Source organism: Cyrtonyx montezumae, unplaced genomic scaffold, assembly GCF_038088225.1.
Source record: "Cyrtonyx montezumae isolate F1298 unplaced genomic scaffold, pur_monq_1.0 scaffold_3, whole genome shotgun sequence".
In the NCBI taxonomy this organism is placed as follows: Eukaryota; Metazoa; Chordata; class Aves; order Galliformes; family Odontophoridae; genus Cyrtonyx; species Cyrtonyx montezumae.
In genome coordinates, this window is record NW_027072034.1 from 47,521,830 (window position 1) to 47,593,918 (window position 72,089).

Genomic DNA, 72,089 nt, shown 5'->3' on the forward strand with positions numbered 1-72,089 from the left:
ATTAATCCCCTAGCTGTCAGCACAGCCGCTCTGAAACGGTGACTTACAACTAATTGCATTTCCTTTTAAAGCCTTGTTGCAATCAGTTAGTCTCTGCCCTGGCTTACACTGATAGGAACCAAGGCTGTGTTGTGAGATTACATATACGACACTGTGAGGGTATTTACATCTACTAACTCAGCAACCCAAAAGGAGAGGCTAGTCTCTGCCCATGGAAAGATATAAGCTCTCCCAGAGCACTTTACCTGTGACATGCTGGATCACCCACTGAAGGAGACTCTCCTCAGCAGGTAGATGGAGCTCCTCATTGAGCCACTTGTGTCAGGATAGACTCTGATGGATGGAGCCAGTACCTCCATACCCACACACAGCAACGATGAAGGATAGCAAACAACCAGCACTCCACAGCCCTTTGTGTTTGAACAGGCATACAGAAATTTTATGCCTTTATTTTATGTCTTTTATGCAGCCCTATTCCCAACAGCAGCGTTCAGATCTGTTCCCTGTTGATCCCCTCTCCTCTTCAACCCAGTAATTTACAGCAGCATTCACCACAAACCAGTCAGGCCATACCATAGCAATGAGAGTTGGGTAAGAGACTTCACAGACTTGGTTTGGGGTTTTCCAGGGAACCTCTAGTGCCTTCTTATAGAGGAGATTATACTGGGAGGAGCTACAACAAAGTATAAACATACATCTTTGTACAGTGTTTTTAATAACAATCAATTTTTAATAACATCAGCGTTTCCAGAGACATTATGTGACTGAAGCAGTCTAACAAGCTAAGGCAAACTTCTCTGATCCTTCCCACCTTTTTATTCTGGATGAATGGAATTTATTTTTTTGGCTTCTCACGTATTTCTTTGCTGAGGCCTGTGGGATGTAAGTGATGGAGTTTTACTAGCTCTTTTTCCTCAAACACAGGTTAGAAGCAAAAGACTATTTCCCTTCACATTACTTGTTTGAGCTAATATTGCAATACAGTATGGGAATTTTAACCCAGGAAGCATTTCCCACTTTAAGATAGTATAATATACAACAAGCATACAGTTTCAGACTAGTAAAAACCAACCCTCAAAATCAAATTGATGAGAAAAGAATAGCATCAGACCAAAAAGCATTCATTTGTCACAACCAATCTTTGCATTAAGACATATCAATGGTAACCCCAATGACTCTGCTTTGCGTTCATTTCGCTCCTCAGGGCTGACTTGGCCAGCTCCATTCTTGCACACACTTGGATCATCCCTCTGAAATGCACTTTTCTTCCAGTGAAACCTATTAAGTCCATAGCAGATTTCCTCAAGTAAGAAGTACACAGGCACACTCCCTACATATCAGTCACACCCGAGCATGTCAGTTACAGGCCTGCATGATGGAGTCATGCAAATGACTCATACTGAAAAAATTTATGATTTTTGACAAATACCATTTTTGTTAACCCCCCCATATGTGTCTGATTGGTGCTTTTATAACATATTCAGATTTTCTCCCATCAGTCATCAACTAAATTACTCTTTTTATTATTATTATTAAAAGATAGCTCCACCATGCAGCACTAATTAGAGAAGAGGATTGATTGAAAAGGCAGCATTTCATTGATTCCTAGTTTTTGCCAGGCTGAGGCAGCTTCTGCCATTATTTTTACATAACCTAGCCCTTAGAGATAGAAGCAACATCCTGCAGAGAACAGAAACGACTTGCTTAGGAATACATCTATAAACTTGACAAGAATCAGCACCCAGAGACTGCTTCAACTCCCGTCTGCAGTCTTTAAAGTTTTCAGCTGAACTATAGTTGAAAATGAGTTTCTGCAGTGCTGGATCTTAACCAGAGAAGAGTGGGGACTGCAGATTTTCAATCAAGAATCCTCAAAAAAGCAATAACAAAAAAACCTCAATTTTTATTTGATAAAAGAACTTGTAGATGCTCTCTGTGTGAGTGGGGTTGGAAGTGTGGTTGTTTTTTTGTTTTTCTTCCTGGCACTGGGAGTGCCAATGAGAGCTTCCAGTAGACAGTTTGGCAAATAGGGACCAAATTCTTCTTAGAAGTGGTTTCAGGCCCATCCTGGGAATGCCAGCTAGGGAGGATAACTCACTGTAGCTTGCCCCACATCTAACCCAGGTGAATGCAAAGAGAATGAACCAAGGGGTCCAGACTAGATGTGGCTATCCAGGTACCTTCATGTTCCCTCAAAAGTGAGAAAGCTGAAGTTGAAAAATCTGCACATCTAGATAGAAACTACACAGCAGCAGTATCTTTGCAGAAGATTGAAGTAACTCCTTGGTAAGCGCCACTGTGTTTTTCCAGGGACTTTTACAGTATGTGTTAGAAATGGGCCCAAGATACAAGAGGTCAGGACATAGACATACCATTAGCTTGAGAAGATGAAGTTAGACAAAATAAATCGCAGAGCTGGTTGGTGCAAAGGCTGAGGCATGAAGGAGTGACTTCCCTGTGAAATGGCTCCTGTCAAACATAAAAACAAGCAGACAAGCTGTATCAGCTACATAAGTATCCACCTGGTTCTCTGAAGTGGAGGTTGACTGAAGGAGCAAGAATAAAACATATTTGGGTTGTTAATAAGGTGAATTGCATATACTTTTTGCATTATTCCTTAAGAACCAGAGGACTGTAGGGGTAGCCAGATTAGACCCATCACATCCAACAGCTGCACCCACTCCTACAGCACTCAGAAAAAAACATTCAAAGGTCTTCTCCATCGTGTGTCTCCTCAAAGCAGGAGAAAACCTTCCATGCTTCAAGTAGTTTTACTCCAAGGTCTAGCCTGAGAATGAGTGCACTGTGGCTTGTTGTTTGTTCAATAGCAGAGCAGGAAATTCTCTCCCTCAGATAGAAAGCGGGTAGCTAGAATTAGCGGGAGGACCACAGATATCCTACATATATGGGAAAAAGGTAAATAAGAGGACCAGAACGTTTTGGCTGAAACTATTAGGAGGTTGTTCAAAATTAAAAAGAGCAGGTATGCTGTCCTCTCTTGCACATCCGCTGCTAACAACAAGAGAAGCTCATTTTCCAGAAGACTTTGAATAACATCACCACAAAACTCAACTACTAATTGAGGTAATTTGTATCTGGATTGATGGGAAAATACCTCATACAGAGGATTTAATTGACCTTGGGAAATAGTGGGAAAATGAATTTGATCAGGGTCAAGAAGAGCATTTTCTCAAGCCTCTCATTTCTCCACTTCCACCGGACCTATTACCTCCTGTATGAGTCCTGTAGGAATCTCCTTCCTATCTCAGACCAAACCACAGACTCTCACTAGTGCAGGTCACCAGAGGCTCCCCTGGGCTGTTCCTGTCTTTCAAGGAATCCCAGCACATCAGCTCCAACTCTCTGCAAGGATCCTCTCAAAAGTTCTTTTGTAAAAAACATTGTCCCCGAAAACGGCAAATGAAAGACAAATTCACCAGATAAATGAGATGGATATTATTTTATTGTAATTTAAACAATCATTTTTGAAGTGTGTAAGATTATATAGAACCTGTAATCAGAGCCAAGAGATGTCACTTGAATAATACATGATATGCTATAAATTAAGGAAAGAATGATTATATGTAATAAAAAGAATAAGAAATTTCTTCTAGCAAGGAGGATAGGAACCACATTATTACTGAGCAGAGAGTGATAAAAATCACCATCTTATGAATAAAGCAATGGAAAAAGGAAATGCTATAGAGAGTGTGTAAACGAGCAAGGAAGGCTTGGCCAGGTCTTGGTAAGTAAAGCCAGGATTTTATAACTCTCCTATGAAGAAGAGTGTACTGCTGCTCACAAATAATTTATTTGCCAGTGGTGTATAAACCATTGGATACATTTTGTTATTCTAAGGGTTTTGTTCACTACACCTTCTTGGCTGGTGACAATAGGCATAACAAATGCAGAACATGGAGCATTAGCTGGTGAGGGAGCACCCTGTTGTGTGCCAGTGCTCTTAACCTGGCACCCTGGCACAGTCCATCAAATCTCCGTCACTAGAGAAGACCATCACACTGTGCCTATGCTGGCAAAGCCACCTCTAGCAGCAGACTCAGGATGAGATAAAAGTGTGTTTGGTAGAAATTCAGGACTCTGCTATCTCCTAGATCAAGCAGTCATCCAGTGAAATAATTTGTCTATGTTCAACCCCTCAGTAATAAAACTCGCAGCTATGACAACACCAAGTGCTGTAAGAAGGTGAGGGAGACAGCCCAGTAGCAATAACCCTCAGAAGTTCCTAACTTGTAAGGAGAATCGCACCACTTTATCAGTGGCTCCCTACAGAGCTTTCACTCCCAAAGAAAGCAGGAGAAACTCTAACTCATAACCCCTAAGCTAGATGTGGTAATGGTCGAACAGAAGCTCGCAAAGAGTTGAAGCACTTGTCACCCAGCTTAGGGGAAGAAAATGAAAAACATAATGGCATGTCATGCTGGGGATGGTGCAGCAGCACAGCTGTGACTCCTGCCCCCAGATCTCACCTGCAGAATGAAAAATTAGGTGGTGCCTGTACTCCAGCCAGAAATGCCAACATGAATGACATGGTCTGATTTGGCAGCATGGAGAGGTGCTTTCCACAAACGTGAATGTCTGCCTGGAGTGAAAAGCAGTAAGAGACAGACCCATCATGCCACCTCATTTGCTGAGCTTGGGAAAGCGCACTTGAAACCAGACAAAAATAAATTCACACCAAAGACAAATAAACCATGGAGCTCCCAGAATAGATGTAAAGATGAAGGTGTGTTTTCAGCTTCAGAAATAGCAAACTGCAGGAATCACTCTCACATCAATTTAATTATCCTCTTCTATCTGTGCACTCTTATGGCCCTCCCATCCCATAATAAGTCAACTGTTCCCAAGTATTTCAGCATAAAAACAACACTCCTTCAATTGCTTTCTTTCTTCTCAGCCAGCAGGGGAAAAAGCCAGAGTAGTTTGCAGGTTGGGATGGGAGTAAGAGGCAAAAAGGCTGCAGTGCTCACTGGAGAAAAGCTAAGTCAGCAGCCTGTGCCTGGCACTGAGCTGTTCTCCCTGGTGGAGAAGCAAGTTCTCCAAATCCTAGAATACAGACTGCAATAAGGAGAATGAGAGTGGTGTTTATTCATTTGTCTTTTTTTGGAAGTGCCATCTTCAGAAGGGAAAATGCCCTGTTAATTAGGAAATATATTATGTTATCACAGCTATTTAGCATGCAGGATTGATTTGTAAATGGGCTTGTGCATCATATCTTATGTTGTGTACAATATTTCAAACCTGTCTTTATAAAACAGCAGATCCCTCAGTGTATACTGCTCTTTCCCAGTGGATGCATATTCACTGTCCTCACAGAGGTAAGGCAAGTCAGAAGAGATGAAGAGCTGAGAGGAGAGGAACCCAATGAGGTCCCACAAGGACAAGTATAGAGACCTGCACGTGGGGAGAAATATCCACAGGCATCAGTACAGGTTAGGGCCTGACTTGACAGAAAGTAGACCTGCAGAGAAGGTCTTGGTGGACAAAAGGTTGGCCATGAGCCAGCAGTGAGCCCTTGTGACCAAGAGGGACAACGGTATCCTGGGATGCATTAAAAAAAGTGTGGCCAGCAGGTCAAGGGAATTGATCCTCCCTCTGTACTCTGCCCTGGTGAGGCCACATCTGGAGTTCTGTGTCCAGTTCTGGGCTCCTCAGTTCAAGAAAGACGGGGAAATTCTGGAGAGAGCTCAGCAGAGGGCCACAGAGATAATGAAGGGCCTGAAGCATCTCCTGTATAAGGAAAGGCTGAGAGACCTGGGGCTGTTCGGCATGAAGAAGAGAAGGCTGAGAGGGAATCTCAGCCATGCTTATAAATTTCTACAGGGTGGGTGTCAAATGGATGGGGCTGAGCTATCTTCAGTGATGTCCAGCAACAGGACAACAGGCAATGGGCACAAACTGGAACACAGGAAATTCCATAGGAACATGAGGAAGAACTTATTTACTGTGAGAGTGACAGAGCACTGCAACAGCGTGCCCAGAGAGGTGATGGGAGTCTCCTTCTCTAGAGACAGTCAAAACATTCCAGGACACTTTCCAGACTGGAACCTACTGCCTTAGGAGGGAGTTGGTCTAGATGATTTCCAGAGTCCTTTCCAGCCCCTATAATTCTGTGGTTCTGTAAAGGGTAGTCTCCAGCCAATAAAGCTTCACACAGTTTGCAGGATTGCCTACATAGGATTTTTTTATGACCAAAAATAGCCATCTTCATTAGGAAGGGTGATGATATGAAAGTGATTTCCTACAACCAAGAAGGAATTTCTGGCAAAAAACTTCTTTGCCTATTACAAGTGTGGACTCCAACCTTAAGCCTTGCAGTCACAGAAACAGGAACTCAAACATGTACTTTGCAAATTCTGTTTCTCTCTGAAGTGACTTTCATTTAAAAGAGAAGGAAAATTGGAAATTGTCTTTCCCAAGTGGCCTTATTTACAATTTTTTTCCTCTCAATTACTTTAACTAACCTTCTTCGTAAGAATCAGTATCATATATCATGTCTAAAAGACCCAAGAGCAACTTCTTGAAATAGTGCATCTTTTTGAATACCCATGAGCTTGATAATTCTCTCCTGGCTTTTTCAGTGTTACTTGATAAATATTTTAGATTAATTTTTCTCCATAAAACCAAATAAATTGAACCAGCTACAAACTAATTTTAACAGGTGAATTATCCTTCTAAATACTGTTCTATACTTAGATGGTCTCTTTTAGCGGGCATTTCAAAATACTCTATAGGAGCATATTGAATGATTGATAAATTAAGCCTAATAACACCCCTTGGAGGTAGTACAGTTAGATAAACAGAAACAGAGAGGTTAATTGTCCAGGGTCACTTAGCAAGTGGTTTGCAGAACCAGGGCAAGCACCTAAGGAGTCCTAACTACACTTCCTGCAATTTGCTCTCTGAAATATGTCAAGCCTGATTTGCAATTGTCTTCATCTTTGAGTAATTATTTACTGCAGTGAAAGGCAAGTGTAAAATGGGAGTGAAATTGGTGCCAAATCAAAATAGCACAGGTATGAAAGGATGAACAAGGGAAAAAGCAGTGCAGAATCCCTATATTTCTTGTCTATCATGACCAACTTGTCTCTGGTTCATTAACTCTCTTGTTTACCTACCAACTTAAATGATAAATTGAATAGTGCTTTGTTGACAAAAAGGGTTGGTTAGTTATAGTTTTACTGATGGATGGCTCTGCAGCAAATGAAATCATTATAGGAGTACTCTATGTGTCATGCCACCTTTTTCCTCTGCTTTTTCAGCAACAATAGGTAGGCAGAGTTAGAAATCCAATTTTTTAATCATATCTGGTGGCTGAATTCTGAGTCTTATATTTAACAGAATTTTCATCTAGCTCTAATCTTCTCTCTCCCAAGCATGAAATCAAAACAAAAAGGACAAACTCCTCTCTTTTTCTTTTTCCTTTTCTTTTTCTTTTTCCTTTTCTTTTTCTTTTTCTTTTTCTTTTTCTTTTTCTTTTTCTTTTTCTTTTTCTTTTTCTTTTTCTTTTTCTTTTTCTTTTTCTTTTTCTTTTTCTTTTTCTTTTTCTTTTTCTTTTTCTTTTTCTTTTTCTTTTTCTTTTTCTTTCTCTTTTTCTTTTTCTTTTTCTTTTTCTTTTTCTTTTTTCTTTTTTCTTTTTTCTTTTCTTTTTCTCTTTCCTTTTTTTTCTTTTTCTTTTTCCTTTTTTCTTTTTGTTTTCTTATAAAGAAGCCAGCCAGCAAAAGAAAGCAGGCATTTTCAAAAATAACAAAGACAGCAAAGGTACTGCAAGTCACTTTTAAATTAACAGCAACACTAGCTCATCCTGGAGGACATATTATTAAGAATATCTGCTTACAAATATAAGTGATAAAACAGCAAGCTTAAGATTTTTGCAACAATACCTTGACTGAAGAGCACTGTCCACCCAAAGAGGTCACAGCATTTAGCAGAGCTAACTCATTCACTCCCATGGGCTGACACACTACTGTTCTAGCAGATACAGGAGCTGAGTCACAGAAAACAAAGTCACTCATGGGATGGCCTTACAAGAACCTAAAGTCATCTATGTGTCGGCTGTGCAACCCAACGAACAGCATTTCCTCCATGCTGCAGGTGCCTAGCTCACACTCCTCAGCTGCACCTTCAGCACCATGTGTTTGCCACCTCTGTGGCATGGGCCTCTTCTGCACTAATTTAAACATCCTTTGTTTTTTTCCACGAAGGAAGCCCAGCTACAATTCTGGAAAGGTTCTCAATTAACGATTAATATGCTCACTCAAAAGTCACCTCCAGCAGCAAACCCGTCCTGGAATACCTGCTTGTTCATGCCACTGCAGCTGGTGCCTCATCCCTAGCTCTCACGTTCTGCTCTACACACACCTTAATATTCCCTGCTGGCCTTTCGCTGCTGCGCAGAGATGCACTCCTTGTTTGGGAGCACGTGGAAAAATGCAGCAGAAAAAAAAAAAGTGAGCCCTTCAGCCCAGACAAGATACAATGACAGAAGCTTGCACACCTCTAATGTCATTTTAAATCTTTAACCTTTTAAACCAACATCAGGACTGTACCACAATCTGGTTTTAATCTATCACTGCCTAAATCCATGTATCTTTGTCCCAGGTGTTATATTTGCTGTGGAAAATGTCTTATGATCCCTTGCTACTACAGCATTACACAGCCGAGACATGGTGCAGGATGTACCCATCACAAAATACCAACATATCAAGCAATTTCCATCTCACCACCAACTGCATGTGTACACAAGCTAAGCAGTACACAGGCACGCAGAATCACAGAATCACAGAGGTTGGAAAGGACCTCTGGAGATCATGGAGTCCAACCCCCTGCCAAAGCAGCTCCCTAGCCCAGGTTGCACAGGTAGGCGTCCAGGTGGGTCTGGAACGTCTCCAGAGAAGGAGACTCCACCACCTCTCTGTGCAGCTGTGCCACTGCTCCATCACCTCACTGGGAAGAAGTTCCCACATGCTTTTGTGTGGAACTTCCTATGCTTCAGTTTTTGGCCATTTCCTCTCGTCCCATCACTACACACTGCTGAGAAGAGTACAGCCTCATCTCTTTGCCTCCCACACTTTAGATATTTATAGACATGGATCAGATTCCCCCTCTTCAGTGACACCAGTTTGCAGTAGTCACTGTTAGGCAATGATCAGAGTGAATAATGGCCAGAGTTCACAGCACAGCACACTCATCTCATGGGAGGTGAGTGTGACCAGACACAAGGGTCAAGAAACCTTTGCTGGCACTGGCAGCAAAAGCTGGCAGATGAGGAATACGATGAACTCCAAAAGATCATGACTGCACAATTGGCTGTTACAAGTGATGTACATACTCTACTGGAGACATGTTTGGACAAGTGCAAGATGTTGCACTTAGGTCAGGGCAATCTTAGATTTGAGTACAGACAGAGATGAACTCCTAGAGAGCAGCTCTGCCAAGAAGAACTCAGAGGTCCTGATGGATGAAAAGATGGACATGAACAAGCAAAGGAAAAGATATCCTAAACTGCATCAAAAGGGGGATGGCAAGCAGGGTGAGAGACATGATTGTCATCCTCTACTCTGCCCTCATGAGGTCTCCCCTGGAATATTGTGTCCAGATCTGAAGCTCCCAACACAAGAATTACACAGAGTTGTTGGAGCAGGTCCAAAGGAGCATCACGAGGACTTTCACAGGGCTGGAGCACCTCTCCTATGATGAAAGGTTGAGGGAGCTAGGATTGTTTAGCTTGGAGAAGGCTCCAGGGAGACTTCATTGTGATCTTCTAGTACTTGAAAGGAGCTCACAAGCAGCAGTGTGACCAACTTTTTACACAGGTAGATAGTGATAGGACAAGGGGTAATGGATTTAAACTGAAAGAGGAGAGGTTTAGGTTAAATGTTAGGGAGAAATTATTTACACAGAAGGAGGTGGGGAACTGGCATGGGCTGCCCAGAGAAGCTGTGAGTGCCCAATCCCTGAAGGCGCTCAAGGCCAGGATTGATGGGTTCCTGGGCAGTCAGATCTAATGGTTGGCAACCATGCCCACAGCAGGGGAGTTAAAACTAGTTGATCTTTGAAGTTTCTTCCAACCCAAGCCATTCAATGATTCTGTGCAGGGAAATGGAGAGAGGTAGAGCCATGGAAGCATGAAAGAATCCAGGGCTTTCCAAAGGCAGATGGATGTGCTGAGAATAAGCCATGGCCAGGTCTTCGTACCAGAAAAACATGGAGCAAAAGAACCGTTCTTCCTTTTTTACTGAAAAAAAAAAAAGAAAGAAAGAAAGAAAAAATTTAAAACTGGAAAAGAGGAGAACAAACCAGGATTCCAGGATTCCTACTCAAGGCTTCCCTGCAGGGTGATGGGAGCATGGTTGTACAATACCATGCAGGAAAGGGAGGTGATAATCCCCTGGTGACATTTCACTTAACACTTTTCTGGTAGGTTACAATTTATGTGTGCCACAGGAACCAGCATAATGGAAGCAGGCTCTGTTTCCAAGAAGTGTATTAATCTATTTGTAGCACATGATCACCATTATAATGAGCTTAGTCTGAGTTTTGATGAAAGCACAGCAAAGCTCACCCAACCTTTGCTACATTAGGCACTTTTGCTTCAGAGACGGCATTGTTTGGCAAGCTAAACATTGCAAGACTTCAAAGAGGAAGCCCAAGCCTGACTCAGGCACTAAATGCACAGAAGTATGACAGGCTTCAGGTCAGCCACATCTCTGTGCTCACCTCCCCAACAGGCAGAACAACAGCTGCAGCTTGTGAACATGTATGTATGTGGACACAAACCCTGAAATAGTACATGCTCACACTGGGAAAACAAGAGAAGTCTGAAGACTGCTAGTTGCTAATTCACAACAGAAGACTGGGAGCAGAAAAGCCGGGGAACAGTCTCTCATCCTCTCCTTTTTTGAGTAATCTCTCTTCTCTTTGTTTATCCTCTGACAATTTACATGCTTATTCCCCTTATATGCATAGGTTTCTTTGTACAGCTAACACTACATTTTCTTACAAGCTATTTTCAAAGTTGGTAACAACAGTGCTTAAACTAAAAGAAGGAAAATTTATGTTCAATGTTATGAAGAAATTCCTCAGAGAGTAGGAGGCATAGGCTCAGGCTGCCCAGAGAAGCTGTGGTGCCCCATCCCTGGGGGCACTCAAGGCCAGGTTGGATGGGGCCTGAGCTGGTGGGGGGCAGCCCAGGGGTTTGGAACTAGATGGGCTTTAAAGTCCCTTCCTACCTGGGCCATTCTGTGATGACGATGATTCTACAATGATTATTGCAGCTCAATATACTACCATATTCTTATATGTTTCTGAGGGCTGCTGTGGACTAAAACATGTGCTATGCCTAAGAGCAGAAAAATGGGGCAAACTGTGGCTGAAAGGGCTGCGATATCAGTAAGTAACTGTATCTGTGAATGTAATTTTTAGTTACAACCTTAGAAACAATAGCAATGATGGATACCATTTTTGAGCCTCAACTACTTACTGGTTTCTGCATCCCTTGTTCTTGTGGCTTTACCACTGCTGCTCAAGTAACATTCATCCAAGCAGACTACCACATAAGTTAGCTGCAGAGCTGCAACTCCTTTTGCCACATGTTCCTGTACAGAAGCTAATTAGCCCCACTGAGACTCAGGCTTCAACAGCTTGAGTGCATCTGTGAACCCAGTCTTTCCCCCAGGGGACACCCCTTTGGCCAGTACAGGGCCACAATTCCCAGCACCAGGCACCCACCCTAGTTCTTCCAAAGCAGGAGCCAAGTGGGGAAAGGGCAGAATCGAGACACTCTGGAGTCCTTGCTGTGCTCTTCTTACAAACCCTGGCTTCCTGCTATACACAGCATTTTGTTTATTACTGAGAATATGAAATCATGCTGTGCATCATCTTTTACATAAACAGTGTCAGGACACAGTTCAGATACGGCTCCCAGAGCACTGGGAATGAATTCCTTAAGCTTTCTGGTGGCACCCCATGAGATCACTTTGCCCACTGAGAATTTCAGGAGTCTGTTGCCCTTCTGTACAACTTGCAGACCACAACCTTGCCACAAAATCCTGCCCCCAGCATTTAAGCCTACAGGTCTGCCCATGGTCTGCCTTCTCCAGCCATCCCTGGTTTCAAGTGAGCACATCTCTGTGGTTGGCTCTAAGAGGCACACACTGTCTCTATGGCAATGAGCGACAGAAAGTGCCTGAGAAAGATGCTGCAGAAGTACTGTGTCTGGCACCAGGAGGAGACAGCAGAATGTGCAGAAGCCTGGAGGGAAATGTTCCCTGCAGGCTTAAGAAAGTGATGTGGCCGTAGGAGGACATAAGTGACCCAGAGGAGGATAAGCAATGTGTTTCTGTTTTCTTAAGTCAAGCTTTTCTCCCAACCAATGTTTTCATTACCTTTTATTTATAACAGATTAAATTTTAAGTATGTTGTACTATAAAAAGTGTTTATTGCATTATCACTCAGCTCTATCTTCATCAGGCTCCTGTAAACTAGGAAATGCATCCTTTCCAACTTTCTAGTGCAGAGTGCTATGTATTTTGTTGTAGTGCTGGAAGGGGTGTTATGAAATAACAAGTGCTGCATAAGAGTACTTTCAGGTGCTCTCTGTATTTATGTCAGGCTTTTCCCATTCTGGAAGAACTGCAATTAAAAGGCACTGTATTAGCGTAAAAACATACTTCCCTCCAAACATAAGCAAAAAAAAAAGGTAAAACCTTCTTCTCATTCAGTCTTCATTGTTTGTTTCATTTCTAACACCTCCTTCAGACAAGAACAATGACACGGCCTTGTCAGGCTTAGCCTCTCTGTATGGCTGTCAGTTCTCAGGTACCAGTACATTCTTGCCTCATATACAAGAGCAAGAGAGGTTATGTTTAAGAAATGTACGTTTTAATGTGGAGGGAGGATTCAATGTATTACTAGATGAAGTGCAATAAAGACTCCAAGCTTTCACTGCTGATGAAGTCTAAACTACTGGTTGTGATGAAGACAATAGGACAGGGACCATTAGTCATATCCTTACTATTCATATTCAGAATTTTATTTCTGCACGTACCTATTTTCTTTCAAAAAAAAAAAAAATACCAAGAAGACAAAGACCACCTTTACATTTAAACCCTAAAAATAAGCTGTCTACAAAAGCTCACCTCTAGAATATCAGGGGGCAGATTCATCACACAGCTTTTCACTTGCACCAAGGAAAGTAAGAAGAAATGCAGCACATTTGCAAGCCTGTTCACCTGCACTGCATTCCTGCTGCATGCTGCTTCACAGCCACCTCTACAAATGGGGAAAGGGGGAAGGATGAAACAACAGGAAGAGAAAGTATATGATCCTAAAGTCAATGGAGAAATCAATTTGTAGGTAATATAGTCAAGTTCCATATGTCTGTGCAAACAGAAGATCAGGACTTAGCTATGAATCTGCATATGGCACACACAACTTCTTTCTGGAACGACTCCCTGAGAACACACACTGCTGCCCTACTGCTGAGGTTTTCAAAGCCCACAGCTTTTCTAAAAAGGAAAATGTCTGCATCTCGCACATTCCAACTTTGTGTGGGTGTCTAACCGACTTGGTTACCAAAGAAACTAGTTCGTGTTCTTCACCAGTTAAAACTAATATTGCTATTAGGATAAATAATTTGAAGGAGAGAGGAAAGGAGGGGGGAAGAAAAAAAAAGAAGGGGAGAAAAAAAAAAAAGAAAAAAAAAAAAGCCATGACTGCACTGCAGATTTGTAACAACCAATTAATGGCCAGAGAGAAATGCCAGAGCCTCTGCCACGGAGCTCTCAGGTCCCTGCCTGGAGCAGAGCAGCCTTTGCTCTCGATGAGCACACTTGCAGCCCAAGCCCACACCGCTGCGTTCACGCACCGCAGCCCTGCCGACATGACGTGCTTTCTGCAGGACCGAGGGAAAGTTGCAGACATCTCCTACTGTTGCCAAGACACTCTGACACTTGCTCACAGACACTCGGCTGCCGCTGCTCAGAGATGCTTCGACTTCCCACACCTCGGTGCCGCAGAGCCGCCTCAGCCCTCCGTCCCGCCAATCCGTGCCTCATCTCCCCGCACCCACGGCCTGCCCGAATCCGCCCGCTCGGGACGCGCCCGTTCCCACGGCGGGGACGCCCGCTCAGCCCCGCGCTGCCCCTACCCCGGCCGGCCCCGGACCCCGGCAGCGCTGCCCAACACCGCCCCCCCGTGGCCGCCGCCGCCCGGCACTGCCCGTCGGGCCTCCCCGGGGCGTGGGAGCGCTGCTTTCTAAACGAGAACACTTTTTTAATTTATTTATTTTTTCCTGAGTTATCCTCTGCCGCGTCTCCACTGACTGTAAAATTACCTTTTTCTCACCTCTGAAAGCTTGATTTTGCCAAACTCTGGCTACTCCTCACCTCCCTCTCCACACTCTTCTCAGGCTGCAGTTGCTTTCACCTCTGCCCAGGACATGCTAAGCTGCTGCTACACATCAGTGACCAAGCCAATGAGCATTACCTTCATTTTCTCCTCCGCACAGAGACTCTCCCAGCCCTGACAGGAAGACAGCTAACAAATGTCAGGAGCTGAGGCTGTGCTCAGCCTCCTTCTGCAGCTCTGACGGGCTGATGGTTAGACCTAGCGGGCTTCCCAACCTATGATTCTCTACCCCCATTCACTTTCCTCCTGTGCTTTCACCCAGATGGAATTACACTTCCCATGTGTCAGAGTCCCCAGGCAGTCAGGCACAGCAGGAAAAGGCAAGGACAGAATCTGATTTTTAATCTACTAATCTAACACAACTGCATAACTCACAAATGCTTCCTCTTCTTTCCCTGACGGTTTCTGTTTTGCTCAGCCACAGCTTCCTTCCAGCATCCATGGCAAGACAGAGGGCCTGGACTCCAGGGATCAAGCTCATTCCATATGCAACTCACTTTCCCTATTTCCCATTGATCCTGGACACCTAATAAGGGGTCAAGCATAAAAAAAAGCAAATGTGTAACCATGCAAATACAATGTGAGCACACACAGAGGCCAAATTAAGGTCATATTGACTTCTCGAATTAGGAGTCTCTGAATGCTTCCATGATTCACTCTGCAACCCGAATGTTTATAAACACATATCTGTACATAAATTCTGGAAGGGGGATGTTGTTAAAGCACATACCCTTCCATCACCCTGTGAATCCCCATGTTTCAGAGGGACCACATCTGAATTCCTAATACACAGCTAAGAGGGAAACTTCCCAAGGAACTCCGATGAAACACTCCCTTTGCTGGGACTGCTGCTGATCTTCTCTGGCAGCAGGGGAGAGGGAACACAAAGAAGAGGATGTACAGTGCTAGTTACAGAGGTATCTCTGTTCACTTCCCAGTCTTGAAAGCAATGTGTTCCCTGAGCCTGGGATTCACTTTTGGTGTTATATTCTTCCTGATCCCATTCTCCCTCTGAACTATTATTCCCCAGCAGCTTCTTACAGTTTCTGCCTTTCCACACATCTCTGTTCCTTGCCATTACAGTCAGACTAATTCAACTTCCATGATATCAGTGGAGGACGGACAAAATGAATATAGGTAAACAATCTAAACAATCTCCATGGACTTAGCAGAATTGCCAGGGACCAGAGCAGCCCCTGGCTTCCAAAAAAAGCAATTGCAAAGCCCCACATCGAGGATGCTAAAAGCAGTGTGGTTTTAAGCAGCCATCTCCTAGGAACCATCTGCTAAGCATGTGCAAATAGTGACTTTTGAGATTATTATGAGTTAGTGAATTTGGGAAGAATTTTATAGGAACAGAAAGAGGAGGCTCTAAGTACTACTGTGACATAAATATTACAGATTAATGAAATCACGATTTCAGTCTTAGGAATAAAATTCATCTCCCATGAACCAAACTGTATGTTTGCAGCAGCCTCAAAGGAAAAAAAATACTCTTACTGATTTCCTCAAAACTTAACAGTATGTTTCACTGAAACATAAAGCAGTCTTTCCCCATATGATATTCCCATGCAGTCAAAAAAAAGTGTGTGCTTTCAGGTGCAAAGCCAAACCCAATTAGTATTATACACAAACCAGAGCACACCCTGAATTCTGATCAGAGCCAAGTTGATGATTCATACTGCCATGGTCTGCACGTTCGTATTTGCTAGGAAAGCCAGTGTACGGATTGATAAGAGGTTTTGATCTAAAAATAGGCACACATGCCATTTTAAACATTTGCCTTAGAAAATTAGGTTTTGACATTCAGTTTTAATTGTGTGTCATCTAATGCTGATGGCACTTACTTACCCAGGTAGAACACCAACTCCTTGATTAAAATGTAAAATAACATTACGTTCACAGTAATAATACAATTCTGCATTCATGAGTGGAAAGTGCTGTTTGGAATGCAGCTTTCATAGAAAGCACAGCCAAAAAACCCTCTGAAGATCAAATGGATGTTGTACAGTAGGAGAATCCCCTGATTCTGTTATTACCTCAGGAGCATCAGGAACAGTCAGAACATCAAGCCACTCCTGCGAAGGCATGCATAAGAAATAGGAGGCTGTTTTCTTACTTTGCATACACACCTGCTTAAATCTCTAGTACTTCTGAACTGAAAAAGCGCTCCATAAGTGCTCTCCATTTATGCTCTATGCATTTCACCTGTTCATAAGATGCACACCTGTGACTTACTGCAGTGGGTATATTTTTTGTTTTGTTATGGAAGCTTTTTATCGCTTAAAAAGAACACCAGACAGGTTGTTGTCTTACCATAACACAGCCCTTAACAATCTCCAGCTACTGCCCAGCGCACACTATGGCTAGCAACACAGGGTGAGTAAGTAACAGGGCATTTTAAAAGTGTCATTTAGAAGCTGTGATATGATTCAGTGGTCATACATATTTAACATAGGGAATGTATGAATAGCCAATCTCCTGCTTTTAATGTACTTTGTCTTGCTTGTTTAGCTTGCCCCTCAAAATTCCTAACTGACCTTCTATTTTCTCCTGAAGGTAGGCAACCCCTCACTTCATTTCTGAGTACTTACAGCAGTGCTGGAAGAAGACACGTTTGTGACTGACAGAAAGGACAGCAGCAGCTCAAGATGTGACAGAGAAACATCAAAGAGGTACAGCCAAGCTCTTATCAAGCATGTACCTGGTGCAATTGCCTGGTGTGTGCTGAGAAAGGAGGCTGGGGCAGGGCTACGACAATGGTTATATGGGATCCATGTTTTCTTGGGAAGCTGAAAATGGGCTGAGCATAGAGTAATTACAACTCACTTCTCCTTTACTTTTCATAGGATTACTTGGTTCATTTCAGCACTTAATAACAATTGAAAAAGTATAACAAAGGGAACGCTGTGAACAATCTTATGAATAGGTTTGTCTGGTCTGAATACTGTCCAAGTCAACGCTGCTGTATCTCATCACATTTCTTACATGCTGTTAAATTGCTGATTCTGCTTTCTCCACTCCCAGCAAGAAGCAGCTTTTCTCATCCCCATTTTAAAGAAACAAAGTCATGGGGAGAAGTGGCAGAACCTGATTCCTGTAGCTTTCATTCCTAGGTCCACACTTCCACTAATGCTCACAGCTTGTCCTGTCAGTGGTGCAGAAAATCTGTGATAGTTTTAAACCTATCCAACCTGATACCACACTCTAAAAGGCTGAGGAAAAGTGTAAGATTTTTTTTTAATGTCCTTTACTGAAGGTCTCTTACTTTATAGCCAACTACACTGTCAATATGACTCAATATGCAATCTAGATGCAGGTGGAAGAACGTGACAGAGCAGCATGAAGAAAATTCTGAGTCAGAGTGTGCTGTCCCAGAGCTGCACATCCATAATTCGTATTTAGTTCTCTGTACTAATAGCTTTAGAGACACAAAGCTGGGCCAAAAAAAAGGGCATCTAAGTCAGAATGTGAAGCAGTAATGGGTGAGAAAGAGACTGACCAGCACTGCCTCTACAGCTTGGCTGCTGTGCCAGGGACTACCAACAAGCCCATGTTTTCTGTTCTTGTAGGTGAGCTATGGAGCTGTCCTCCATCTCGGTAATAAATGTCTCTGCAATCACAAATCACAGACTGTTTTACTTCATCAGATATGTGTGTGGGACACCTAACCTACTCTTGAGCTATATCTAAGAGTCACAGAAAATAGTGTTGGTGGAGAGAGACAACACAAGGACACCTCATCCATCCTTCTGCCCCAAAGTGGGATGAACTATGCTCACATCACACCAATTCAATCAGCTGCCTTTAATACCCTCCAATAATGGAAAGTCTGCACACTTCTCAAGTGACCCAGGTACTTGGCAAAAGACATTGCCATCAGAAAGTTTTGCTAGTGTTAAATGTTCCTTAGCTTCATTTATGTCTGTGTGTAAATATTTATGTATATATATGTACTTAGATAAACATATATACAAGGAAACATGCACTTACACCATACATAGGTGGCATATATGTACATACACAGTTGCATACACATATATGTGTGTATATAGGTGTGTATATGCATACATTCACTCCTGAATTTGAAATCAAATGCTATCCTATTTCAGCATCTCCACGTTTTCTTTTGCTTTTACCTGCAACCTCCTGGTTTTGCCCAGTTTTATGTGGACACATCAACAGAAAAGAAACATTCACACTATTCTAGGAGTTAACACTCTGCCAAAATTCCAGTGTCTCCAGACATATTTACTAAACTCCTAGTTGATGTTTTGTTTTCTACTAAAACTTGCCTCTTTTAAGCCAAAGAAGCCTTAATTTTGTACACCTAATGGTGAATTCCTGCTTTCCTAAAATAATTAATCCCTAAATGATATTTCTTTTTTTATGTTGGTCTTCTAAATGCTGAATAATGTAATTGGTTTTCTGGTATTGTCAGGATTATCCTAATATGAACTGCATGTTGTACACACAGGATAATACCTAAACATATATGCTTCTTCACTGGTCAAAAGACTTTCATCCTAAAGAATATAACATTTAAGACTGTCCTCTGCTTCCTTGGACAAATTCATGTTCTTGACAAAGAAAGTGAATTTCTTATTTTTAGAAAGCTGCATCATCCAGTTATCTGCTAAAACTACATTCAATTAACATCAACCAGACTGGGACAGTGGGCAGATTTATTGTGCTGTCTTGTCTCCTTGTTTTATTTCTTAAAATGTAGTATGAAAGCTGTAAATTGACTCGTCTGCTTATATTAGCTCTTACATTTCAGTACATCAGGACCATTTATGCTGCATTTCAAAACAAGAACTTAATCCATCTTTCTGCAAGGAAGGACATTTTTTTATGCCACTGTTATCTGTGGTGAAGGAAAGACCCTTTCCTAATGCTGGAGGCAGTGCTGGCAGAGGTGTCAGCAGTCGCTGTTTTGAAACAAACAGGTGACAGGCCAGGATTAACAATCTGGTCAGCATGAGGGAGCCTGGACAAAAATACAGTCAGAGAATGATTGTCCAAAGGCTTTGTCTTAAGTGAGTCTGCATCTACCAGAATATGGGAGAATCAAACCAAAGAGCTTTGGTTTTGTGCAGCTTATGCCAAGGAACAGAATCATCCTTCTCCTCTACCAAGTTTTCATACAAGCAAAGGAAAAGCACAGGCCCCCGTGACATTTCAGTTTTTCAGTGTGCTCACAGTAATGGCACAACCAGGGATCTCCCATTTTTGCATCATCACTGCCAGCAGCCAGCTAATGGAGCATCTCAGAGACAGACCACAGAGCTGTAGTTCAGCCACACGGGGCACTTCCCTCTTTTTATTACACTCTATAAAAGATAAGTCACACACGCTTTCTCTTAGCGGTCTTCATGAATCAGCAAAGAGCTGCCGAAGAGTGACCATTAGGGCCCTTGGGAAAGACACAGGTGTCAGCCGTCAAAGTACTACTTGGTGATTTACATTCTTTTTATATGTCTCTGTATTCACTAGGCCAGTGAGGAACACTTACATATTTGCATTTTCAAGACAGGCTGCAAAAAGCAGATGCATCTATGCAGCACTAGGAGGGAAGATTTCTTTCCTTTTACCTCACACAAAAAGATGCAGCTTGGTTCCTGTGTCTCCTCCCAAGACCTGCATTAGCAAGTCCAATTAGCATACATATGGCCTGCCATGGGTGACACAACATCTGGACACCCGGGAGCACAGTGCTCAAGTGCACGCGCAGCCATAGCAATCCTTCACCGTTACCTCTTTTTTCCATTTGATGAACACTAGGGGCTCAAAGACATGAGAGGAGGAATTTCAACAAGGCTGACTGTGCCAGTCACCTGTCTCAAGAGGTAAGAAATCAGCCATCTTGAATTCTAGCAGTGAAATCTGTGAGTGGGGGTGACAATACACATGGCCATCCCTTGGCCCTGGTTCATTTATAAAATATAAACTATTATTTACACTAAGACCAACTTACAATTTCCCCTGGTGTTTCTGTAACACTTTTTTCAGTATAAGCAAATTGTTGTAGGTATCAGTGAAGGGAATTTACTAGGTAATCTTCCTTCTGCAACAAGACCCAGCCTGGGATTAGGGAGACCTTCTACTCCGCTCTCCTGTTAACTGCAAACAGACAAAAATCACCAACCAATTCTGAAATTCCCTCTCCAATCAGAAATGGGAGACTAACTTTGTCATTAACCTTGACTGTGCCCTCACCAACTTAATTGGTGTTGGCCCAGGTCCCAGGCCTAAGGCCAAAAAAATAGCAAGCAGAGCACAGTTGGGTGGTACGATGAGAACTGCTGCTTTCCCCTGCCACCTTGGGCTGGCCACTCCACACTCTGATCCCTTGGCAAAAAGCAGAATGGCTCAACATGTCAGTACCCAGACTTTCTACAGGTACAAATGAACATAATTCAGGCAACCTCAGTGAAAAAGAGTTTGCATCCCTTATGAAGCTAGCCACTGTTACCCATTACCAAGGTCTCCTTGGAAATCTTTTTTTTTTTTTTAGCTCCTTCTCATGAAGAAAGTAGGCTTTGTTACACATCTCCTCACTATGGGTAACCTTGCTCTCTCCAAACTCAAGCTGGTATCTGGATCACACATCACTCAATGCTCTGCTGCAAAAAACATTCCCCAGTTACAGCACTAAATCCAATGTGCCCGCTCCTGAAATACTTGCTCTGGTTTCTCATGCCTAACAAAACAGTACAAAACCCCAGTTCTCTGCATACCTCCTGCGGCCATCCCAGCTGCTCCACCACCTTTCCTTTCCTTGAGGCCCTCCTCTCTCATCAGAAGTCACTCACCGGGAAGCCCTCCCTCCTCTAGCACTTCTCTGCTTTTTCTTTCACAGGACTCATTTGGGAAGGGAGGAAGAAGGGCTAAGTTGCAGGGAGCTGCAGAGCATCAGTCTCCTTGCACACATCTGAGAAAAGCGTTCTGCTCTTCAGAGCAGACCTAAACCCTGCACGGATGCTGTCTCTATGAGTCAGGCCTTTCTCCATCTCTTTCACACTGTCCCCAAAAGTGGCCACCCTGAGGCATTCACTTTGAAAGGACATAATCACATTGTCCTCCCTCTCGTTATTCCGTTATCCTGCTTCCCAGCACCTGCACTTCACTGGATGGCCATCTCTTCCCATTCTTCTCTCCTTAATTTAGTTTGTGAATTCTCTAGAGCAATGAGACATCATTACCTATTTTGTAAAGCGCCATTCAGAGCAGTAGCAGAGTGGCACACAGATGTGATGGAAATCCTGCCCTCCTGCTCCCTGCAGAAGACAGGTGGAGCTGGGAGGTGCTCAGTAGGGACAAGACTGCTCCCTGCAGCCCAGGCCGACCTGAAAACCCCAACCTCAGTGTGCTGAGGGCTGCACTGGGTGCCAGCTCCTCGCACCAGCTTTGCTGATGTTGCTGTGGAGCAATGGCTGTCTGCTGAAATAATTAATAGTCCCCTTCATTTTGAGTAATGATAAAAGTCAACTAATGGAGACCAAAAGCAATATGACTCTGCCAGTAGCAATGACAAGCGCTCTTTGCGAGCTGCCAATGACAGGGAGCACAAGGCATGCACCCACTGGGCTAGGACACGGCGAACTGGGAGAACTGGAGGACAACGGTGGCCACAGCCCAGCTCAGTCCAGTGATCCCTTCACTGGCAGTTTAGCACGTTTCGCCTTCAACCACGACCTTGTCGTGAGGGAAGAAGTGGGTAAGGTGGAAAGGCAGCTTTCTGTGTGAAAACATTATCTCGGGTCAGGCTCTCTAACAGAGATGCGCAGGGAGGGACGACCTCAGCCAGCCCAGCAGTAACCGGCACCGGGGAACCGCTGTCACTCACACAGTGACGGCTGCAACACCTTCACATTGACACTTCCCCTTCGCCCACCGGCACGCAGCAGGCCGGGTAGCAGCTGGGCCCTCGCACCAGCACCACGAGGTGACACCTAAAAGCCGGGTGCGGCTGACAAGCGACAAGACCCCGAGCAGCCCTAAAGGCTCGGTCCGGCCTTTAAGCTCAACACGTGTTTCACGGCGAGACCGCGCCCCGCGCCGGGAGGCACCGCCAACCCCGGACCTTCCCGGGGGCTACGCAGGGGTCCCGAAGACGTCGGCGCGGGCAAGCGCGGCCCCGCCGCGGGCTCCCGGCCTCCCTAATGGGCATGTGCGGAACGCGCCGCACATGCCCACTCTGCTGCCTGAGGCCGGGGGCCGCCGGGCAGCGGGGCGCGCCGTCGGGCACTCCGAGGCGGCCGAGGGCGCCCCGACCGCGCCCGGCAGCGGCGGCTCCGCGCGTGGAGTGCTCCCGCGAGGCGCCCTCGGCTCTCTCCGCGGGGAGCTGCCGCCCTCCGCCGCCCGTCGGGGCCGCCCGGGCTCTCCGAGGCGGGCGGGGATGTGGCGGCGCGGCGGGCGGGGCCGGGCGGCAGCCGGGCGGGGCGGGGCGCGGCGCGGCGTCCCGAGCGCGGCCCCGGCGGGAGGCGCCGCCCGGCGTGGCCCCTCGGCGGAGGGCGCCGGCGGCGGGGGCGCCGCGGAGGGTTGTCCGCGCCCGCCCCTCCCGCCGCGGCCGGGGGATTAGTCAGCACTCTGCGGGCGGCCCCGCGCCCGCGCCAACTCCGCGGCGGGGGCGGGGAGCGGCGAGCGGCGCCGGCCGCTGCCCGCGGCCAGGGGCGGCGGCGGCGGGGCGGCGCCCCCCCCTTCCCCGTTCCCCTCCCCGCGGTCCGCGCGGCCGCCCGGCGGCCACAGGCAGGAGCGCTTCGGCCGCCCCGCGCGCGCAGGCGGGAGGGAGGCGGCGCGCCCCGCACGGCCGCACGCAGACGCGCGGCGGCCCCCGGCCCCCCGCAGCCGCGGCCGGCGGGGAGGCGGCGCCCGGCGGGGCCGCCCCATGGTCTTGCGGGGGCCGTGGGGGAGCCGCGGGGGCCCCGGCGCGGCGCTCGCCCTCCTGCGCGCCCTCCGCACTAGGATGTTGCGGCAGGTCTTGCACAGGGGGCTGGGGACGTCCTTCTCCCGGCTCGGCCACTTCGTCGCCAGCCACCCCGTGTTCTTCGCCTCGGCGCCCGTGCTCATCTCCATCCTGCTGGGCGCCAGCTTCAGCCGCTACCAGGTGGAGGAGAGCGTGGAGCACCTCCTGGCCCCCACCCACAGCCTGGCCAAGATCGAGCGGAACCTGGTGGACAGCCTCTTCCCGGTGAACCGCTCCAAGCACCGGCTCTACTCCGACCTGCAGACGCCGGGGCGCTACGGCCGGGTGATCATCACCTCCTTCCGCAAGGCCAACATGCTGGACCAGCACCACACCGATCTCATCCTCAAGGTAACCGCGGCCCCCGCCGCCTCCCGCAACAGTTGGGACGCGCGCAGGGGGCACCGCACCGCAGCGCACCGCCGGCCCCGCGCTCGCGCGCGTTTCATCCGACTTGGGGCGGCTCGGGAAACTCCGACTCCGCCGAGCGGCTGGGGGCACGGCGAAGGGCAGCGCCGAGCCGTCTCCTACAGCGAGCGCAGCCGGCAGCGCTGACCGCATCTGTGCGCCCGCGGCGCGGAGCGGGACGTTGTCCCGCAGCGTGTGCCGGAGCGGGGAGGACGGGGCGAGGGTGTGCCGGGAAGCTCGAGCTCCCCGGGAAGGGCTCGGGTGCTGCGCAGAGCACAGAGGTGTGGCAGGCTCAGCCCCGCGCCCGCACTGTTGCTGCACGGGGAAGCCCGGGGGCTCGGCACCGCTTCCCTCCCCGAAGCGGGGCTGGCACGCTGTGCAGAACCAGCGTAAATTCTGCTCAGCGGCTCCTGGGAGTGCCCCTTCTCAAGTGAGAAGATGGGCGCAGGTAGCGTGCGCAGGGACTTTGGGGAGATGCGCTCCTCGCCGAGCACGGTGTTGACAGTTACGGTGTCCTCTTGGCTATTTTATTCCAACTGTAGCCACGCACAGAGCTGTAGTGCAGTGCCGCTCCGTGTGCTCCGTTTCCCTTTTTCGCCGTATTGCCCAACAGTGATGGGCGCACCGTGCTGCTGAGCGCGGGCACGGAGGTGTATGTCACTGCCGAGCAAGAAAACTCCAGAGGCGGTTTTCATTCCTTCATTTCCTTGTGCCGTGGATTGCATCCGCATCCAGAGCGCACGGTTACTCAGTCATAGGGTAATGATGGCAATGGATTTTTTTTTTTCCTCTGCACTGCTTTCTCTGGAGATCTGTGGTTCTATCGATAGCACAGTGACACTCAAATAAATGCTGCGCTGAAGCTCTCCACGAGCAAACTTCTGCGTCAGATTTATCATATCAGCCAAAGAGCCATAACTTAGAAAGTTGTCAGCATTTAACGCTGCCTCATTTTGAACAGACAGAATTTGCCAAAGGAATGATTATTTCTTATTTGGTGAGATAATGAACACCACTGCCATTTGCCTGTTATTCATACCGTTAAACTGACGTTGTCAGGCATCTTTGAGGCGTTATTTCCAACTCCTCACTTATCTAATTAATCCCAGTGTGCCTCCTGCAGAACAAATCCCATCCCTTGTGCCGGCTGTGTTTCTGTCTGTGCAGCCCGAGGTGCCCAGCAGGTCAGCACAGCCACCCAGGAGGGATGGCTCCTGGCTCCCCATGTTACCGCGCTGGAGGCGATGCAGGGCCATATTGTTCTGTGTGTCAGCAGGGCTCACCAACAGGAGGTGGCAGGGAAAGGGTCCATTAACGTTCTCCTACATGTATCCATGTGTAAAGGGCAGAAGAAAGTAAAGCCATTGAAAAACTACCCCCCAGGCCAGGCAAAGCCAGGCTTTGTCTAGGTGCTGCTCATCAGTGTCATCCCACCTGTGAGTGGGATTACACTGCTCACCTCCCTTTCCTGAGGGAGCGCATCCTCCCCAAGAAAGAGCTTTTCTGAGCTCCATAACCTGGTGTCCCCTACTTCATCATCAGCACTGTTGCTGCTGCCCTGGTTGGACAGAGGGGGAAAAAGGATATTTTCTCTGTCTGCTGCAGAGGAAGAAGTGAGCTTCCATTATCATCCCCTTGGTAAAGGGATATGAAGTTTTGGGGTGTGAACAGCTGAAACTTAGTGGTACTGTCAGAAGTTAGTCACTCAAATACCCTAATTAATTAATTAATTATTGTGATAAGTTCTTTAGTGGCTTCTCTCTGAAGTGCTGTGGTTAGCGCAGTGCAGTTCTGATGGGCATGCTGTCAGCCCGAGAAGCTCCGGTGCCCCAGCCCCGCAGCACCTGGCTGTCTGGCTGGCAGAAGTGGGGAAGGGACCAGCCCCACACCCAGACCCCAGGCATGTGCCCCGAGCAGTAGCTGACAGCCCAGGTGTGCCAGTTGGCCTTGTTGGTTATGCTATGCTAGCTGCTCCGTGCAAGTCTTTGCTTCTCATTAGCAGAGAAGCATGTAGCTGCCTTCTATAAAAGTTTTGACTAAATTGAGTTAAATCTCCATCCATAATTCTCGTAACTCTCCCCATAAGTACTTGAAGTATTTTTGTGCCTGCCATCCGTCACGTTTCCAGGTGGTGTGGTCATCTGTAGAAGAAAGAAAGGGGAGAAACCTAAACCTGTCCCGAATCTCTGGCCTTGAATAGATGATCCAACAAAAGCCTCCGAACAGTCTTAGATGGGCAAGAAATGATGCTGAAGCTGAGGTACAGTGGAGGGAATCAATGAAACCGTGCTTTACAGCTGTGTACAAGACACTAGCTGCCAGCGTGAAGGGCCTCTTGCTTCCTGAGTATTTTACTCTGTCTTAAGAAAGAAAGATTGGAAGTAAGAACACCCAGCTGAGGATGATTGCCCTTACCCCTGTATTTCCAAGAAATGCTTGGAGAAACAGCAGGAATTTGGATATTTGGTGTGGACCATCCTGCAGAACTTCAGAAGATATAATTTCTGTACAACTCATGTAAGCCTAGAATTCAGCCTGAAAAGAGTGTAAGAGCAGCCCTCTACCAGGTCATTGCCATGTTTCTACTTGCAGTTAGCGACTTGGCAGGTTCAGGGCACGGCAGGCTCACAGGAAACGCAGACCTAACCAGGTGTTTTGAACCCTTGAGAGTACATCCTGACTAAGCCAGAATTTGAGACACCCATCATTCTGAGCCTCTTCATTCCTCCATGTTTACAGTGAGTCAACAGCATTATTCTACAATCTTTTTTTTTTTATGAAAGCTTCCTTTTTTTTTTCCAGAAGAACATCCTCTCGTCCACTTTTATTATTGTTCATTACATTAACACAGTACTATTTTTTTGCCAATAGCTCTACTTAAGATGCAAAGATGAAAAGGGAATGAAATGTGACATTCCTTACTGAAAGGGATTGTATTTACAGTTTGCCTGTATAAAAATCTGCGGATAAAGGCTTATTTTTTTTTAAAGAAGCCTGTCCTGACTACAGAGTTTCAGACTCTGGTTATGCATAGCCTCTCTCCTATGAACTGACTGTCAGTGGATATGGTTAACTGGTTCAGTACCTATTGGCACATACAAGCAAGTGCTGAAATTAGATATTCATGTATAAGGACACATTTAAGTGCTGCATGAGTTGTGATTGTTGCAAAACAAGACGGTTGAGCTCTTAATTTTTTGCAGACCTCATACTTGTTTGGGTTTCTTTTCCTCCCTCTGCCCCTTAATTACTGTGTCTGTGCCCGTGTGTTCCTGCACACTCTGTCCACAGCCTGCCCGGATTTCCTCATTTATTTTCTGCTTGTGAGGAAACTCGTGGAGGAAACAGCTATGTTTATGTTCCCATGTTTGTGTTATCTCTAATTGCTTTGCTGTACCAACATGGCATGCTGAAGCTATTGTTTCAGTGCTGGCTGTAGCAGAACTGAGGGCTGGGGCTGGTGCAGCTCTGACTAGCGTAAGTGCCGGACCCTGCATTTCAAAACTTTGTTACTTCTGAATGCCTGGATGCAGACAGCCAGCTGCGGATCTAGCAGTGGATAAGTAGTCTCCACCTTCTCTGCATAGCTCCTGCGCTAACGGTGCTTCTAAAGGAATTGTCAGCAGTACAAATAATGAATTCTGCTACAAAAATTAAAGGATGAAGTCATGTCTTCAGAGCAAGGCTGTAAGATGAGGGGAAGAGTCCTAATACAAGAAAAACAAGGGTGTGAAGGCAGCAGAAGTGCAAGCCTGTTGTCATAGCAGCACAATGCTGCAGGGCTAAAACGTATCTTATGCGAAAACAGATGAGAATTAAGATACACAGGTGAGATCTGGGCTCAGCCAGGGAGGAGGGACAGCCTGAAGCATGCTGCAGAACGGCAGCCCTCCGACATGCAGTCATCACGCCAGGTACTGCCTCCTTTGGCACAGTGCTTGAGGGGTCAGAACCTCTTGAGGGGATGCCACGCTCCAGAGGAGGGCCCAGAGGTTGAGGACTGCCACACAGCATGGCCACCAGAGTCCAGGAGTACAGCTGGCTAGCATGACCACGCAGAGGCTTCCTAATGAAGTGACTTGAAAGATGGCCTTGAAGTTGGAGTGTACAGGAGAGCCCCCTCACTCCTGCTCAGGGAGAGGACAAGGATACATGATACAATGATACATTGATGAATAGGATGGACTTGAACTTGCAGCTTTTGAAGTTTTGCAATGAAGTAAGGGCCATCTGGCATACCTCAGCTGGAGGAGCCCTTTGTGAGCATGGGCACTGCATCATCTGCCCCCCAAGAGGTGCTGTAAGGACAGAGAGACATGAGGTTTGTGGAGAAGGATATCAGACAAGCTGATGTGTGATCAGCAGCAAGAGTGAAGTCTTCCTCTCCATGCCAAACATGAGAAGTGGATTTCAGAGCCCTTGGCCAGGCTTCACATTAGGGACTTGGGCTGCCCACGTGTCATGTGCTCCAGCAGCAGTCTGAAAAATACAGCCCAAACCAGACTGTATTCCTCTTGGTGATACAAGTCCAGGTGGACTTGCCATGCTGCTGGTCAGAATTAAGATCAGAGTTAAGATTCATTAGGAAAACTTCTCCACTTCAGACTAGAAGCGTCTTACCTTGCAATTGTTTGTATTTACCAAGAAGATGGACAAAAATGTGTATGTGTACACTTATCTGCCAACATAGTTGGAGCAGCAGTAGTCAGTAGTTGCCCCACAGTTGTTGCCTTGTGTTTTGAACAATTTTAGATTTTATTTACAGTAAGGTAGTTTAGAGAAGATACCATCTACAGTGTTCTGGACTGCTGAAAAATTGGTTGTAAAAATACATAGCTTCCATAGTTAGTTATCTCAGCATCTTTATAGGAAATCTGATTGTAGGACTGCTGGAAAAGGAGCCCAGCTGCTGTTTCTAATGTGTCCTTCAAGCCATTAAGATCAGCCAGCCTATACCCTCAGCAGTGCATGCAGCCCCCATCCTTGAAGCCCTGAATTAATTGCTGAAGGCCCTGAATTTATTGACAGGTGCCACTGGACCCAGGTGCCCAAGGTGGCCCCGAGGCCTGGCCCTTCTTGGAAACTGTTTGCCTTCCATGCCCACATCTCCTTCTGGTTAAAATACATCCCTAGTAGTTTAATTCTGCCCATGTCTACAGAGCCCACATTGTTTTCTTTTGTGAATTAAGCTGGGAGCTCTGTCAGTCTTTTCTGTCATGCAAACCTTTCACTTTTTCACTGAAGCAGACTCTCAAAGTGAATAAAAAAGCACTCTGCAAAGATAGGACATGACAAAGATTACTGAGATCGTAGAGAAAGTGATGAAATTTATGGCAGTCCAAGAAAAGTTTTTTTGCTCTCTTTGTTTTCCTTGGCACTAATAGCCCATAAAAATTACCAAAAGAGAGAGCCAGCTTTGCATGTGAGTGAAGCCTATATTGAAAACCATTGGTTTAAGAGTGAAAAACTAGAAAGCAGTTCTGAGCTCAAATCAGAGCTGGAATTTTAAGCAGTAATACGTAATGAGTTCAGTCATTGCTTTATTTTTGAGCCGTCTCAGGCCTTCCTCTGCACCGTGTGATCAGGCGTTTCTCTTTGTAACGAAAGCTGAGGTTCTTTAAGAAAAAATCACACCATTTCAGGAGCCACTGGTCAAGGAAACCACAGATTTGGTAAAAATGACCATAAAAAAAATCTGTTGGCAATACTGAAAGAAGTGAAGTTCATATTTAGTTTCAGTCATCAAAGACTGAAAGAATCAAATATTAGCAAAGGCAATATAATATGGTGTGGCAAAGATCTTATTCCCATGAGTAAAACATGTATCTGTGTGCCAGCTCATTTGCAATTGGGGAAGACGTACGAACATCTCACTAGTTTTATCTAGTTGGCCATTCATCGACTATGTGTCAAGTAACAAAGCGTGTTCAGGTCCTTATGATGAGTAATGTCACCTATAAAACACTGCAGAGCACTGCTCCGCAGCAAAACTAAACATGTTCTCACAGTGTATGACAAGCACAGGCTAGCTGTGTGCACCCTTCACTCTGCAGCTGGTAGCTTACCCAACTCCCTGGATCAGGCTGCCCTTCCACAATTGAGAAATGGGATGAGAAATGGGATTGTAAGGTGCTGGCATGGGATGCCCAAAGAAGCTGTGGTGCCCTATCCCTGGAGGTGCTCAAGGCCAGGTTGGATGGGGTCCTGGTCAGCCTGAGCTGGTGAGGGGCAGTCCTGCCCATGGCAGGGGTTGGGGCTGGGTGCCTTTAGATTCCCTTCCGACCTAAGCCACTTTATGATTCTATAAAATGGGAGCTTGATGAAGCTGAAGTGTTCATGGGCCTCACCTGCAGGCTGCATGGAGGTCTGTGTTGGACCCACTGGTAGTCCCTGCCTCCCTGTACTGCGGCAGGTGAGGAGCTGGGCCCTCGTAGGCTTTCATTGGGGTGGCAGATGGCAAAACATGGCCTTGGAGGGTTTCTGGGATCAGAGCATTTTGCAGGTGATCCAGCAGTTTCTGAGCCTTCCCTGCTGGGACAGGATCTGTGTGCCTTGTAGAAAGGTTCTTGACTTGTGAGTGAACTGACCAAACCCTGACAGCAGGTGCTCACTTCTGCATTACAAAGAGAACTTCTGAGCAGATTGGTGGAGCTAGAGATTTTCCTCTCCCTTTCATGTGGACCCTTGGATCTTCTGGAGAAAAAGCAGCATTCTGGCACCCCACCAGGCCCACAAGCCTCACCTGCTGCTGCTTGCAAGAGGGGATTTGTCTCCCTGTTGAAGCCACCTTTACGCCATTTGAAGTGGACAGATCAGCAAGTATGGGGCTGAAAGGCCAGGACCAAGGTGGTACCAAGCACAGATGGCTGAAGGAAGACAAAATGCTGTTCCAGAAATCTCTGTCATAGTGTGGGACACACAGAAACACAGTTTTCAGAAGGGAGAGGGGAATGGCAAGGGAGGGATGATCTCTGTTGGAACATGGTGAGGAAGAAGTGCAAGTTGCTGTTTCGCTGAGAGATTTAGACTGGATATAAGGAGAAAGTTTTTTTACAATAAGAATAGTGAGGCACTGGCACAGTTTGCCCAGTGAGATGGTGGGTATCCTGTCCCTGGAGACACTGAAGGTGAGACTGAACTGGGCACTGAGCTCCCTGATGTAGCTGTAGGTGTCCCTGTTCATTGCAGGGGAACTGGAGCAGATGACCTTTAAAGGTCTCTTCCAACTCAAATGATTCTATGATTATATGAGTCTGTGATTCTATGACTGAGCAGTTTCAGCCAAAAGCAGCGCATGCTGTCGTGGCCAGCAAGCTCCGGCGGTGCTGCGCAGCCCTCGTGCTGCAGCACTCCAGCAGCACTCCCAGGAGGGGAGCTGCCTCCCAGGTCACTTGCACTGCTTGCTAACCAAACCGGCTGTGAGTGATGAGCAAGCAGTACGTGTCTCCCTTCAAGGAAAGCTATTCAGGCAGCCTCTGATATTCTTTTAGCTCTCCATCTCTACTAATGGGATCAGCAAGAATAAGAAAACAGTTGGGTAAATGAGAATCTGGTGGATTTTTTTAGGGTATAGATCCCTGCTGTTCAGATCTGAGCATGATGACATTGTCCCCATTGGGGCAATCCATGCCTCCTGCTGCTGGCAGACCCAGGCTCCTGGCTGCCCTGTTGCTGTGTCAGGATTAGAGCAGTGCAAGGCCCTGAGCCCAAAATCATCTTGCCCAGAGACCAATGAGTATTCAGCCTTCCACTGACGATATTACAGCAGCTGTGACAGGTGATGTTGTTTTATAACCTAAATATTAAAAGAAAGTGGTTCAGATGTATAAAGGAAGCAAATGAAGCAGGGAGGAAGGGTGGGTAAATAGCAGCACACAGAGTTTGATGTAACTTGTATGACAGTTTCTTTTCCTCTGTTTTGTGTCATTTGATGGATCCTTTCTGAAGGAGTTGTACTGTTAATCCAATACGAGCAGTAAATTCCTTTTGTTGCTCCTAGTTGTCCTCAGCTGCACCTCTTTATGTGACATCTGGCTTTACAACCGTTATCGATGAAATACATACGGCAACTGCCATTGCAAACAAATTTAAAATCAGGTGTCTGTGTTTGATTCAGTAAGCCAGGGCATTTTCCCAAAACATATCTTTGAACTCAAGGCCCTAAAAACTGCTCAGGTGTGGTAAAAACACACCTCCAAGCTGCTTCAGAAACGCTAAGAACTTTGTATTTTTTGCATATATGACATCATATCAACCCGAGGCAGCTTGATTAAATATATACACATCACAGACAGTGCAGTGTAACTGTAAAATAATCAGATTGCTGGTATCATCCAAATGGCATTGGTTTTATTTTTCTGCAGATAGGTCTGAAATAGCTACAACCATTTAAGTTCTACAGACACAGGATTTTAGCCCTGAGAATTAGACATGTCATCCGTTGTCACCAGATGAGTGCATGAGCTGTGCTGCTGTGCCGTGCACTATCTTCTGCTTTATAATCAGTGTTTCTCTTCAGAAGGTGCTAGCTGCATTAGATGTCACTTATTCCCAGCCTCTACTGAGCACAGGAACCTACTGTCCCCTTTGGGAAGCTGTATGCAGGTACAAAACAAGGAATTGTTTCCCCTTAGCCCATCCTTTTTCTCTTGCTCAAAATCTGAAGGCTGAAAATGGCCATTCCCCCTCTAGGATCAAGCTGAGCGTGGGCTGCCAGCCTCGTGGAGTGCCAGCACTGGGCAGCAGAAGCAGTGACATGTGGGGGTCCCAGCCTTGAGGTTCAGGTGTCCCCATGCCCACTGCAGGTGAGCAGAGGAGGACATCAGTCAGCCACTGGGGCTCAGAGTTGGGCGGGGACAGGTGGTCCTATTTTGGCATTAATCTTATGGGAAGTCTTGTTGTCATGAGTGCAGCACAGCAGGAGTTGCATGGTGACAGCAATGGTTCAGGACTCTACATTTCATGAGGCAAATACCCCCAAACCAGCTTGCACTTTGCTAAGACTCCTTGCATTAGCAAGCTCAGCACTCTACTTCTGAACAGTACTGCAACCCCACTTGTTAGTGCTCTTCCATTGATGTCTTTTAGATTACTTGCTTCTTCTGCATTGACTAAAATGGATTCAGAAGGGGTTGTATGATTTTTCTGTACTTTCCAGAAGTGTGTAATCTTTCTGCCATTCTGATGCTCCGAAATAACTGAATGCGCTTTGATCAGAGCTCATGGAAAATTTCAGCAGGATGCAAACAAACTTGAAAAGTGGGGGGTGCACTAAAGGCTGGCTAAAAGCAAACAGTAAGCAGAGATAGCCTGTGGGCTCTAAAGTGAGGGCTTCCTCTGATAAACAGAGAGGAGAACACTGGTGACTGTTCTGTCAGTTCTCACTCTCAGGCGGAGGGATTGACGGGGTCGAGGGGGAGACAAAAAGCAGGTGGTTTAACCAGTGCCAGCTCCATGTGTGTCCAGTCCCGGCCCTCCTCTGTGGGCTGCACCCCAGCTTTCTCCCACAGCCGGGGGGTCACCAGCGTGACGGCATCCCCTGGGCCGCTCCAGCTGTCCCTCCCATCCCACCTACCCTCGTTACCAGCAAGGGTCACAGGAGATTGACACTGCTATTTTAATGCATGCTTCTTTTTTGCGCTGAGTGTGCCGTGAGTACCGCAGCCACCAGAACGCTCGCTGCCGTTGTCTGGCTGGAGCAGGAGAGGGACGGAGGCCGCGAGCCGCTGTTGCTCTGGCTGCTGATGCACTGATGAATAACGTCTGTGATTTCTCTTTCCCTTGTAGTTGCACTCTGCTGTGACCAGGATCCAAGTGCAAAGACCTGGTTTCAATTACACGTTTGCCCATATATGTATCCTGAACAATGACAAGACATGCATAGTGGACGACATAGTGCATGTGCTGGAGGAATTAAAGGCTGCTCGTTCTTCTAATCGAACTAATTTTGCAATCACTTATCCGATTACTCACTTAAAGGATGGCAGGGAAGTGTATAACGGGCATCAGCTTGGTGGGGTTACTGTGCACAGCAAAGACCGGGTGAAGTCTGCAGAAGCCATTCAGCTCACCTACTACTTGCAGGCAATCAACTCCTTGAATGACATGGTGGCAGAAAAGTGGGAATCCATTTTTTGTGACACTGTTGAACTTTTCCAGAAATCCAACAGGAAAGTCAAAATGTATCCTTTCACTTCTTCTTCGCTGAAGGAGGATTTCCAGAAGACGAGCAGGGTGTCAGAACGCTACCTGATCACAAGCTTGGTCCTTGTGGTCACCTTGGCCATTCTCTGCTGCTCCATGCAGGATTGTGTCCGCAGCAAACCCTGGCTTGGCCTGCTGGGATTGCTGACCGTGACCCTTGCCACCCTGACTGCAGCCGGGATCATCAATCTCACTGGTGGGAAATACAATTCCACCTTCCTGGGGATCCCCTTCGTCATGTTAGGTAACTATCTCCTACTCTCTCTTTTGTGTGTTTGTGCCTCCCTGACGCCTTTCCCAGCCGGCGGAGAAGCAGCACTGCATGAGTCCCACTATCTGCTCCCTGTAACACTGCCCCGTGCCAAATCCGCACCGCCTCATTTCCTAAACAGCTTGTGCCATGCCCGGACGTTGCGATTATTTCTGGGTTTCTGCTGTATGGCGCAGTGCCCACGTGGTGGTGAGGACCAAGTACGTGCTGCTGCCATGCGCGGTGCAAGGAGCCCTGCTGCTGCTGCTCTGTGTTTCAGTGGCCAGTGTTAGGAGACCTGCGCGTGGCTCTCTTGCTGGACTGGCAAATAAAGGGCGGATGGAGAGCTCGCTCCTTGGCAGAGCAGAGCGGTGCAGGGCAGGAGCTCCCTGGGCTTTGTGATGCAGGCCCTCACTGTGCTGCGGGATCTTTTCTGGAGGACGGGAAGGAGGGCAGGAGGAGGACAGGCAGCTCCCAAGCTGCAATCTCAGGCCCTTCCATCAGTGCCTGTGGTTCAGGACGTTTGACCTCCAACCAGGCAGGGAGGGGTCTTCCCAGTGGGCAGAGGGAGCTTTGGGGAGCTCACAGCCTCTGTGTTTGTGTTTGGTTCATGAACAGTGTGAAAAGCTCCACGCGCCGTAGGTGCTTAATGTGCCCTCGTTCCCAGCGTTACTCATTTGTGGAGAATAATACATGCATTGATTTGATCACAGCTTTCCCAGCTGAAAATCAGTGCTCAGGAATACTTCAGATTTCAAGAGTAAGAGTGCCTTCACTGACGTAGTCCCATCGTGTAGTGATACGTCGCATTTCAGCACAGCTATTTTTATATTGAGAGCCAGGTTCCAATGCCATGCCTGCGCTATATCTGCGGTATTGTTGCACTTTAATTAAAGACTATGCTTCAGTGCCTCACACTACTAGCTTATGTGCAGAATGTATTTGGTGACAAAGAGAGTTCAGCTATATTGTATCGGCTGCAGTGTGTCACTCTCATTTTCAGGTGACATCCGTGTAAATTAAACTGCCTCGTAATCTAGAGGAGAAACAGCACGAGAAGTCAGAGTCGAAGGCTTTCTGACCTGGGTCTTTGTTTTCTTTTGTGGGTTTTTATGTTTACTCACATGATAGAAAAATCTCTTCCTCAAAGTAAGTAGTCTGCGTAAGCTACAAAAGAATAGCCATAGCGGGAAAACTGTCTGAACTGCAGCTGCAGAAAGGAAAGTACCTGGAGAAGGTTACTCTGAAATATGAAATACTACCTCTTTTCAGGGAGCGAGGCTGCTGCTTTCTGGGGCAGACTTTCAAGTAGTGAGTTCACTGCTAGTGGCTACGCTGAGCCTGGGAATCCTTAAATATTACAGATCATTATGAAAATATCACACTTTTAGTGCTCCTGCCAAACTGTTTTGTTATTTTTCGTTTAGTTTTTCATGTTGTTTCTGGTTGTGCTTAGTGAGTTTCAGACACACAGCTCAGCTCTTGCTGTGAGCAAGCAAGCCAGGGCAGAGCAGTGTGTTCACGGGAATCACACACACTTCCCCTTGCACTGAGTCTCCCAAGGGGTGGGAGCATCAACAGGTGAACAGAAGACACTGACAGCTTTTAGGAGTTTTATAATTAGAACTGCTTTAAACCAGCAGACAGCTGGAAAGGCATAAAGACATGGCCTTTTTTTGTGTGTGGTTTTTTTCTTCCTGCTGCAGTAAAACAACAAGATTCATTGTGCATTTCAGTGTTTCATTCCTATATGTCACTTTGCTTGTAGAGGGTGGTTTAGCTCAAGGTAGCTGAGGACTGGAAACACAAACCACTTTCCATTATATCTGGCTGAACTATTTCTACTTAATTTCAGTGACCATCAGATTAGATCATAGATTAACTGACCTTTAGCAAGCTAAAGGATTTCTGGCTAACAGTGTAGTCCCATAGCTATTACTCATAATCTCATGGCTAAAAGCAAAAATTAGATGGAAAAAATGCTTACACTGGGCACATTTCAGGCAAGGCCCCTCTGCTAGTGTAAATCATTTATGAAGTTTCCCTGGTTTATAGCAGCTGAGAATTTTTAACTTCCCATCAGCACTATGAATCGAGGGGACTCCCCAGACGTTGCCTGACCTCTGCTGCAGGACATGATGTCTTCCCCAGCTCTGTTTCATTGGAGCACTTCCCGCTGTTGCTCACTGTGCTACCGCTGCAGCACTGGCATCATATCTAACCCAAATTCCCCTTTTGCAACTCAGCTGCCCTTATGCATCCACTGCATCTGGAAAACAATGTATTTTCTTTTTCTTGGCATATTTGGGAACACTTCCAGTTGTGCAGACCTCTTCTGTTCCATCCCAGCTTCTCTCGGGTGGTTCTTCCTGGCCTTGCAGCAAACTCATTGCTCTTGGCTGCTCCACATCCCCTGTGGAGTGCGGTGCCTGGAGCTGGGTGCAGGATTCGGGCTGAGGCTTTCAGCACTGAGCAGAGTGGGAGGATTATTTCACACATCTCACATATGGCACTCCTGTTCATATATCCCCACACGACATTCGTTTTTTACAGCAGTCTGAAATGGTTGGCGTTCAGTTTGCAGCACTCAGTACTCCACCGACCATCAGTGCCACTTTCTGCCATGTTTGCACAACCAGTTGTTCCAACACGAGGTTTACCCTTGTCTTTCATGAACATCTCATTTATGTCACACCATTGTTCCTGTTTGCTAAGTTCACCCTCATGTCATCACTGCTAATCCAGGATACAGTAGCTGAAGCTGGTCGGCAGTGTTTTGCAATTACCCACTTTCTCATATTTTCAGGAAGAGCTCAAGTGGTTCATCCAGTCGTAAGTTTGTACTAATCATTTAGACAGTATGGCTGCAGAGCCCTCAGTTCGGTGCGTTCTGTAATGCTCATTTTTACCCGTCATGTTTCCCCTAGCGTCCCTCAGCACCAGCCATTTCCAAGAACAAGCAATCTGCAGGGAAGGGTGCCAGCCTCTGTGTGTGTGTTCGTCCTTAGCTTCTGCACCACTGGGACAATTACAAGCACTGAAATTAGCACAGCTAAGCAAGCTGCACTCCCAGGCTCAGACAGCGTGAGCGGACGGGAACATCTTTTGCTTTCCCCACCTGTTAAATACAACCTACTACTTTAAACCTCTCGTGCTTTGGGTTTAATCACCTTCAGGGTAGTGTCTCCTAATTTATTTTGCTCTTTAATTGAGGCAGCTCAGCTGATGAAAGGTAACTCATTTTGTTGCGGTAGAGCAGTCGCCATTGCCTGCCTGTACTCAGGGCCAGTGCCTGTGCAGGATTCCTCATGCACAGAGGCCAGTGAGCTGCATGCTGCCTGCAGCATCCCTCTTCTCCAGGGAAGGCTCATCAGGTCCGGTGGGGATCTTCTCATCAGCTTGGCAGCTCCCACCATTCATCTGGGTGTATTTAGAGTTAGTGTATCCCTTGCCGGTTCTGTGAAGCTGTCTTCACCCGCAGCAGAGTCATGTAAGGGCAGGGGTACTCACATGCCCAGCCCACATCCAGCCCACATGAAATACTTGCTTGTACTAAGTCTATCCACTTTTGACCCTTAAGAATTACATACCAAAAAACCAAATTCTTCCTAATTTAGATAAATAGTTGAGCTTTTCCCAGCTGCCAGCTGGGTGGCATTGCTCTGTAGAGCAATGGTGGTGCCAGGCGCTGCCAAATACGGAAGAGACTCAGGGCTGGCTCCACACACTTATATTTAGCCTCGGGTCCGAGGTGGAGCTGGCATGGAAAACACAGTTAGCAGTTAGGAGAGCAGCTTGAGTTTGAAGCTTTCTGTAAACTGAAGGGGAGAGAGCCTGGTGCCAAAGCTAACACAACCGGGAGGGACGCCTGCTCTTACTGTATCCCTCACCTCCTGCTCCTGTGTCATGGCACCTGTGGCATGGCTACGGCTTCTGGATACTGGGTTGGAGGGAACACAGAGGCAGGATTGTGAGCTGAGGGCTCTGCACCAGGGCAGTGGGGATGCTGGAAACTGGACAGCAAAGGTCAAAGGGAGAGAAGGACCAGAGCAGCCAGCAGCCAGTGAGCAGCCCCTGGGAAATGCAAGTGCTGCAGAGCTGGGCCAGCAGGGCTCAGGGCCCCTGATCAGCTTGCAGCGTACCAGCATCACTAGGGAATTGTGACATATGCCAGATTTGTAAGCCCCAAAAGCATTCATTATCTCACCTATCAAGCACCCATGTGTTCGTTATATTCAATAACACCGAAGTGTCAACTTTGGTTGCATATAAAGAAACATCTCCCCAGGTGCACTTCAATCCACACGTAAAGGTAACACACAGATGTTTGACTTTGTATAACATTTTTCCACCATTTTCTCTGCTGTCAGCTAATAAAAATGTGAAGTGTACTGAGCCTCTCTTGTCTTTATTCCCTGCACTGAGCTCTCTCACTTCTTGCCAACCTGACCCTTCATCCCTGCCTCCTGGGGAAAATGTGCTGTTCCTCATCTGAGACATCGCCCTGCCCTGCCCTGCCCCTCATCCCATTCTGTTCTTCCTCAGTTGCATTTTGGGGCAGCCCCCGGCAGCAGATCTCACCCATCTTCTCATTCCAGGTGCAGCACTCTCTCCCCTTATCCCAGCACTGCTCTCAGGATGTTCTGTTCTTCCCCAGATTCCTTTGTCTTTTTCTCCTCGGCCGTTGTTGTACCCACTGCTCCGACCCTTTTCTCTGCGTTCCTCAGTAGCATCCTTAGCTCCCAAATAGTTTCCCACCATAACCTGCAGTAAGATTGCTGCTGCTTCTGTTTTCCCAGTGATTTCCACTGTTCGTTCCTTACATATTTTATTCTGCCAAAGGCCCCAGGAACAACACCCTGGAAGTACACTATTGTGGTGGTTGTTGGTTTTTTTTGTCACTCCATCTGCTCAGTCTTCCCAATTCAGTCCTGCTCTGTTCAGTTACGTTCCTAATCAGTTTTTTTTTTTTTCTTGTTCCTTGCCTATGTGAGCAGCCAAGCATCTTCTGCAGTCCCTCAGCCATCTCCTAGAAGGGGAGGCTCCCTGGTGCAGCCCTTCTCCCTTGGCCTACCACAGTCTTCTCACCCAAGCCATGGCTTTCAACCCATGGGCAGGCAGAAGAGCCATCTGCTACACCTGCTGGCCTATCTCACTCCAGTTTTCAACCTGACAGATCTGTCGCCCTAAATCTGTTGAGGAACCTGAACACCAACAATCCACTGAACCATGGAAAGGAAATAGGTTTAAAATACACACAGTGACAGTGTTTTAGACACTGTCATGTCAACCCTTTCTTGTGCAGTGCAAGAACTGCATGTGAAGCCAGTCAGGTGTGATGGCGGCACAGCCAACATTCACACATGTTCCCTTTTCACCACCACAGATCCCATTGAAGCCTTGTGAAACGCATATGGGTTCCTTGGCTTCAGAAGTTTATCAGTGACTCAGGAAATAAAGTGCTTTATGGAGAAGAGGAGCTGTGAAGAGAAGCTGTGGTGCCCATCCCTGGAGGCACTCAAGGCCAGGTTGGATGGAGCCCTGGGCAGCCTGAGCTGGTGGGGGCAGCCCTGCCCATGGCAGGAGTTGGGGCTGGGTGGGATTTGAGGTCATTTCCAATTCAAGCCCTTCCATGATTCTCTGATACCTTGCATGTTAGAGACTTAGCTGCTTCATGGAGTCCTAGGTAAAGTTATTAGGATTTGATGCAACCTTTTGTTTTAGGTCTATGTTGTGAGTGAGATGGTTCACATTTAATGCCTCTCGTAAATGGCATTCCCTAAACAGAAGGTAGCTGACAGGCACATGTGGCAGGGAGCTGCCATTTTCAGGTGGTGAGACCTCTTTTCTGGAGGAAGACACTGGTGGAGATGTTAATCACATTAAGTTAAATAGGTATAAGTATGCCTGAGTTTTGGTTTCAGCTTTCACACCAGAAAAGGCAGCTTAAAGTGTAGCAAACTAATCCATATTCCACTGGGCCGTGATCCACAAGGAAAAGTCTAGAAGCAAATTATATTCTGGCTTGTGGGCTTAGAAATTCAAAAGAGATGTAAAAACTGATTTTGCCCCAGGTATGGTCACTGTGCCTTGCTCTGCCACCAGTAATTGTCAGGCCAAGTGTGTCAGTTTATTCTGCTGCATGGTGAGTGTTAACCTTTCACAGATAGCTTTCATTTACCTTTAAGTAATTGGCTTTTTTACACAATGTGCATAAAATCTGTTGAAAGCTCAGCTTAGGGGGAGAATCGTATGGCAGTTCTCTAAGCATGTCAGGCGCAAGACAAGCCTGGCGATACTTAACTCTACATCTGATAACCCCCTCGGCCAGCAAGGCTTGAGGTCCATGCATCTCAGTGAAGCTTGTTGGCCATGTCTGTCATTTCTTTACCACCCTGGTGTCAGACCATCCCCAGTGGCCAACTCTACTCCCCATGTCCTCCTCCTCCCAGCCAGACTTCTGGCTCTGCTTCAGTTCCATCAGGTCAGCTCTGCAGAGGGTTCAGATAGGGAGTAGACGACCATGTTACACAGAGGTAAATATTCCAGCAGCTAAAATCAGATTTCACCAATGTTCAGCTCCTTCCATCAAGCTGAGTGAAACATGACTTTTAACTTTTTCCAGGTCTTTTCCAAAAACAGAGGAAAGTAAGTAACATGTTTAAACAGGCTTCACAGTCTGCTACTCAAACACCAAAACAAGCCTTTACCCATTCATAAGTGGAATGAAATATTCCCTGTATGTATAAAAGTAGATTTTGAACTGTAACTTATCTTTCTCAAAATAAAAAAGCCACTCGAGTTTTCTCTCAAATGTATTTGTTTTTAAAATGTGTTTATCTGACATTCTTGCTACCACTATGACAACAAAACCTCAAATATTACACTCCTTCAATACTAAACATAATGATCCAAGCAAAACACAGCGTTTTCCCAAATGCTAAATCACTCTTTTTAACTCTGTTGAAATAAATGACACAATGCAAGATTTACCACCTGGTTGCTGAATTACCCATATATTGTTATACAAGGGCTGAAAGTAACACCTCCTGTTTTATGATGTTGGCTCATGATGCCAAAAGCAGATCAGGTGGTATGGCAGTAGAGGTTGAACCATCTCAACAATATTCCATTACATTTTGTTCTACACAACAAATGAAGTCCTCCATGCAGAAAAAAAATGGCACCCATTGACATTCATTGGCACTTACTGAATGTTTCTGGGGACTGAGCAGCGGATGTGAGCACACTGAGGGGCGGATGGTGCACTTCAGCAGTAGTGACAGTGACAGTGGATCACCTGCACTGGTGCAGATTTTTTCGAGCATGGCAAGCGGGCTCTTGTTCATTGCTGGTGGGAATGCATAGCTCATGACACTGCTGAAAAACAGTGTTCTGAAGCTGAGAATTTGCTCAGTCAAATAGTGTTATTGTGCTCTCTGTAGGTGTTGTAACTTCCGTGTAAATAAATAAGAGGCATTACTTTTGGAGCATCCTACGTAAAAAGTGGTTTGATTTGAGAGATTTGCGTTGAATTTGATATGATTTAAAAAGTAATAATGCAGTGTTAAGTGAGAAAATGGCTTTTTATAATGTATAGCTTTCATATCCACCAAAAATTAAAAGCGACAAACGATGTTTCTGTCATTGCTAATTAGTGATCACAGTAACGTGAGGACTGTGAGTACTGAGGCATTGTTTAGTTCTAGTTATTTAAAATTCTTGTTCTTTGCTCCTCTTATCCCAGTGGATAGAAAAATCACAGGAGTAACTGCATCTGTCTTGTGTGCGTGCGCAAGTAACTTCAAAGCTAAGGACTTCTGCCTAGAATGACTTTAGTTTCAGTGGTAGCATATACATCACTGCTGTTCAAATTAGCTTGTGCTTTGTATCGGCTTCTGAGACACCTGCCCATTGTTGATCGTTTGCTGTGAGGAAACATGGTGTAGAGGAGTTTCTGACTAGGACACATCCTGCACCCCTGGTGCTGGGTATTTACAGCAAGGCAGAAAAGCGTGAGGGTGCTTCCTTTCCATCAGCACATCCTTTGTGCAAATATGCACTTAGAGTGATTCAGAAAGGGCGAACCCTGACCAAAACAGACAAAAGAACAGAGAGTGCTAATCCTATGCTGCGTTCTCAAAAATTATCTTTAGAAATGGAGAGAAGATAGATGGGATATTAAATCAGACATTCGGAAAGCTGAGATCAGAACGATGCCGGGCAGCAGATCTGTGTGGGTGTTAGGAGCAAGCTAGCCCCTTTTATGCTGTGCTTGGAGGCTCTGCACAAGACCTGAACAAGACAGAAACCTTGTGCTGGACTGCAAGACACACTGTTTTCCTGCCTACGCACTGAGCAATCTGAGCGCTGGCTGAACAGCCCAGAGTCTTTCTGCAAGATCTAAACCTAAAAATAACACTGTAGCCTCCTAGCATAAAGCACGGAGCACCAGCTGATGATTTCTTCTCTGCGTGCAGCAGCTCGTGCTGCGTGGTGCACAGGGACGCTTGCTCTGCATTGCTGTGCTCCTGTGGGCAGAGCCACCCACAGCTGTGAAACACAGCAGATACTTCCAGCTTAGTATTAAACATCTATCTTAGTTTCCTGCCAAGTAAATACAGCACAAAGCATGACAACGATCTCTCAGGAGACCGAGGCAGGGTTTTGTCTGGTGTGAGTACACCAAGGTGCTCGTGTTTGTGGTCCCGGCAGCAAGCTGAGGACCACATGGGCTTACCCAGAGCTTTCAGTCTGGGGAGTATCTAAGGGGAGAGTGGCCCCAGCAATTGAGAGGGAGTGGCTGATGCAGATGCAGAGCAGCCCCAGAGCCTGATGTGCTGCGATTGTGCCTTGGTGCCTGGAAGACCAACATACATAATCTCAGGAAGTATGCTTTTCTTTTGGGGAAGATCCCAATTAAAGCTGTTGACATCTGAAGGCATAGTGTGCCTTATTACATAGATGTAAAATGTACTGGTATTTAAGACAGTAACTGCAAATACTGAACCTACCCAACAGCACTATATGTTTTGAGATAGACTGCAATACCTGTGATCCAGTTATGATACAGGGTGAGGAAGGTATTGTGATCTGTAGAGAAAGGGCAGCGCTGAGCTCTGCACTGTGTGACAGCGACAGGGCCCGAGGGAACGGCATGGAGCTGTGTCAGGGGAGGGGCGGCTGGGGGTTAGGGACAGTGCTGCACCACAGCGCGGTGGGCATGGCACAGGATGCACAGGGCAGGGGGCACGGCCCCGAGTGCTGGAGTTCAAGGAGCGTCTGCACAATGCTCTCAGACATAGGGTTGGATTTGGGGTGGTGCTGAGTGGAGTCAGGGGTTACACTCCGTGATCCTCATGGATCACTTCCACCGGGGGATATTCTGTGATTCTGTGATGTTTTCTTTGCTCTGCAGGACTGCTTGTGACAGGAAAGTCTGCACACTTTGGGGTGTCCAACTGCAGTGTCAGCCATTCACTCCGCAAAGCTGCAGTGTTACAGCACAGTGTATGGCCCACCAACTTAATTGAGAATGATCCCTGTGTGTTGCAAGAGTGTACCGATGGTGATTTTGCTGTCTAGCACACCACTAAATTGTGATAAACCTGGAGAGATCTGATGTGTAAGTTAGGTTGGTACTAATAATACTAATGCTGAAGGATCTGGATTTGCTCTATTATGTTATTATTTTAGTATAAATAAGAGTCTGAAGCTGGATGTTTGCTTCAACTGGACGCAAATTCTCTTGCTCTCTCTGCTTGTTCAGCATCACTGTGAAGCTGCCGTATGTTCTGTGTTAACATTGTGCCTGCTGGGAGAGGCCACCTGGAACAGGTCACCTGCGTCTTCAGCAACCAGTCAGTTACAACTCCTGTGGCAAAGGGAGTTGGGATTAGCATTTTCACTTGGCTTTTCATAAGATGAGAGCTGACGAGCTCACTAATGTATCTGGAAAAAGTAAGTCAGCAGAGGGAAATTGTCTCAGCCTCTTTGTTGACATTACCGTGGAAAGCAATCACATAGCTGAGCGATGTACATTGTTATTTTTAATACTGTCAGCTAGGAAAATTCATTGCACCTTCATTATATCATATGTTATTACAGATATCGTTTTGGAAAGGGCAATTCCTGCAATATGATGCCGATCTCCCACACACTAATTTTGCACAAGTGCAGTTTCTGAGAGCTTGCCTGTGCTGGCAGCAAGATGGGATGTGAATTTATAGCATCCTAGCTATCCTATGTTAATTCACCCAGTGTTTGTCTCTGTGGATGATATTTCACTCCGCTTTGAGTGTGAATTAAGTTGTTCTTCCAGATTTCCATGAAGAACACAGATGCAAGATAGCCAGTGCTCTGTCAATTTACACACTTCCTCACTGCACACTGAATTCCTCATGCAGACAAGTGTTCCTGTTCACTGGGATGATTTCAGACTTGCACTAACCTAAGTGAGACTGCATTGCTATAGCTGAGCCGATAGTGTTGCAAGAATAGAGTCATTACAATACAGGCAAAAGCCTTAAATCAAAATCCAGACTTAAGGCGAACAACGTCCATGCTTCCACGTCAGGTTTTGCCAGTCCAGTTCACAAGGACACATCTATGAATCCTGCCATGACTCATTCCCATTTTCAGCCCATCGTTCATGCCATTGGTGTCAGGGAAACAACTTGGATTAAAAAGTAACTCTCAAAAAATGTCATCAATGCTTCTAATCCCAGTCATCCCATTAGTCTGGTGCAGCCCTAGAAGCAGGAGCATTGGAAGCAGCAGGCAAGCAGCAGGCTCAGGTAGGGGAAGAGGAGCATACCAAGGGATGGGAAGGACCTCTCTCTCTCCAGCTTTGCTGCCAGAACACCTACTGCCTTGGGAGCTATCTGTGCTTGTACTGGGGCTTTGTGAGCTGAAATGCTATCAGTCAATGGGCATCATCCGTGCTGGTGCAACATTCACCCTGGCTGAGGCAGAGATCAATGGGCGTTAAGCTTTGTGTGCATCTGCTTTAAAGTGGGATGAATGAAATTAATTGCCCATAAAACGCTGCCTTCCAAAGGAAGCGTGGAAGAATGCAACTTCTGGGCCTTAAGGGAGATTTTATTCAGAGAGCTTTTGCTCAAGTATCAAACACAGACACAGGCACACAACCTTGCAAAGAGCAAGAATAAAACAAGACCCACAGTGTGCTGGTACTCTCACTTCACAAATGGATAAAACTGCAAGGAAAGGAACCTAAACTTCACTCTCAGTCATTCCCATTACTTTCTCTCCCTGGAAGAGTCTGTTTGAATACCCAGACTTCCTCTTACCATGATAAGATCAAAACCCCCCGACCTCAACTTGCTTTTATTGCTAGCCTGAAGCCCCAGCTGCCAGATGCCTCTTGCTTGAACAGCCACTTGCCGAGTGAAAGGAAACATTTTTCTTCCAATATTTTAAAATGCTAAAGAAATGGTCACAGTGCCTGTACATAAGTACTGCTTAAAATTATATAAGTAACGATCATATTAAGTAATAGAAAATGTTTCCTTCGCTTTCACAACTGCCTACAAGGGTTTTTTCCCTCATGCATGCTCTACACAGATTTTACAGAGCATGTGCAGTTGATCCTGCAGGAGGCTAATGAAACTTTTTATAGCATTTTCAGGCTACTCATAAAAGCACTGTATCTAAACTAGGAATCACTTGTTTTTATTATTGATATTGTTATTAGTTTTTAAAATTAAAAATAGCCCATGCAAAATGTAAAATCCTTCAAAATAACAGCTAACTGTGATTATGCTCTGTGGTTTTTTGCTCTACAAAAGTCATAATTTCTGTCCTCAGTCATCCAAGACATGTGGTTAGGGGTATCTGCTACAGTGCAGCGCAGTAGAAAAGGACAGCAAGCACAAAAAGATTTTGGTCCCTATTTCCTCTAATACCTTTCTTATATTCCTATAACATTTTCCTTTGCCCATTCAGAATCTCTTTTCCATAAACTAATCCAGTCCTTCCTTGTACTCCGTGTTCTCAGCACATAGTTGTACAGTCTGACTGTAGGGCACGACCAGTGAATCATAACAGCAAATGTCAACAGCAAAAGATCTCCAATAGCCCATTAGCTGTTTGAGTTCATATTTGTTATTTACTGAGTGACGGTGAATAATGAACAAATTGCTGCAAATCATTACAGATTTGTGGCTAAGTCACTAGTAAAAAGGGAAAATCGGTTAAAGCAATTACATAATTTATTTGCAATGGAAAAATTGCCTTGTTCTCATTAATATTATATAGGTTAGACATAGCACTCGCAAGAGAATAAAATCAGTTAGGGGTGCAAAAAATGGAAACTAAATGAAGGGAGAGTGAAAGAAATTCTCACAAAATGCCTCCATGAACCAATCGTCTGCCTTAATCTCTGTTACTGAGACCTGTACAAGCATCAGACGGCGCTGGAGATAGTCACTCTAAGTTTTGCCTGCAGTCAGTAGTTAGATGAGTACATTAAGTTAGGTACATCCCATTACAGCTAAATCTTTGGTCAGCCATCCTAATTTTATGTATGTGTTCAGATTCCGTCTTTTACTCGTAGCACACTGGGTCGGGTCAGTATGCAAGTCATCCAGGCAGGCCTTCCTAGGGGTAAATCAGAATTATGTAGCTGTTGTACAAATGGGCACAGGAGTCTGAGAGCATACTGTTGAAGGAAAATGCCAGTTCCCAGCGCACAGATTGAGTGGTGAGGGGCCGATCCTAAAATAGAATGGTATCTAACTATTTTTCCATTGGCTTTGCAAAGCACATGAGGGGATGCCTCTTCGTGTGTTTGCTTGAACTGTCCTCCAAATCAGTTGCCATTTTAGGATAGTCTCAAGGATCGTGTAGAAGCAAGTGATGTCCTCAAAGTGTTTTTATGTTTACCCCTTAAAGAAAATAAGTGGTATCAGGAGTTGGTCTTATCAGACATTATGCAAAATCTTATGCCAGATAAAAAAGCCCTGCTCAGCTTCATATCTAATTAGCTCTAATATTTTTTTTCATTGCAAAGTCAAAGGCTGTCCGAATTAATGCAGCTATCTGAATATTTTTAGTCAGGAGCCTATTAATGCTGAAATGTTGTTTTGCAAAATGTGCTATAACTAAAGCTCATGATGGAAGTAATTTGTAATATTCAATGACCTCATTTTATACTGTTTTGCTCACGAGAAGCTAATGCATACGATGCCATGTGAAATTTTCAGAGAAGCCTGTCTGCAGGACTTATGGGAGCCATAAATGGATTAAGCCTCTCACTCCCTGCTTTGGCAAGTGATCAGTTACATTTAAATAAAGGTCAGTCTGTCTTTACAACGAACACACTGGAAGCAAGCTTAATAGCTTTCCCTACTGAGCCTAGAACATAACTATTTGAAGCATAATTAACAGTGGGGTGCCAGTCACTGATTGTGCTTTTTGCTTTATTTTACAACTAGGGAGTTCCAGTATTCCCATTAGTTTTAAGAGAGGGCACAGTTCTAGTTATCAAATTAACAGTCTTGACCTGGTGTCTGAAAGCAGCTGTAAAACATTGCTTAGAACAATTAAGATGAAGGCCAAATGCCATCTCAAGACCAAGACTGTAATATTGCTACAAATTGGGTGCTCATGTTCCATGCCATGATTTCAAACAACAGTGTAAGTATGATATCTGCTAGATGTGAGAGTGCAGGCTTGCTTACTCTAATATCAGGTGATAGTGATCAGGATGTAAACCAGATGACCTATTACTTTGTCTTTAAAGATACTGAGAACAAAAGGGTTACTTTGTAAAGTGAATGAAGTATTTGACCTAGTTAAATGTAAGCACAGAATGTCCTGGTTCTTGAGGATATCCCATTTGTTTAGGGTTTCTTGACTGATATTTGTAGCCTCTGTGTCAAAAGAGATAATCATCTACAAGTGAAGAGAACGTGGCCAACAGAACAATTTTGGTAGCCTGCAGACACCCTGAAGTTCTAATGGAAATTGTGGATTACCCTGACCTACTGGACTGGAGCACCAACTTGAGCAGTCCAGTGGCTGCACTTCACTGTCATCGGTGACTAATTCCACTCTGCTCATTTCATCTAATGCTACCTGAAAATGGGTAAGAGCAAAGCGCTTTGTACTGACTTGTGAGAATTTCTGGAGACAGGACAAGAGCAGACCAGAAAGGTAAAGGAAGGACAGGGAAAAAAATAAAAAAAGAATAAGAAGGAAGAGAAAGGACAGTGAATAGGGTAGGATCCAATGGAAAGGATCTATTAAATAATTAACATTATATGAGTATTAAAGTCTTACACTTTAGTTAAGACTGTATTTTTTCCTTTCACCTCGATGTAAAACCAGTTTTCATCTCCTGTACTCTCATCTGATTCCTGCTTGATGACCGCATTCCTAACTCAGGTCTACTATGAGTGAGCAGAGGTCAGTAGCCCCAGACTGCATCTTTGTTATCAGTCATAAAATAGGAACCAGAAGAGGAGGATGGCCAACCAGAGATTAAAATAAAACCATCCACTTTTCTCAGTTTATCTGCACTTTGGAGTTACCCACAGGATTTAAGTTCTGCTAGTTGCTATTTCTTTTCATGAATGCTATGTCCATTTTAAGAGTTAATTAAATTAATTACAAAATAGAAGAACTGCCTAGGGAAAAAGAGCTTCATTTGGTTTCACAGAGTCTTAGACATGCTAAAGTAAGAAAACTAATGCCCTAAGCAGTTTCACATCAGTTCTACATTTCTTCGTCTCTGAAAGTTATTTGTGCTTTTCTTTCTTTGTTCCACTTCTAGGATTTCTTTTTCCTGATGGAAAGTCTGTATAGGAAGCAGAGAAGTCAATGACTGATTTACTTGACAGTATTCAGCTTATATGAAGGTTTCATTTTTTGCAGCCTTTCTACAAAGCAGCCAACTAATGCTCTGCTTCCAGCACTGGCATTTCAAGGTTATGTTTCTTTGTTTCCACCACAGGTCAGATTCCATCACCAAGAAAAACTAATTTCAAAGCATCTTCCATCACAGGCACTTCAAAATATTGAAATGGAACAGCCAGCCAGAGAAAATACTTTTTTTCTTTAACCCATCAACCCTGCATCAGCGAAGCAGAACTCTCCTCCAGCTCTGGCAGTAAGGTTTGCTAGTCAGGTAGCAAACATGCTTCAGTGGCTTAGAGCTCCGTAATATTTTCTCTCTTCTACAGGATGCTTACTTCAAGAATTGTTAACATCCAGATGCATCTCCTTTGAGCCTTTTAGCATGTCCACATTGCCTTTTTCCACATGTTTATTTGAGTACTTTAAATACTTGCTTTGTTCTCTATTGTAGGTCATGGGTTATATGGGACTTTTGAAATGTTGTCCTCCTGGAGAAAAACTAGAGAAGACCAACATGTTAAAGAGAGGACTGCAGCCGTATTTGCAGACTCCATGCTCTCGTTTTCCCTCACCACTGCCATGTACCTGGTCACTTTCGGAATAGGTGCCAGCCCCTTCACTAACATTGAAGCAGCCAGGATTTTCTGCTGCAATTCCTGTATTGCAATTTTCTTCAACTACCTCTATGTACTCTCCTTTTATGGTTCCAGCCTGGTGTTTACTGGCTACATAGAAAACAACTACCAGCATAGTATCTTCTGTAGAAAGGTACCAAAGCCAGAGGTATTGCAAGAGAAGCCTGCATGGTATAGGTTTCTTCTGACAGCCAGATTCAGCGAGGACACAACGGATTCAGAGGAAACAAACACTTACGAGAGTCATCTTTTGGTGTGGTTCCTTAAACGCTATTATTGTGACTGGATAACAAACACTTATGTCAAGCCTTTTGTAGTTCTCTTTTACCTTGTTTATATTTCCTTTGCCTTAATGGGCTACCTGCAGGTCAGTGAAGGGTCAGACCTGAGCAACATCGTAGCGACGGCCACACGGACCATTGAGTACACGACTGCCCAGCAGAAGTATTTCAGTAACTATAGCCCGGTGATTGGGTTCTATATCTACGAGTCGATAGAGTACTGGAACACCAGTGTTCAGGAAGACGTGCTAGAGTATACCAAGGGCTTTGTGAGGATATCTTGGTTTGAGAGCTACTTAAATTACCTTAGGAAGCTCAACATATCTACCGGATTGCCCAAGAAAAATTTCACTGATATGTTGAGGAACTCCTTCTTGAAGGCCCCTCAATTTGCCCATTTTTCAGAGGATATCATCTTTTCCAAGAAATCCAACAATGAAGTTGATGTCGTGGCCTCCAGGATGTTCCTGGTGGCCAAGACGATGGAAACCAAGAGGGAAGAACTTTACGACCTCCTGGAAACCCTGAGGAAGCTCTCTCTCACCTCCAAGGTGAAATTCATCGTTTTCAATCCATCATTTGTGTACATGGATCGTTATGCCTCTTCAGTGGGAGCCCCCTTACAAAACTCCTGCATTAGTGCTTTATTTCTGCTCTTCTTCTCTGCATTCCTGGTGGCAGATTCTCTGATCAATGTATGGCTCACTCTAACTGTTGCCTCGGTGGAGTTTGGAGTTATAGGTTTTATGACCTTGTGGAAAGTGGAACTAGATTGTATTTCTGTGTTGTGCTTGATTTACGGAATTAATTATACAATTGACAACTGTGCTCCACTGTTATCAACCTTTGTCCTGGGCAAAGAGTTCACAAGAACTAAATGGGTGAAAAATGCCCTGGAAGTGCATGGGGTAGCTATTTTGCAGAGCTACCTCTGCTATATTGTTGGTCTGATTCCTCTTGCAGCTGTGCCTTCAAATCTGACCCGTACACTGTTCAGGTGCTTGTTTTTAATAGCATTAGTCACCTTCTTTCACTGCTTTGCCATTTTACCTGTGATATTGACTTTTCTGCCACCGTCCAAGAAGAAGAGGAAAGAGAAGAAGAATCCTGAAAACCGTGAGGAAATAGAATGTGTTGAAATGGTGGATATGGATAGCACTCGAGTGGTTGACCAAATTACAACAGTCTAACTTGTTTGTTTGTTGATTTTTTACAGTAGGTCTTACTGAGAGAAAAATAAACCAGTACTGACTCAGTACCTGGGGGAGAGGAAGGGGTTTGGAGGTTTCTCCTCCCCCCTCTAAGCTAAATCCAGGAATATTCAAAACAATGGGATAAATTAAAAAAGAAAATAAAAGAGCCAGGGGACTGTACCTTGATCAGCTCCTGTAACAGGTTTTACGAGAGAATTTGCACACCTGTGCAAAAGAGGGGGTGAATTTCAGACACGTAAAGTAAAATCTAATGAGAGAGGTTGGGTTCCCAAGCAGCCTTCTGCATTGCCTGTACTGCAGATACTGCAATTATTGTTGCTAAACCCCTTCAGATTGAAAGGTCAGCTGTCAAGGATGAAGTAGCACTAAGTATTCGCTGGATGTAAAGGCTTTACAAACTTTCTGCACAGCAATAACTCAAGTCAGTGAGTCCGCTCTTATAGGTCTTAGCCATCATGTTTAATTTTTCTTTTCTCCCCTAATCTAAACATTTATGCAAGACTGTATAACAGATAGCAAACTGTACTGGAAAAGAAGGCAGTACACAGCAACCAAACACTTTCCAAACACTTATGATATAAATCACTTTTTTTTTTCCTAAAAATATCCTTATTTTAAAATGTAAATCATCCTGCGTAACATTTTTAATCATGTTTTTATAGCTATTTCCTTTTCTTAAAAAAAAAAAAACACAGAAAATCCCAGTGATGCTGTCACTCTAGAAACCATTTAATTCTATTTTATAAATGTCTCGCTACTAGTTAAACACATAACCTGCTTTACAAACTGTAACCTTGTTAGCTCTCTACTAACACATGCGAGCGGATCTAGCAGCAGACAGAAGATGGTGTACTGGATATTTCAGCACCCAAATCCATGATGCAAACCTCACGTAACTAAAACATTGCCGAGAAAGTGAATGTTAGGGCTCTTTCGGTGAGAGCCTATTTCAGGCCATTCACTAGTAATGCACACTAAGAGGATTAGTGGGTAGTTTTATGTAATGTGTAATTTAATCCCTCCATCTTCCTGGAGTACCAGTAAAGCAATAGACCTGACAGCTATGGGCTCTTCCAAGAGACAGCAGATCCTGAGAGTTCTACATAGCGAACTGAAGTTTAATAGTAGCAGGTTGAACATCCCCAAAGAGCCCATATCAGACAGGCCTATTGGAAGCATCGCATCTGAGAGAAAAAGAAAAAAAGAAAGGAAAAAAATTACCTCAAAAAGATTACATTATTGAGTCTTTTTGGAGCTGTGAGTTCTAAACAATGCCATTCGCATCTCTAATGTGAAGTATCACAGATAACAAAGCATTTCTTCCCACCCTGCACCCCTCCACTCCTCAGAACCTCACGATCTGCAGGAGTTTGTTATGGGGTTGGGATACACGAGCCAGTTCACTGGGTTTTGCTGGGAGTACTCCAGCTATAAATGGCCAGCAAAAAATCCATCTGCAGGAAGCTGGCATGTGTGTCGGGCGATCTCATGAATGTACAGACCTAAGAGTGCTGGACAAGTTTTCAGCAGCTTGGCATGGTGCCTGCCAGTGCCTGGAGGTCATTCGGTCCTGCAGGAGCCCTGGGGCTCAGCTGCGGAGCACCAGCATTGCACAGACTTAGCACGGATTAGGCTGCAGTCTGGGGGTGCTGCTTTGCGTGAAGCACCTCTATAGCATCGAGTCCCAGCCACTCCCAGCTTCCCTGTGCAAAATGCACTAAGGCCACCTTGTGTATGTTAAATTTCAAGCAAACAGATACTTCTAGAGCTTCCTCCCTAGCAGATGAGCAGATAAATGAGCCCTTCCTGAAGCAAGCTGTTGCATTCTGAGTAGCAAAACAAGTTGGCAGTGCAGCTGGCAGGGTTTGCCTTCCCCTGCATAACTCCTCGCTGACCAGAAGGGAAGGAAGCAGTGTCCAGGAATGCACAGGCTCTTTGCTTGAACGAGCAGCATTTGCTGCAGTAGCAGCTGGGAAGCAGTAACAACTTCAGCCTTGGCAGAAGTCAGACAGGCAGACAACTCAGAGACAGCCAAATGAATGTGAGGTGAGGGGAAAAGTTTTTTTCCCTTCCTTAGACTCAGGTGTGGGGCTATGTTTTCCAGCCAGAAATCATTCCTCCCATGTACTTCCACTATAGATTTTCTGTGGGAATCATTATGTCATTTCAATTACAATTTCCCTATGTTCTGACTGTTCAACAGGCAACTGCAGTGGCTTTTAAAATTCAGATGGCATTAACTCAGTTGAGAGCTACAGAGGAATTGCAAACTGTTTCTGACAGCAGCAATCTACTGGCTTGTGGGACTCCTGGAAATGGGAGATGTGTGAAAGAGTTGGCTTGTACACAGTAGAGAGGAATACATGGCAAACACCAATTTGACACCTCTGCTACCCCTGATGCTATCACTTGCAAGCACAGGATGCAAGGATGGTTTCCATAAACCTCTCACATCTAATTGAAATGCATAGATAGGAAAGTATTTAAAGAGATGTCCAATGACAAGCTTGTACTTTCACAGATCTCATTATATCTCAGCATGGGAGGCCTTCAGAGATCTTCAAGGAAAGTGATAAAAACCCGTGATAAAATTGCCTTTCTGTCTTCAGATCTGTTGGGAAAAGTGTATGGAGGCAGTGCGATGGCAAAGTGCCTCAGTACATGCTAGGGCATCCACAGGGTGAGAGTCAGAAGACCACATCTTTTCCCTGAGGCAGAGTCAATGATACTGAAGTTGTTTCTGAGGGATATTTGCCCAACCCATTCTAAAAATCTGTTTAAAGGAAGATTCCTCCCCCACCAGGTCTTCTCAGCACCACGTTACCCACCAGTTATTCATGCTGGCTGCCCACAACTGGGGTGGGGAAGAGGAGCCATGCTCTTCTCTGCCCAGGGAAGTCCTTCTCAGGTGAGAGGCAGTTTCTGAAGCCTCACTGCTCCCTAGAAACACAAAACAGAGACAAAAACAACTTACATACCTGTCTCAACATGTTTCACCTCAAGTTGACCTTCCATTCCCCACTTGCAGGCTTGGTGATCTGAAGTCATGAAAGTGCTTAGGGTGTTCCTGGCCAAAGTCTATGAGATTCCTGCCTGAACCCTGATGTTTCTGAAAGACAGCAAATGTTCCTTCTCTACAGGCAGCCCAAATACCTCAACATGAACACAAAACAGCACGTTCTCAAGGTGTCAGTCTATGCTTAACCCACTTTGGCTTTTCTTCCCATAGGCTTTTTCCTATGGAGCAATTATCTCCACCAAATTCAATTGGTATGTGTCACATCCATTGACATCGGTGCAGGTATTATGCTCTGTTCTCAGTCCAAAGCACTCCAAATGGCAAACTGTGCATCAGCTTTTACCCTCACTGGTGAGCCTCCATTTGGAGAACAACCTAGGCTTAAACAGTTTATGTTACCCTCTTAAGAGGCTTTCTAGCCCAGGTTTCACTGTGGTTTTGTTTACAGTAGAGATGACCCAATTTTTGTATACATTCAGTGAGTAACAGTATTTATTATGTACTGCCAGGCACTGAGTAAAATTTAACAGCAGAAATTTTAACTATGGCTAAAGAGAATATATAGGACTGTGGCTCGATGAGAGCATTTATCTTCTACAAACATTAAAATTTCCATACAATAAGGTATGGTGTACAGTATATTTTTACTACAGGGTAAACGTGGGGGAAAAGAACCAACTTAAGTGCAGATGACCACTGAGACCAGTCCAGTTTTCTTGTAACACATTTTCTCATGTTGGCTTTGCACAAGCTCATTTTCAATTTACAAGTACCCTAAGTGGAAGAAAAAATGAAGAGAGAAAAGTTGGTATAACTGGAATAATTTCACCATAAAAATTAAGTGATGAAGCCGGGATTTTTCTGCCCAAAGCTTTAAGTGAAATTGTTCCACTTAGATTAAAATTGGAGCTGTGAAGGCTGAGAAAAACCTGCCTAGCAAAGAAAAAGAACTTCCTTTCCAAAGACAAGCAAACGCATTTAGCTTGGACAACTGCATGAACCCAGAGGGAAAACAACACCAGAGTGGCTTGAGGTTGCATTGAGCCATGTGAGGATTCGCATCTGCTCTCAGAAGCTTTCTGAGCCAGCACTGCGTTCAGGTAACATGTGTACTGTAAATTGAAAGGTGTACTTTTAAAGGCTTTTCTCTGGGCTAGCTGTTCTCCAGCAAGCCACCAAATCCCACCGCAGCCAACACCTCGTTTATTTTTATTAACCGAGGAAACAAAACAGAGTGGCAGCCCAACTAAGAGAATTCAGGAGAGGGAGAAAGAAATCATGACTTCTCTTTTAAACAGGGAGAAAGTCAGAAAGAGCTCTTTAGCGTGTGATTTTTGCAGGGGGGAAACTTTGAAGAGCAAATGGGTGTTTTTTTTCATGCTGCTTAGCTTTGGAAATGGGGTATTCTTGGAGATCTGGGTAAAGGGAGCAGGATGGAGGAGCTGGCTTTAGGTTTGCTGTGCACCTGGAGCTGCTGCAATTACCCAGGCGGGGACAGGAGCTGTAGACAGGATGGGAGCACAGGAAGGTAAGAGGGCACACATGGCCAGAGCCAGAACATGAGCACTGAATGCATGCTCATGGGGTACATGCAGCCCAGAGCATAGAGCAAGCTCCTGGAGTGCCTGACACCACTGCAGCAGCACCTCTCTGTATCTAGAAGACCCTGAACAGAAAGGGTTACCCAGACCCTTTTCCTCCCCTATGTAAACAGATATTAAAACCCCAACCCATACAAACCAAGTTGTACAATGTGGGCCATGTACACTGGGGTGAAGTATTTCTTCCTGAATCTCCAATGAGAAGAGGACACATGAGCAGCATCTTCCTCTCACAGAGGGGCACCCCACCATTACCACAGAGCGCCCCAGGGCAGGCACACTCCTTCTCTGCCCATCCCCAGTCTTGTTAGAGAACAGGGAGATTTAGTTCCAAATTTTGGCAGGGATGGGCATCTGTTAATCCCATCCTCTGCCAGGAAAGTAAAAGAGAAAATATGGAGGAAAAAAAAAAAGGCAAAGGCTTGGACCCAGGAGGGGTTCTGGAGATGTGTTCCTGCCCAGCATGCACAAGTTGGGGCAGAGGGATGTGGTTTCTGCAGAGGTGGTCCCTATGTGGCTCCCTGCCTGGGGGATAGCAGCTCTTGGGCATCCCTGCTTGGGGGATAGCATCTTCTGGGGCAGTCACTGGTATTCTGTAGGTCATCACCATTTCAGTTCCAGGGGGAAAGAAAGAAAAAGAAGGAAAGTCAGTATAAATAATTCTAGGTTATTTAAGATCCAATAAGTCTTAATCTGTGTGTCACATAAATGGCTTGCAAGATGTCAGGGGTTTTCATTTGGGCTTTTTTAACCTGTTTTTACTATTTTTGTATTAACTTAGGGAAAAGAAAATTGTATAATGATTCTCAGTGTACAGCATAAGCCTAAAATAAAATGGCTGTCTCTCTCTTTGCTTCCTGTGCTCCCCGAGTGCTGCAGAAGCCCATGCCATTGCTCAGCCAGCACAGCAATTTGCCTGTCCTCCAAACAGCCAGGCAGTGTCCGCTCCATCTGCCACCAGAGAGGGACACTGGAGCAGTTTGGAGCACCTGCTCTCCGCTCATACAAGAACTAGTTGGTGGTGGTGGACCTTCCCAACACCTCAGCATCCACAAAGCTAGGAAACCCCATCACTATTGCAGCAAACCTCTCTCGCTGCAGTCGCTGCCCCAGGATCTTCCCATCTATGCAGTCCATCAGCCTTCCCTATTGTACCTTTCTCCAATGTTTCCTCCAGCAGACCCACTCAGGCTAGCTGCTGTGCCAGAGCAGCACAGCACTGTGCCAAGTGACAAGGCTGACAAGCACCACTGCTCTGTTGCAGCTGGTTGAAATAATGAGACAGAATCAGCTCCCTCTCAAGGGTGAGGGAGCCAGACCCAGGCCTGAATCACTGCAGACAGCAGCAGGACTGGGAGCAGGCTGTAGGCAGTGGTAGTACTTGTCAAGGCTTTCAGTCACTTAGGTTTGATGAGGAGTTGAGTGCTCCTCAGAGTCTTCTATCACCCTCTCTTGACCTAGTCATAGTATGTCTTGGGCTGGAGGGGACCTCAAGGATCATCAGGTTACAACCCCCCTGCCACAGGCAGGGCTGCCAGACACCAGAGCAAGTTACAAGATCAGGCTGCCCAAGGCCTCATCCAACCTGGCCTTAAACACCTTCAGGGACGGGGCATCCACAACCTCTCTGGACAGCCTGTTACTGCCCCTCAACACTCTCTCAGTAAAAAACTTCCCCTTGATATCTAGTTTAGACCTCCCCTCTTTTACTTTAAAACCATTCCGCTTAGTCCTATCACTATCTACCCATGTAAAAGTTGATTTCCCTCATGTTAATAAACTCCCTTTAAATACTGGAAGGCTGCAATGAGGCCCCCCCACAGCCTTCTCTTTTCCAGGCTGAACAAGCCCAGTTCCTTCAGCCTGTCTTCATAGGACCAATGCTGCAGCCCTAACTCCCCGTCACCTGTTCATTCTCATATCACCAGAACACTGTAATCCCAAACTGCCACATTACATTATTTGTCCAACAACTTTGCACACACATACTGTGCAAGATTAGGGACTCAAACAGTGCAGTGAGCTCACATTTACACTGATCCCTTTAAATGCCATTTAAATGTGCATAGGTTAATCAAAATATAGAATTTGCTGAGGGGAACTGGTTTTGATATGTTGATTTTTTTTTACCAGCACAGAGCAGCTAAAATACATGCCCAGCCTTGAGTTAGAAAGAGCAGAAGAATATCATCATCAGGGAAAAAAAAGTCCATTTAAAAGTTTATAGCTACAGGAAATGTAAAAATCTGGTTAGAGACCCTAACAACTAGAGAAGCAGAGTGTGTAGAATGTTCTATCTGATTCTCTTCTGCCACGTTCAGTTCCCCTGTCCTGGAAATAGACATGCTTCTGAGCAAGACTGACACTTGAGTTCCTCGAATTTACCACATTGAGCAGGTGAAGTTTGCTGGAAACAAAATTTTGAATGTATATAAACAAAGTGATGCCAGAAAACACAATGTGCAAAAAAAATATGCCTTCACATACATTTCATAATTAGCAATCTGTTCACTGATTCTGCAAGTAAAAATGATTTTGTCTTTGTTAGCCATAATCAGGAAATGATATGTCCCACTAATACATTATATAGTGCAGACACCCCCATACCAATTATGTATTCTATATACACACAAATCAAGATGGCTCTGTGAGAAAAAAAGGAGGAAAAAACAACCCAAAAACATAGTCAAAAGCTGGTAGGAAGAATGGTCTAACTGTCATGGAATTAGGGATGTATCAGCATGGGTGGGGCAAGAAAGAAGTTATGGAGGAGCATAGGAACAAAGACAGGAGCTGCAGAAATGCAGAAGTGTTGAGAGAAGGAAATCTTTGGGCATTTCTGTGCCAGGTGGATGGGAGAGAAATGACACAAAAGCTTGTGAGCTGCAAAGGAAGGTCTGAAGGAGAAGGAGGAGAGAGCAAACTTATATGAGGGAATGAAAGATTTGCAGCTGTAATTTATACCAAGGCTGCCTAATAATAGACAGGGTCTATCCACACAAGAAAAAAGAAAATTCACTGCTGCCTAATTATATTAATTCAAATATAGATTCAGTACCTCACTGCTTCAGAATAAAAGGTGGATATCATTTGTAATGGAGGCTGGAGCCCAGAGCTGGAGACTTTCGCATGATATATACACAGTATCATACAGAAAAAGAGATCACTCAAATGTACTCTGGCTCATAACTTATTGCAAATAACAAATGATCCCTGCATCTCTTTGAACAGAATTCCTACTCAGAGAAAAGCAGCTGACTTTTAATGTATCTGAAACAGACATACCTCCCTGACAAAATACTCATCTGTTTGAGGGATTTTTTTTTCTTCTGACAATGCAATCGATCTTTCTGGACAAAAGAAGCCCTGATGCACATCACCTGAGGTAGGAAGTGGGAAATACCAGCTCTCCTAAGGTGATCGCCAAATCAAGAACATCTGCAATTGAATTTCCCTCTTCTCTTTCCTCTCAGCATGCGATGGCGAGCTGTCCCTTGCCTATTCTCAGCGCTGTGTAAATCACTGCACCACACCGAGGAGCTGCTGGGAGGTGGGCTTCTGCCAAGCCCCTCCTGGTGCTGCCTCCAGGGGCTGTGGGCATGGTATGATTTCAGGATATTCTCATTGTTCAGCCCCTCTGATGGGAAGCGCTTCCACCCATGGAAAGGTTGCTTCGGAAGCTATGGCAGGAAAGACAGAAACATTTTGCTGCTCTGACTTTTCTCTGATGTATGGGAGTGATGTGACATATATTATTCGATCTAGAAAGGAGAAACATTCAAAGCCCATTGTCAGAACACCATAGTATATTTAATGTCCCCATCTGTGGGGATGTTATCCAGCAGATTTATAATATGGACACTGCAGAAGTGGAGAGAGTAAAGAGAGAGGCAGAGAGAGAAAAATACTGCTCAGACGACTCATTTGGCACTCTCCAAATCTCTCTATCAAAGGAACGGTTATTGCCTCACAGTCAGGGGTGACACCAAGCCTGAAGAATCTCATTTACAAGGAAAGGTTAAAAGAGCTGGGCTTAGAAATGGGAAGTTTGGAGTCGACATAAGTGTCTTCAGAATTTCAGAAAGGATTGCTAACATCTGTGAGTTCCTTTTTTTTTCCCAGCATGTGCTTCAAAAGCCAGCATCTCAGAATACAAAATATTTGAAGTGAGAAACCAATAATAAATTTATGGAGAAGGTTTCACAGGTAGAACTGACAAATATGTATTGGAAATGGGAAAGACAAGGGAGACAAAAATTCAACTCAGATCAGAGATGCCTAAATTTACAGTAGAGAACTCATAAAAACCTGCACGGAAAAACTCTCAGATGCACTCACAAGCCTGAAGAACTAACTCTTCAGGTGGTCTGTTCCAGCACCAGGCTGAACACAAGGTAAGGGTTTTAAATTATTGACACCTACAACAGCAGAGCTTTAAGAGCCTGGGTAAGGGAGAAATTTGAAAAACTGATGGGAAAGAAATGTAATAGCAAACTCTTGGTGCACATCAGCATCTCATGATGGACTTCATAGGTCTTATATCACTGGGTTAAAACGCGGCCTGTCATTCTCCAGGTGACTGTTCCCCTCTTCCCCTACCAGCCAAAGGCTGAGTTTCTCATTGCCAGTCTTCTTCCAAAGGCAGATGGCCCCTCTGACACTGCCCAGGTTCCTGAGTACCTGGGGCACGGAGCCAGGGCTGGACCAGCACAGCCTTAATGAGGGACACCCCATGCTTGAGCCACTGCTAGGCAAAGCCTCGTTACTCCTTCATCAGAGAGACGTGCATTCATACTTCTACTGCTCTTTAAAGGCTTATAAGACAAATTGGCTTCTGTGGTACCCTGCAGATGAGCTAAAGGCATAGACGTGCTATGGATACTATCCAGGCCTACTTACAATTGTGCTTTTCCAGTGCTTGGTAACCTTTGGCTTCATGCCATGCAGCCCATCTAAGATTCATACTGCAGGTTTTACTGAGATAACTGTTTTTGTTTAGACCAAATCAACCTTTATATGCATGGATTGTTTTATTCGTCTCAAGACGTTTTTCACACCTGCCATTTCTGTCCGCTGTTAGCACATTAGGAAATAAAAGTGGCAACAGCAGGAAAAAGAATTAGTAAAAGTCCAAGTAGAAGTCTCATTATTTTTCCTAAGTGGCAGCTGATTTTGTAAGGCTCTATTACCAGTAATTTCATGAGGTTCCATTTCCACTATCAAATTTTCAAAACATTCTTCCTACTCTGTTCCTATGCCAGGAAACCTCTGGGTTTTTAGTATACTGATATGGCAGAGTATAACAGCCGGCTCCAAAACATGTTGCCCAGCAGAAAAAAATAAAACATCAGAAATGGGAGGGGAGGAGGACAGAACTGCCATTCCTCAGATTTTCAGCATAAAATATGGGCATTACTTTAATTTAAAAAAGTTGACATTTTTGCCTTTGTTCTGACGAGAAAATCTTATTTAGTAACAAATCTATAGAATCTTGCAATTGCAGAATGGTTTGGGTTGGAAGTGACCTCAAAACCCACCCAGCCCCAACCTCTGCCATGGGCAGGGCTGCCTCCAGCAGCTCAGGCTGCCCAGGGCCCCATCCAACCTGGCCCTCAGTGCCTCCAGGGATGGGACACCACAGCTTCTCTGGGCAGCTCACTACTCTCCGAGTAAAGAGTTTCTTCCAAACATGTAGCCTAAATCTCTCCTCTTAGATTAAAGCCGTTCTTCCTTGTCCTATCACTATCAGACCACATAAAAAGTCAAAACTTGAGACATAAAATCATTTAGAAAAATTCTGTCCAAATTAGGTAGTGTTACTGACAAGCTTTCAGGAGCTATTCCTGCTGTGCAGGAAGGGAGCATCGGAAGCTGAACTCTTTTCTGAGTATAGTATAAAGTCTCAGACCCAGCTAACAACAGCGTGCATAGCACCAGACCAGTAGAGAATATGCATTTGGATACAATTGTTTTATGGAACAACGAAGTGGTAAATAGTTCCCCAGTAAGGATGACACACACCAAGCTTATTTCAAAATGCTGCTGAAGGAAGGGAAGGTCTTGAGGTCTGACTCCTCCAGCTGTGGAAAATGGGGCAGATGAGCTGTGAATGAGCAGCACTGATCAAAAAGGTAATAACAGCTGCAAACAGCAGCAAACCTGGTAGGCATGAGGAAACACAGACTTGAATGCAGGCTCTGCTAAATGTTACAAAAAATACTCTGATCCAGGAAAAAATAGTCAGGGAAAGATCACCAAAGCCTGAGTCCTCTCCACAGGTCTTAATTCCCTGTTACGCCTCGCTCAGCAGTTCCCTCATGCTTACACACCACTTCAGTCTGTAACTGTTTCTTTAGACATAGTTCCCATTAATATGTATTAAATCAGCTAATGAACAAATAAAAGTATATTTAGGTGGCCATAAGAGACCTCAAGTAGTAAATTCCAGGGTCATCCTTCACAGCTACTGCTTTTACTAGACCATATAGGAAATAAATATATTTCACAAAATAATGGGAAAAACTACACAAAATTCAAGTCTACCCGAATACAACGCCTTGCTTCAGATTGGTCAAAGAGAAGTTAAAAATTATTTCCAGCTAATACTTTTTAAGCTTAAAACGTAAAGGTGAAGTATTTCAATTCATGCTTTCTGAAGAGAATTAGAGAGAATGAATGTGAAAAACCTCATGGAGTGCAATTCAAAGAAGCAAGCAAGCAAATTGTGACCCAAGTGTGTCTGTAAAGCCTTGGCAGTTGACCTTGACTGGATAAAGATGGTAAGTGGTTTGGAGAACCAGCACTTCATCAAATGGTTGAGTATATTTTCACCCCTATCCAAATATGAACCAGCTCTTCAGATAAAAATTGATTGTACAAGTCCATTTGCCTGCTCTCCATGAGCATGAAAAAGAAATCTTGTTCCTAACTGAACCCACATTCTCTGCTGACTGATTACAGATATACTTCAGCTAACCACTGAGGGGAGGAAAACCCAAAATAAAAATGCTCCAAAGCTTTAATTCTTTTTTTTTTCTCAAGAACCTATCCCAACCCTCCCATTAGCTTCTTCTTTTGCTGTGCCAGACCTCTCGGATGAAATTCCCCAATTTCAGCCAATTGGCTCAAGCGCTCCCCTAACGCACTCTTGCAATTGTAAGCACTCAGGGGTTCCACTAAAAGGGTGGCTGGATGCAGCTTCAGGACTAAGCGTATCCTGAGTTACAGAATTATGCACCAACAGCTAAAAAAGGACACAACGACAAGGTGAACTATTGTGTCACACACTGTGTAATGTCATACAATCAAATGCAATGTTTAGTAAACATGAACCTCTTTGTCATTTTGTATTTATTTATACCGGTTTAAAAAACTAACTAAATAAATAAAGCACACATTTAAAAATATCCCTTGCTCCCTTGAGTCTCTGTGGTATTGTGCCACTTCCCACAGAGGCCGATGGGCAGGCAGTGCATCACTGAGAGGACAGCATTTCTGTGGACACAGTGCCCTAAACTAGGTCACCACTCAGAAGACCACGTTTTTTTCCAGCAGTATGTTTACGGCTCACTGTGCCAGTAATGAAACTGGGGAGTTTCTAATGCCTGGGCCTCCTTCTCAGCCACAAAGCTTGTGGGGCAAGGGATGGAAAGAGCCCAGGGAACAGCATAAATGATGAGTGTGCTAGAGGTTTCAGAAGGCACCTGGCTCTCTGCTGAATGCCAGGCCAACACCGGCTCTGTGTTGCACAGCCCCTGCAGCTGCAGCCACGAGGAGATCACACAGGGCTGGAGCTCTTCTCTCAGGCAAAATCTCCCATGCTAACTCTTCCATGCCTGGCTGGAGAGCGGGCAGTTTTCCAGCATGCCCTAAAAAGCAGGCAGGTAACCTGCAGCTCAACAGAAAGCCAGGCTCCTGCCAGTTCACCCAAGGATCCATCGCTTGGCCCCCAGTGCCTCTGTGAGCTGTGAAGACACTGCCTCGCAGACTCCCAGCAGGATGGTCTCCCTCTCGGGGAGTGACAACACACATTCCAGACAGATCTGTGCTTCTTTGGAAGAAGGTTTTCCTGGCACTTCGCCTTCCTGCACTGCCACCCTCCCTCTCTCCCATTTTCATTTATGTTCATTCTCATTTATCTCACACACACATAAGATATTCCAATGCAAAAGAGGTGATCTCAGCCCATTCCCCTCCGACTTAAGCCAACACAGCTTTCATTGGCAAAGGAAAGTAATCCATAATTCTGGCAAAGTGAACATCTTTCTCCTTCTCTCAATAAGCCACAGAAACAAAGATAAGCAAACTGAAGACTGATACCCAGCATACTGCAAAGGAAGCAAGGAGCAAGCAAGCTATTAATTTCAGCAAACACTACGTCACAAGTCTAATGTAAGTACAATGAGAGCTAGAATTACATCACTTGTAGAGACGCCATATCATTTCTTTCAGTGGTTAGTGAATCACAGTATTTTGTGGTAGCAGCTTTGATCTATGAACACAAAGCAATTACAGTGCCAAATGGCACTATTTGGAAAAAAAAAAAAAAGAAAGAAAGAAAGAAAGAAAAAGAAAAAGCCTACAAAATTATATTTTATTTAAATGCCAGCATTATTGTGGTACAATATAAAATATTATGCTAAATTTGAACCTCATCTCTGTACTTTATTGCTACGCACTTGCACTGCATGTGTGTGTGAACACATATTTTGTACACTCAATGCTTTACTTAACAGACACATGAAATACGGATCTCACGTGGGCTGCCCAGGCTCAACTATGTTCAGTGTTTTCACAGCTTAGATAGTGGAATAGATAGTGGAAGGGAAAGGATATTAATAACGTCATTTCTGTGGCACTAAGTTAGAAAGGACTGCTCAATTTCAACAGTTGAATTTAGAAGTCAAAAGGCACTTGGCACATTGTAAGGATGATATGATATCTACAGTGAGAAATTCAGAAAAGACAAATCCACAAGCACGGAGAAATCAGTGGCAAAGAGACAAGACATGGGAAAATCAGCTACACAGTAGTTCTGTAGCTGGGGATCTGAGGTTGCATTCATTCACTACTTCACTGAAAATCAGTTACAAAACCACAAAACCTAATCCTTACTTCATTTATCAAAAGAATAATATGTAGACGACATGGAAGACTTTTTTCTTCTGTTTACTTTGGAGACAAGTCTTCAGCTAAACACTTTAGGCACAACACTTCAGAAGTGCAGAACTGAATGGAAATGAGGAGTCAGGAAAATGCATCTTCCATGGGAAAATCTGCTTAGCCAAGTAGAGATTAATTTGAGGAGAATTACAGTAATACTACACTGTATGAAAAGGATACACAAGAAGAGCAGATATCAAGTTTTTCCCACATTCTCTGAAGGTGGTGTAAGACAAAATCAGCTTAATTTGCAGCAAATATAATTTAATTTCCATATCTTAATACCAAGAATAGATGCACAGTGGGAATATGCTGCCCAATATTCCTGCCTGTGGAAACATCTTTGCCAGGCTTTCAAGAACAAGTTACACAAAAAAATGGCTTGAAACATCCCAGATAAAGATTCAGCCCCTTTTCTACAAACTCAAACGTGTAGTCCAGTATTTTCAAACTTCAGCATGGTGTAGTGACTTAGGTTGCCCCTAGCTATGTCCCTATAAATTGGCTCAGTTAGGATACTCTGAAACAGAGGCACTTAGAATGGCTTTTCATATTACTTAATGTAAAAGCTGGATTCTTGGCCTGTAGAGGCTGAGATGTGTTACAAAAAAACGGGAGATTTATGTATCCATAGGTAATATTTTTAAGTATGGCAATTTAAAAATTTGTAGCAATTCAGCCACGAGTAAGAGGAGAAAATGTGATGTCTTCTACTGCTTTCTGATGCACTTTAATATGCAGCTATGAAATCCAAGCTCTTTGGCTCACAGGAAAGCTCTGCTGCAAATCATTCTATACAGTAGTCCAAGAAGTAGAGAATAACAGCAGAAGAAAGAGGCACAATCTTCACCAGAGAGACAATTACTGGAAGTTGAGAAGAAGAGAAATACCACTTTAAAGATTTTCTCCATTTCTTTCTCGTAAATCAATCTATGGGTGTTTAATGAGATCCTATCAGCCTATGCAAATAAATCACAATGAATAATTTATCAGATGTTTATTTTTCCATTTATAGGATGTTTAAAGGCAAATTGGATTCAAAATTTTGTTAGCACAGCTTTCTGTGAGTGTGTTTCCATTGCAGTCACTTTGTTCAATAGCTGTATATTGATTCCGGCAGCCTGAAGCAAATACTCCAACATATCCCTTCCATTCTCCAAGAAGTTGTTTTTCCAGGCTACGTGGGATCATGGTTTCAGTCGGCCTCTGCAGGATCCTTCTCTCGCTACCCTCCTAGTCTGATCCCCTCAACAGTATGCTAGCATCTGGATTAAGATAAACAGTGGGAATTTCCAATGGTGCCAAACTAGGGACCCTCATGGGCTCCCACTTTCTGAATTAACTGGCTGAAGGGAACCAGTATTTACGAGCGGAGCAGAAGTAGAACTCTTCTGGGCATTCCACTGGTAGCAAGTCTCACTGTATTACATGTTTAATGCATCCCACTCCATCAAATGCCTTCTCCAACCACATCTTCTTTAACTTTTTCTGTGGATAGTGTCAAACACATAGTTTGAAGAATCATCTTCCTTGTATGCACACTTCAGACTTTCATTATTTCAAATTCCTAGGGAAAAAAAGTCATTTGAAGCTATGAAGAACATTTAAATTCTCAAATGGAAAGGCTCATCTTCTTTACCTCAAGATAGGTAAAATCTTGATCTAAATCTGCTATTTGTTGCTGACTTTTAATGTGAAAATGGGAGAGCTTGCATGGTGAAAATAAAAAGGGAGAGGAAGGAGAGGACAGAGCAAATGGAAAAATAGAAAGCATGTAAAGAGAGAAAGAAGATTAAAAGAGCAGAGTAAAAGCAGAGTTGAAGAAATAAGAGGAATGGGGAAAAGAAGGAGAAATATACTTTTGTGATGTTTTCAGTACAAAGAAAAAAACAATAAAAAAAAGATACTGGCAAATAATACTAGGTCCTAAAGCAACTCTAAGAAAACAGTAAGTGGTCTCAAAATCCCAATCATTGAATTTTTTGCCTTGAAAAATCAGTGGCAGTTTTACTTCAATGTTTAGCCATATAAAATCAAACTCCAGCTCTCTGACTGCATTTCTCAGCGAAGCCAATGAGAATCAAAACAATGGCAGCATTCAAATCTATGCTGTTTTCACTGAAAAAATGTAAGCACAATACTCTTCCTGTATCTGTACTTCTGCCTCTTTGCAGCCTCCATAACACTCTTAATACATGCCTATCCCAAAACCACTGCTGTTAGCTTTCCTCTATTGATGGCATCTAGCTGAATAGAAGCCAGAAAAGGAGAGTGCATATATTGTCTGTTCTTAATAAAGAATCATTAAAAGATACATCAACAGCACCCCCTGCTTCCTCCAGCACTTTGTCTATTTGCCTCGAGTCAGCTGCTGTGTACTTTATCCCTATTCTTGCATAATTGAATACTACATTTTACCTTTTTTTTTTTTCTGCACAAGGACTACTCTTATCTGAAAAGTATTGCAAACTCATTCAAATTTCATGAACTCATACTGGGCCTAATGCAAACTAGCCAGGAAGTGGTACAGGAAAAAAAAACAAATAAATGAGTAAACTGACACCTCCGCACTGCCCATCTATAGTTCTGCTTTTGTTCTTTCTGTCTATGGCTCCCCACTCCTGGCATACCTCCCCCACCCTCTCTGCTATGGAAACTGAAAAATTTATGAGTAGCCAAAATCATTTCAGTCTTTTCAGACTTACAGCTTACTGCACAGTGTGTGTTCAAGCAACCAGAATTTCACACTGAGACTGCTCTTGAACTCTTGAAGTTTCCTGTCACTCTGCTTGATTGGTCTGGTAGGACAACTTGTGAACAAGGGTCAGGTGAGTTAGCAATAGAGTCACACAAGAATTAGGGAGATGCTCCACTGGTGGCACCAATTCAAAGATCTCCTGACAGTTTAAACAAAAACTCAATGTCACTATATATGTGCTGGTAGACAATGAGAATCTATGGCCATCTGGAGGGGATGGCAAGAGACAGAGGGTTTCTGGAGGCTGTAGGGTTGATCATTTTCTGTTGACCTCAGAAGCAGTAGTAACCTTATTTCCCACAGTGTCCCAGCCTATATTATCTCTCTGTAATGGGCTTCCTATATTGAATAGGCTCTGGCACAGCACAGCACAGCACCAACTGTCAGCTGTTTCCTTCAAGTAACCCTCATGTGTGCCCTCCAGAGGAGGTAGTCAGGTTGCCAGGCTGCCCTTGAGCTGCCACATCCAAATGAAATGGCTGTCATTGAGCCAGAGGGGAACCCCACTTCCTCTCAATTTATGGTTTCCACCAAATCAGCTCAGGTTCTCCATGCTGACAAGGGGATGGGCAGGAGTACCACAGGTGTTGCCATGGGCAAGTGGCCCAATGACCCTGCCTGTGCAGTGACACACAAGGAGTTCAGGATGTCATGTCCTATGGATCAGCATGAATGGGATACACCATCATTTGAAAGCACACCATAAAATACAAGAGGCCTGTGTCTTCAAGTCTATTTTGTCAGTGCAAAAGCCGAATTTGCCTTCCTTTTAACACAGTCTAGTTACTGGAGTCATGAAAATCCACAGGGAGACATCAGCCTTGTAGGCTTCTTTACATGTCTCACTGGGGATGGGAAGACAGATAATATACAATCATGTTAATTAGCCAAAGAGAGTGACTTACAGTCTCCTGTACTGTGTGCTTTGAATTCTGACCACAGTTAAGCAAGGGAACAAACTCAGATTGTTCTTGAGTTGTCTGTACAGTCAAATATATCCATCTCTAGGCCTTAACACAAGAGGAATATTTGTCTCCCTTTACAAAATCAAGGTCTCCAAGCACAAAATAGTGAAAGAAAGAAAACTTAATATTTCCCCTTAGAAGTCTTTTAACAAAAGAATGTGTCACAATGATGTACAGTGGATAGGGCAAGAAGACAAATTTGAGAGAATAAAGAAAGTGAATAAAGACTATTTTTAAGGACACTGTCCCAAAACATTTTTTGTTATGATGCAAAATCATACGTTTGATTTGTAGTGTAGAGCCTTTCCAGAAATACTATATGACTTGTAGTATGCTGGGTAGTAAATCAGAGTCATCCATCAGGAAGCAGAACAAGCAGGTTTCTTATTCAGAAAAGGATACAGATCACCAAAGCTAAAAGGTCAGCTGAAATGAATAAGCAATATTCTCTGAATTTTTCAGTCACTGGGGATGTGAGAAAAAAAAACTCTTTCTGAATACTTCTCATTCACGGATGTGCTTGTGAAGCTTGGTGGCACTCCTGATCTCACCACAGAAAGCAGAACATACTAACTATGAGGAATGACTGTGGTCCTAGAGTGGCCTGGTGCCACCCTGCATGAGATACTTTTAAGAGATGCAAGTGCCACACCTGCTTAAAGCTGAAAGTTACGTATTGTTTATTGTATTGCATCTGAAAAGTGGAAAGTTATTTTATGACAATGAACTTCTGGAAAACTGGCATGTCTACTCTCAGTTTTTTCCCATTTCTGCCCTAATGATCGCTTGTAGTGTTGATCTCTGTCTCTAGTATGTTCCTCCTGTATCTTTCACCAGGCCTCCATGGCTTCTGCCTGCCTTTCTCATACAAGTTACCCTCAGAGAAATTACCAAGGTCAATAAGGTAAGCCAGATTTCCCCATTAGCTGATGGAGAATTAATCTGCTCTCTGAAACACAGTTTCTGTTCCTGCTCTTCTCCACGTGATTATACCCACAGCCATGATGATAACCTGGCTCTCAGACGTGCTGCTTTCTCCTCATGTACACCTGCCAGATGGTGCTGAGCTCTGAGGATGAGCGCTAAGCAATAGTGCTTGCTTGTTGTCAGACTGGATCAGGAGCACCCCAGCTGTGCTCCCAAGTATTCACTCTTTGTCTGGAGTTTCGCAGGTATTTTGGTGCCAGCCATACATCACAAATTTAAGAGCTGAGGTGACAATTCCAAATATGAAAATCATTGCAGAGTAAATGAAGCAAATGATCATTTTTGACAAATACACATGAGTGCTGCACTCAGAAATCTGGCTTGAATGTCTCTAAATAATTAAATTTATCTACCTCAGTAACTGCATTTGAATTGCAGATTCACTCACAAGCTCAGCCCTGCTGCATACATGCACACCTCCCAGTACCCCGAGTTGTCCATGGCTACCATCCCACGGCACACCAGCACCTGTGGCAAAGTGTGTTTTATTGCTGAGCCTGGCTGAGCAAGGATACCAGGCCCTGCTGCACACCAAAACACTGCAGTGTTTTATCAGCCTCCTTCCTTGTGCTTTCCTTCAGTGCTGGAACTCGACACTGCTGAGGTTTTCTTTCTGTGTTGCTTCTGTCTTTGTCCAGTGCTTTACCATTCGCCTTATCATTCAAATCCAGATGTACAGTCAGAATTACCCATTTTCCAGCATATTCCTCAGCAATTTTCTCAAAACAATGACCTCATTCCTATGAGTTGAGACTTCCTTATGTCCATTTCACAAAAAGAGAGCTGAGGTACAGATATATTAATGTCAATAAGGCCAACACATTTGAAGCACTTAGAGACTGACTTAGGGAGCCTGGTGTCTTGTACTATATTTCTCTGGAACAAAGCAGAGCTCTCCTGGTCTCCACTGGAAGCTCCACATGTTTTTTATCTCATTTCAAGTTTGAACGATAAGATAAGGGCTTTGATAAGAAATCCTGAAATTGAAGAACACAAGCATCACCTGTGAAAAATGTCAGTGAAGCAATGTGATTTAAATATCTGTGGGATTCAAGCAGCATCAGGAAAAAATCAAGTTCTCCAGGGCAGTATTTAACAGCCCATCCCAGGAGGCTGAGCTTGCTCCATCTTACTGTACTTTCCCTGCAGCAAAAATATAAGTAGGTTCTAGAGACAGTATCCTTTCTCACCACAGCTCTGACACATCCCCCAGACCATGTAGCAGTGGCCTTCTGAACCATTTGCAAGTCTGCTTCAGCCCTCTGCTTTCCTTCTGCTCCATCCTTTGCCCTAGCCCTGTGCATGCAGAATGAAGTAAGTGGAAATTGCAGCCTTGCAAGGATGTTTTCCCAGGGAGAGCAAGAGACAACTCTGACGCCAGCCCACATCTTCCCTCAGCTTTCTGATCCTTCTGCAAAGCTCTTCACATGCTAAAAGCTTTGGAACTTTTACACTCAAGTAAGGCAGTCATCTCTTTCTTGTGAAGAGCCAATTGCTTTAGAGCACAAAAAATGTGGGCCATAGATAACCAGATAACCTCAGCTGACAGCAGTTGAATGCAAGCACTGGTTAATGCAGTTTCCTCAGGCGAGTGGCTAGTCCCTTTCCACTTACCAAAATCTTCTCCTCTCTCTGCACAGCACCACATTACACTGCCCTCACCCCACCTGGGTCAGATCATTGTGTCTGTCTGTACTGCAGTCAACATAATCAGCACCTTCTCTGCCAACTTCATACTCTCTATACATGCCCAAAAGCCATTATGTCTGAATGGCAAACAATTCTTACTGAGATCTTGCTGGCCCATCTAAAGATTTAGGTGTATTCAGAAATATAGGGCAGAAGTAGGATGCCAAGAACCTTCTGCCACAGTTACTGATATTGGATAGCCAAGGGGAGAGGAGGAGGCTTGTGTGGGCATGCTCTGTGGGAGTTTGCTCCATGTATTTTTAGAAGAAATTTTGTCAAATCTGTCAAATGAAGGAAGGATTTTATATGAATTCAAAGTGCCTTCATTACTTCAGCTGGGAGCGAAGCACTGAGTAGCTGAGCTGCTTGGTCACAGGCCCAGCCCACTAGCCCATTGGGCTGTATTATCACTCCTGGTGCACAGACAGGCTCAACTTTCTGCAACAAGCCTTTACCCTAAGCCTGAGACCTATAAGCAGAAGCTTGGCAAGGTTTCTGATGTGTCCCACCACTACAATAGCCAAACTTGTGTGGCAATGGCTGCAGCAGCACCCACCAGCTCCAGAGATGATGCTCAGGCTGTGCCACGTGCACCTGCAGCTCCAGGTGGTGTCCAGAGGCCAAGGGAAGCTTTGGGTAAGA

The 72,089-nt window shown here is 44.9% G+C and overlaps 1 protein-coding gene across 1 annotated transcript; it reads left to right on the plus strand.

Moving 5' to 3' along the window:
• Nucleotides 1-23,256: 23,256 nt before the first annotated feature.
• PTCHD1 (patched domain containing 1) lies at nucleotides 23,257-51,965 on the plus strand. The gene is made up of 3 exons (XM_065741448.1): nucleotides 23,257-23,746; nucleotides 33,590-34,250; nucleotides 49,588-51,965. Exons 1-3 carry the CDS (start codon nucleotides 23,318-23,320, stop codon nucleotides 51,240-51,242), a joined length of 2,745 nt encoding a protein of 914 aa, XP_065597520.1. The 5' UTR covers nucleotides 23,257-23,317; the 3' UTR covers nucleotides 51,243-51,965.
• Nucleotides 51,966-72,089: the final 20,124 nt, after the last annotated feature.

Coding starts and splice junctions, on each gene's coding strand:
- PTCHD1 (XM_065741448.1), top strand. CDS start 23,318: ATGGTCTTGCGGGGGCCGTGGGGGAGCCGCGGGGGCCCCGGCGCGGCG. Junction 23,747..33,589: donor ACACCGATCTCATCCTCAAG/GTAACCGCGGCC, acceptor TTTCCCTTGTAG/TTGCACTCTGCTGTGACCAG. Junction 34,251..49,587: donor GATCCCCTTCGTCATGTTAG/GTAACTATCTCC, acceptor TCTCTATTGTAG/GTCATGGGTTATATGGGACT.